At 44.2% G+C, this 71,102-nt stretch overlaps 4 protein-coding genes across 4 annotated transcripts in view; 2 read left to right on the plus strand and 2 right to left on the minus strand.

Moving 5' to 3' along the window:
- The first annotated feature begins 26,768 nt into the window (after positions 1–26,768).
- LOC135505693 (peptidyl-prolyl cis-trans isomerase FKBP3-like) lies at positions 26,769–32,545 on the plus strand. The gene is made up of 7 exons (XM_064924738.1): positions 26,769–26,909; positions 30,564–30,665; positions 30,767–30,865; positions 31,041–31,176; positions 31,296–31,363; positions 31,640–31,737; positions 32,018–32,545. The coding sequence occupies exons 1-7, from the start codon at positions 26,805–26,807 to the stop codon at positions 32,070–32,072; spliced, it is 663 nt and encodes a 220-aa protein (XP_064780810.1). The 5' UTR covers positions 26,769–26,804; the 3' UTR covers positions 32,073–32,545.
- Positions 32,546–37,332: 4,787 nt separating this feature from the next.
- On the minus strand, positions 37,333–39,425 carry LOC135505694 (ubiquitin-like FUBI-ribosomal protein eS30 fusion protein). Its single transcript, XM_064924739.1, has 5 exons — positions 39,344–39,425; positions 38,601–38,682; positions 38,303–38,447; positions 37,740–37,795; positions 37,333–37,565 (listed from the first exon to the last, which is right to left on the minus strand). Exons 2-5 carry the CDS (start codon positions 38,673–38,675, stop codon positions 37,440–37,442), a joined length of 402 nt encoding a protein of 133 aa, XP_064780811.1. The 5' UTR covers positions 38,676–38,682; positions 39,344–39,425; the 3' UTR covers positions 37,333–37,439.
- A 2,296-nt stretch (positions 39,426–41,721) lies between these two features.
- LOC135505695 (pre-mRNA-processing factor 39-like) lies at positions 41,722–57,246 on the minus strand. Its single transcript, XM_064924740.1, has 15 exons — positions 57,096–57,246; positions 50,634–50,782; positions 49,845–50,396; positions 49,570–49,695; positions 49,233–49,351; positions 47,895–48,062; positions 47,510–47,693; positions 46,897–47,004; positions 46,387–46,551; positions 45,779–45,905; positions 43,368–43,636; positions 43,035–43,219; positions 42,814–42,888; positions 42,552–42,654; positions 41,722–42,330 (listed from the first exon to the last, which is right to left on the minus strand). The coding sequence occupies exons 1-15, from the start codon at positions 57,106–57,108 to the stop codon at positions 42,238–42,240; spliced, it is 2,436 nt and encodes an 811-aa protein (XP_064780812.1). The 5' UTR covers positions 57,109–57,246; the 3' UTR covers positions 41,722–42,237.
- Positions 57,247–68,715: 11,469 nt separating this feature from the next.
- LOC135505696 (ADP-ribosylation factor 6) overlaps positions 68,716–71,102 on the plus strand; it is a 3,047-nt gene continuing 660 nt past the window's right edge. The window contains exons 1-2 of the mRNA XM_064924741.1: positions 68,716–68,832; positions 69,005–71,102. The exon at positions 69,005–71,102 is cut by the window's right edge and continues 660 nt beyond it. Of these exons, the coding sequence (XP_064780813.1) occupies positions 69,784–70,311 (528 nt within the window). The 5' untranslated portion in view covers positions 68,716–68,832; positions 69,005–69,783 and the 3' untranslated portion in view covers positions 70,312–71,102. The remainder of the gene's footprint in view (positions 68,833–69,004) is intronic.

Consider the following 71,102-nt stretch of genomic DNA (forward strand, 5'->3'; position numbering starts at 1 on the left):
CTCCTTGTGGTTGGCCTGGCACCTGCAGGCTGACCTCAGTCGTCAGGGGAACGGTGTTTCCTCTAGCGACTCCTTGTGGTTGGCCTGGCACCTGCAGGCTGACCTCAGTCGTCAGGGGAACGGTGTTTCCTCTAGCGACTCCTTGTGGTTGGCCTGGCACCTGCAGGCTGACCTCAGTCGTCAGGTGAACGGTGTTTCCTCTAGCGACTCCTTGTGGTTGGCCTGGCACCTGCAGGCTGACCTCAGTCGTCAGGTGAACGGTGTTTCCTCTAGCGACTCCTTGTGGTTGGCCTGGCACCTGCAGGCTGACCTCAGTCGTCAGATGAACGGTGTTTCCTCTAGCAACTCCTTGTGGTTGGCCTGGCACCTGCAGGCTGACCTCAGTCGTCAGGTGAACGGTGTTTTCTCTAGCGACTCCTTGTGGTTGGCCTGGCACCTGCAGGCTGACCTCAGTCGTCAGGTGAACGGTGTTTCCTCTGGCGCATTGGTGCGGCTGGCTTCCGGTTTAATCGGGCGGGTGTTAAGAAGTGCGGCTTGGCTGGTGTCATGTTTCGGGGGGGTCAAAGATAAATCATTTCAAATTCCATTCATTAAGCAAAGCATACAGCACCCTTTCCTTGTTTTTACATTTATGGATAGCCTGTCCTGCTAAACATATAAAAACAACAAGTACTTTTGGTTGTCAGGAAAAATGTATAGAGTAAAAAGTAAATTCTTTTCTTTAGGAATGTAGTGAAGTAAAAGTAAAAGTTGGTAAAAATATAAATAGTAAAGTAAATTACAGGTACCCAAAAAATCACTTAAGTAGTACTTTAAAGTATGTTTCACTTAACACCACAGGCAGATAGGAACCCCCTACCCCGCAAAAACATATAGGCATTGGACAGCTACCTCCTCATGCTGTAAGCCCACACAGCTCTCAAGGAAAAGCTTCCATGCTATACTGCTGGTGAAGCTAGTTGTGTATGTAAAGCTTCCATGCTATACTGCTGGTGAAGCTAGTTGTGTATGTAAAGCTTCCATGCTATACTGCTGGTGAAGCTAGTTGTGTATGTAAAGCTTCTATGCTATACTGCTGGTGAAGCTCGTTGTGTATGTAAAGCTTCCATGCTATACTGCTGGTGAAGCTAGTTGTGTATGTAAAGCTTCCATGCTATACTGCTGGTGAAGCTAGTTGTGTATGTAAAGCTTCCATGCTATACTGCTGGTGAAGCTAGTTGTGTATGTAAAGCTTCCATGCTATACTGCTGTTGAAGCTAGTTGTATATGTAAAGCTTCCATGCTATACTGCTGGTGAAGCTCGTTGTGTATGTAAAGCTTCCATGCTATACTGCTGGTGAAGCTCGTTGTGTATGTAAAGCTTCTATGCTATACTGCTGGTGAAGCTCGTTGTGTATGTAAAGCTTCCATGCTATACTGCTGGTGAAGCTAGTTGTGTATGTAAAGCTTCCATGCTATACTGCTGGTGAAGCTAGTTGTGTATGTAAAGCTTCCATGCTATACTGCTGGTGAAGCTAGTTGTGTATGTAAAGCTTCCATGCTATACTGCTGGTGAAGCTAGTTGTGTATGTAAAGCTTCCATGCTATACTGCTGGTGAAGCTAGTTGTGTATGTAAAGCTTCTATGCTATACTGCTGGTGAAGCTAGTTGTGTATGTACAGCTTCCATGCTATACTGCTGGTGAAGCTCGTTGTGTATGTAAAGCTTCCATGCTATACTGCTGGTGAAGCTCGTTGTGTATGTAAAGCTTCTATGCTATACTGCTGGTGAAGCTCGTTGTGTATGTAAAGCTTCCATGCTATACTGCTGGTGAAGCTAGTTGTGTATGTAAAGCTTCCATGCTATACTGCTGGTGAAGCTAGTTGTGTATGTAAAGCTTCCATGCTATACTGCTGGTGAAGCTAGTTGTGTATGTAAAGCTTCCATGCTATACTGCTGGTGAAGCTAGTTGTGTATGTAAAGCTTCCATGCTATACTGCTGGTGAAGCTAGTTGTGTATGTAAAGCTTCTATGCTATACTGCTGGTGAAGCTAGTTGTGTATGTACAGCTTCCATGCTATACTGCTGGTGAAGCTAGTTGTGTATGTAAAGCTTCCATGCTATACTGCTGGTGAAGCTCGTTGTGTATGTAAAGCTTCTATGCTATACTGCTGGTGAAGCTCGTTGTGTATGTAAAGCTTCCATGCTACACTGCTGGTTAAGCTAGTTGTGTATGTAAAGCTTCCATGCTATACTGCTGGTGAAGCTAGTTGTGTATGTAAAGCTTCCATGCTATACTGCTGGTGAAGCTAGTTGTGTATGTAAAGCTTCTATGCTATACTGCTGGTGAAGCTCGTTGTGTATGTAAAGCTTCCATGCTATACTGCTGGTGAAGCTAGTTGTGTATGTAAAGCTTCCATGCTATACTGCTGGTGAAGCTAGTTGTGTATGTAAAGCTTCCATGCTATACTGCTGGTGAAGCTAGTTGTGTATGTAAAGCTTCCATGCTATACTGCTGTTGAAGCTAGTTGTATATGTAAAGCTTCCATGCTATACTGCTGGTGAAGCTCGTTGTGTATGTAAAGCTTCCATGCTATACTGCTGGTGAAGCTCGTTGTGTATGTAAAGCTTCTATGCTATACTGCTGGTGAAGCTCGTTGTGTATGTAAAGCTTCCATGCTATACTGCTGGTGAAGCTAGTTGTGTATGTAAAGCTTCCATGCTATACTGCTGGTGAAGCTAGTTGTGTATGTAAAGCTTCCATGCTATACTACTGGTGAAGCTAGTTGTGTATGTAAAGCTTCCATGCTATACTGCTGGTGAAGCTAGTTGTGTATGTAAAGCTTCCATGCTATACTGCTGGTGAAGCTAGTTGTGTATGTAAAGCTTCTATGCTATACTGCTGGTGAAGCTAGTTGTGTATGTACAGCTTCCATGCTATACTGCTGGTGAAGCTCGTTGTGTATGTAAAGCTTCCATGCTATACTGCTGGTGAAGCTCGTTGTGTATGTAAAGCTTCTATGCTATACTGCTGGTGAAGCTCGTTGTGTATGTAAAGCTTCCATGCTATACTGCTGGTGAAGCTAGTTGTGTATGTAAAGCTTCCATGCTATACTGCTGGTGAAGCTAGTTGTGTATGTAAAGCTTCCATGCTATACTGCTGGTGAAGCTAGTTGTGTATGTAAAGCTTCCATGCTATACTGCTGGTGAAGCTAGTTGTGTATGTAAAGCTTCCATGCTATACTGCTGGTGAAGCTAGTTGTGTATGTAAAGCTTCCATGCTATACTGCTGGTGAAGCTAGTTGTGTATGTAAAGCTTCTATGCTATACTGCTGGTGAAGCTAGTTGTGTATGTACAGCTTCCATGCTATACTGCTGGTGAAGCTCGTTGTGTATGTAAAGCTTCCATGCTATACTGCTGGTGAAGCTCGTTGTGTATGTAAAGCTTCTATGCTATACTGCTGGTGAAGCTCGTTGTGTATGTAAAGCTTCCATGCTATACTGCTGGTGAAGCTAGTTGTGTATGTAAAGCTTCCATGCTATACTGCTGGTGAAGCTAGTTGTGTATGTAAAGCTTCCATGCTATACTGCTGGTGAAGCTAGTTGTGTATGTAAAGCTTCCATGCTATACTGCTGGTGAAGCTAGTTGTGTATGTAAAGCTTCCATGCTATACTGCTGGTGAAGCTAGTTGTGTATGTAAAGCTTCTATGCTATACTGCTGGTGAAGCTCGTTGTGTATGTAAAGCTTCCATGCTATACTGCTGGTGAAGCTAGTTGTGTATGTAAAGCTTCCATGCTACACTGCTGGTGAAGCTAGTTGTGTATGTAAAGCTTCCATGCTATACTGCTGGTGAAGCTCGTTGTGTATGTAAAGCTTCCATGCTATACTGCTGGTGAAGCTAGTTGTGTATGTAAAGCTTCTATGCTATACTGCTGGTGAAGCTAGTTGTGTATGTAAAGCTTCTATGCTATACTGCTGGTGAAGCTAGTTGTGTATGTAAAGCTTCCATGCTATACTGCTGGTGAAGCTCGTTGTGTATGTAAAGCTTCTATGCTATACTGCTGGTGAAGCTAGTTGTGTATGTAAAGCTTCAATGCTATACTGCTGGTGAAGCTAGTTGTGTATGTAAAGCTTCTATGCTATACTGCTGGTGAAGCTAGTTGTGTATGTAAAGCTTCCATGCTATACTGCTGTTGAAGCTAGTTGTGTATGTAAAGCTTCCATGCTATACTGCTGGTGAAGCTAGTTGTGTATGTAAAGCTTCCATGCTATACTGCTGGTGAAGCTCGTTGTGTATGTAAAGCTTCTATGCTATACTGCTGGTGAAGCTCGTTGTGTATGTAAAGCTTCCATGCTATACTGCTGGTGAAGCTAGTTGTGTATGTAAAGCTTCCATGCTATACTGCTGGTGAAGCTAGTTGTGTATGTAAAGCTTCCATGCTATACTGCTGGTGAAGCTAGTTGTGTATGTAAAGCTTCCATGCTATACTGCTGGTGAAGCTAGTTGTGTATGTAAAGCTTCCATGCTATACTGCTGGTGAAGCTAGTTGTGTATGTAAAGCTTCTATGCTATACTGCTGGTGAAGCTAGTTGTGTATGTACAGCTTCCATGCTATACTGCTGGTGAAGCTCGTTGTGTATGTAAAGCTTCCATGCTATACTGCTGGTGAAGCTCGTTGTGTATGTAAAGCTTCTATGCTATACTGCTGGTGAAGCTCGTTGTGTATGTAAAGCTTCCATGCTATACTGCTGGTGAAGCTAGTTGTGTATGTAAAGCTTCCATGCTATACTGCTGGTGAAGCTAGTTGTGTATGTAAAGCTTCCATGCTATACTGCTGGTGAAGCTAGTTGTGTATGTAAAGCTTCCATGCTATACTGCTGGTGAAGCTAGTTGTGTATGTAAAGCTTCCATGCTATACTGCTGGTGAAGCTAGTTGTGTATGTAAAGCTTCCATGCTATACTGCTGGTGAAGCTAGTTGTGTATGTAAAGCTTCTATGCTATACTGCTGGTGAAGCTAGTTGTGTATGTACAGCTTCCATGCTATACTGCTGGTGAAGCTCGTTGTGTATGTAAAGCTTCCATGCTATACTGCTGGTGAAGCTCGTTGTGTATGTAAAGCTTCTATGCTATACTGCTGGTGAAGCTCGTTGTGTATGTAAAGCTTCCATGCTATACTGCTGGTGAAGCTAGTTGTGTATGTAAAGCTTCCATGCTATACTGCTGGTGAAGCTAGTTGTGTATGTAAAGCTTCCATGCTATACTGCTGGTGAAGCTAGTTGTGTATGTAAAGCTTCCATGCTATACTGCTGGTGAAGCTAGTTGTGTATGTAAAGCTTCCATGCTATACTGCTGGTGAAGCTAGTTGTGTATGTAAAGCTTCTATGCTATACTGCTGGTGAAGCTCGTTGTGTATGTAAAGCTTCCATGCTATACTGCTGGTGAAGCTAGTTGTGTATGTAAAGCTTCCATGCTACACTGCTGGTGAAGCTAGTTGTGTATGTAAAGCTTCCATGCTATACTGCTGGTGAAGCTCGTTGTGTATGTAAAGCTTCCATGCTATACTGCTGGTGAAGCTAGTTGTGTATGTAAAGCTTCTATGCTATACTGCTGGTGAAGCTAGTTGTGTATGTAAAGCTTCTATGCTATACTGCTGGTGAAGCTAGTTGTGTATGTAAAGCTTCCATGCTATACTGCTGGTGAAGCTCGTTGTGTATGTAAAGCTTCTATGCTATACTGCTGGTGAAGCTAGTTGTGTATGTAAAGCTTCCATGCTATACTGCTGGTGAAGCTAGTTGTGTATGTAAAGCTTCTATGCTATACTGCTGGTGAAGCTCGTTGTGTATGTAAAGCTTCCATGCTATACTGCTGGTGAAGCTAGTTGTGTATGTAAAGCTTCCATGCTACACTGCTGGTGAAGCTAGTTGTGTATGTAAAGCTTCCATGCTATACTGCTGGTGAAGCTCGTTGTGTATGTAAAGCTTCCATGCTATACTGCTGGTGAAGCTAGTTGTGTATGTAAAGCTTCTATGCTATACTGCTGGTGAAGCTAGTTGTGTATGTAAAGCTTCTATGCTATACTGCTGGTGAAGCTAGTTGTGTATGTAAAGCTTCCATGCTATACTGCTGGTGAAGCTCGTTGTGTATGTAAAGCTTCTATGCTATACTGCTGGTGAAGCTAGTTGTGTATGTAAAGCTTCTATGCTATACTGCTGGTGAAGCTAGTTGTGTATGTAAAGCTTCTATGCTATACTGCTGGTGAAGCTAGTTGTGTATGTAAAGCTTCCATGCTATACTGCTGGTGAAGCTAGTTGTGTATGTAAAGCTTCCATGCTATACTGCTGGTGAAGCTAGTTGTGTATGTAAAGCTTCTATGCTATACTGCTGGTGAAGCTAGTTGTGTATGTAAAGCTTCCATGCTATACTGCTGTTGAAGCTAGTTGTGTATGTAAAGCTTCCATGCTATACTGCTGGTGAAGCTCGTTGTGTATGTAAAGCTTCTATGCTATACTGCTGGTGAAGCTAGTTGTGTATGTAAAGCTTCTATGCTATACTGCTGGTGAAGCTAGTTGTGTATGTAAAGCTTCTATGCTATACTGCTGGTGAAGCTAGTTGTGTATGTAAAGCTTCCATGCTATACTGCTGTTGAAGCTAGTTGTGTATGTAAAGCTTCCATGCTATACTGCTGGTGAAGCTAGTTGTGTATGTAAAGCTTCCATGCTACACTGCTGGTGAAGCTCGTTGTGTATGTAAAGCTTCCATGCTATACTGCTGGTGAAGCTCGTTGTGTATGTAAAGCTTCCATGCTACACTGCTGGTGAAGCTAGTTGTGTATGTAAAGCTTCCATGCTATACTGCTGGTGAAGCTCGTTGTGTATGTACAGCTTCCATGCTATACTGCTGGTGAAGCTAGTTGTGTATGTAAAGCTTCCATGCTATACTGCTAGTGAAGCTAGTTGTGTATGTACAGCTTCCATGCTATACTGCTGGTGAAGCTAGTTGTGTATGTAAAGCTTCCATGCTACACTGCTGGTGAAGCTTGTTGTGTATGTAAAGCTTCCATGCTATACTGCTGGTGAAGCTAGTTGTGTATGTAAAGCTTCCATGCTATACTGCTGGTGAAGCTCGTTGTGTATGTAAAGCTTCTATGCTATACTGCTGGTGAAGCTAGTTGTGTATGTAAAGCTTCCATGCTATACTGCTGTTGAAGCTAGTTGTGTATGTAAAGCTTCCATGCTATACTGCTGGTGAAGCTCGTTGTGTATGTAAAGCTTCTATGCTATACTGCTGGTGAAGCTAGTTGTGTATGTAAAGCTTCTATGCTATACTGCTGGTGAAGCTAGTTGTGTATGTAAAGCTTCTATGCTATACTGCTGGTGAAGCTAGTTGTGTATGTAAAGCTTCCATGCTATACTGCTGTTGAAGCTAGTTGTGTATGTAAAGCTTCCATGCTATACTGCTGGTGAAGCTAGTTGTGTATGTAAAGCTTCCATGCTACACTGCTGGTGAAGCTCGTTGTGTATGTAAAGCTTCCATGCTATACTGCTGGTGAAGCTCGTTGTGTATGTAAAGCTTCCATGCTACACTGCTGGTGAAGCTAGTTGTGTATGTAAAGCTTCCATGCTATACTGCTGGTGAAGCTCGTTGTGTATGTACAGCTTCCATGCTATACTGCTGGTGAAGCTAGTTGTGTATGTAAAGCTTCTATGCTATACTGCTGGTGAAGCTAGTTGTGTATGTACAGCTTCCATGCTATACTGCTGGTGAAGCTAGTTGTGTATGTAAAGCTTCCATGCTACACTGCTGGTGAAGCTCGTTGTGTATGTAAAGCTTCCATGCTATACTGCTGGTGAAGCTAGTTGTGTATGTAAAGCTTCCATGCTATACTGCTGGTGAAGCTCGTTGTGTATGTAAAGCTTCCATGCTATACTGCTGGTGAAGCTAGTTGTGTATGTAAAGCTTCCATGCTATACTGCTGGTGAAGCTAGTTGTGTATATAAAGCTTCCATGCTATACTGCTGGTGAAGCTCGTTGTGTATGTAAAGCTTCTACGCTATACTGCTGGTGAAGCTAGTTGTGTATGTAAAGCTTCCATGCTATACTGCTGGTGAAGCTCGTTGTGTATGTAAAGCTTCCATGCTATACTGCTGGTGAAGCTAGTTGTGTATGTAAAGCTTCCATGCTATACTGCTGGTGAAGCTAGTTGTGTATGTAAAGCTTCCATGCTATACTGCTGGTGAAGCTAGTTGTGTATGTAAAGCTTCCATGCTATACTGCTGGTGAAGCTAGTTGTGTATGTAAAGCTTCCATGCTATACTGCTGGTGAAGCTAGTTGTGTATGTAAAGCTTCCATGCTATACTGCTGGTGAAGCTAGTTGTGTATGTAAAGCTTCTATGCTATACTGCTGGTGAAGCTAGTTGTGTATGTACAGCTTCCATGCTATACTGCTGGTGAAGCTAGTTGTGTATGTAAAGCTTCCATGCTACACTGCTGGTGAAGCTCGTTGTGTATGTAAAGCTTCCATGCTATACTGCTGGTGAAGCTAGTTGTGTATGTAAAGCTTCCATGCTATACTGCTGGTGAAGCTCGTTGTGTATGTAAAGCTTCCATGCTATACTGCTGGTGAAGCTAGTTGTGTATGTAAAGCTTCCATGCTATACTGCTGGTGAAGCTAGTTGTGTATATAAAGCTTCCATGCTATACTGCTGGTGAAGCTCGTTGTGTATGTAAAGCTTCTACGCTATACTGCTGGTGAAGCTAGTTGTGTATGTAAAGCTTCCATGCTATACTGCTGGTGAAGCTCGTTGTGTATGTAAAGCTTCCATGCTATACTGCTGGTGAAGCTAGTTGTGTATGTAAAGCTTCCATGCTATACTGCTGGTGAAGCTAGTTGTGTATGTAAAGCTTCCATGCTATACTGCTGGTGAAGCTAGTTGTGTACTGTATGTCTCATAGCTGGCTTCGTTAGTTCCTCCTGTCTTCAGTCTGAAAGTCAATGTATCTTCAGCCGAACCCGATTTACATACACACGTTCACAATGGTGGTGTAACGATTCTGGTTGGTGGAAGAAGGAGTAGACCAAAGTGCAGAGTGGTACGTGTTCATGATGTCTTTAATTAACTGAACACTGAATACAAACAAACAAACAAACAAACAAACAAACAAACAAACAAACAAACAAAAACCTGAAACAGTCCCGTATAGTGAAAACACTGAAATGGAAAACAATCACCCACAACTCAAAATGGGAAAACAGGCTACCTAAGTATGGCTCTCAATCAGAGACAACGATAGACAGCTGCCTCTGATTGAGAACCATACCAGGCCAAACACATAGAAAAAGAAAACCTAGACCTACAACATAGAATACCCACCCACATCACACCCTGACCAAACTAGAAATAGAAACATACAAAGCAATCTACGGTCAGGGAGTGACAGGTGGAGAGCATGGTTGTATCTGATATGAAGAGGACCACACAGCCAACATTTATCTTTAAGACTAACTATGTATTTCTCTCTTATTAATTATGCATAATTTGTGAGGTGTAAGAATGGGCTTTTAAGGTGAATTGACTATAATGGTGGATTTAAAACCTTTTCCTTTGATACCCATAATCTACTACCTCTATAGTGAGTGCACCAGAGGGTTCTTATGGCATCATTTTTCTTGCTTCAGTAAACATGGTCATTTTGGCCCAACAGGGCTGAGGCACCCCAGTCAGCCTTGTCTAGTGGAAGTATCCATCTGCAGTGTGATTCATGATGTTTCGACAGGAAGCCAAGCGCCCATGATCCGTAGTGGAGGTATACTACCCCCGTGTGGCCGTATAGAGTAACTACAGTTTACCGACAGACCATTTTCTTTATGGCAGCTTTATTTTAACAGGTTAGTCATGCTAAGACCACCATCTCGTTCGTAGATGAGCCCTGTACACACATCAATCAGCCTTTTGATTTGCCCAACCGTCTTCCTGGAGATCTACTGTCCTGTAGGTTTTCAGTCCAACCCTAATTTAGCAGATCTGATTCAGCTAGTCAAGGTCTTGTTGAGCAGCTAATTAGTACAACCAGGTGTAAAATTAGGGTTGGACTGAAAACCCACAGGACGGTAGATCTCCGGGAAGAGGGTTGGGCAGCCCTGCCCTAGAGGTGCCAATTCATCCAACTTTAGAGAGGGTTGGACTAAAACCCCACAGGACGGTAGATCTCCGGGAAGAGGGTTGGGCAGCCCTGCCCTAGAGGTGCCAATTCATCCAACTTTAGAGAGGGTTGGACTAAAACCCCACAGGATGGTAGATCTCCGGGAAGAGGGTTGGGCAGCCCTGCCCTAGAGGCGCCAATTCATCCAACTTTAGAGAGGGTTGGAGATCATTCTACAAGTAAGGTGTAAATAAAAAACTAAAAGCAGATTTACCTAAAAGCAGATTTAACTAACTCAGAGGAGACCGAAGGGATCTCCATTCCTGAGACTGGGTCTGATATCTCGTACCTCTGTGCGTTAACAATGAAGTAAGGTACGGTGGAAGTTTATGCAGGAGTGCTTTATAAACAAAAAGAGTGCAATGCATTGATCTATGAGACTTCAGAGAGGGCAGGCCTACTTTCTAATAAAGAATAATTGAATGACACAATGAAAGGTGGCAAGTGGAATTATGGGGAAGTTCATTTAGGATTGAATGAATGCCTCTACTGAAAACTATATTTTGGACACAAAAGTCTCACCTCTAAATTTTCGAGGTTCTCCATTTTACATTTGTAACACACTTTGGGATTCTGAAAAGAAAGGCGAATGTAAAAAAAAGCAAATGTATTTTCACTACCATCCAAGTCACGGACTCAAGCAGCCAGATCTTGAATCGAGTGTTACTGCTGGGCTGTAGAAATCATGGGCTGACGCACACCCAAAACATTTGGTAAAGGTGCTGACTCACAGAGAGTGAACTGTGAAAAAAGAAAACAAGTTGCACACTATATATAGCAGGGGTACTCAAGTACTACTTGAGAAAGTCCAGTCACACAAATTTCCTAGGTGGCAAAGGTCCAGATGGATACTGCCATATATCGGTTTAATAACAAACACGCACCTCGCAACTCATGGCACCCCAAACTGTTAACACCCCTCTAGTTTTAAAGCATATTTCCTGCAAATTATACACATTTTGCCATATCTTATGTTCATATACAGTGCCTTGCGAAAGTATTCGGCCCCCTTGAACTTTGCGACCTTTTGCCACATTTCAGGCTTCAAACATAAAGATATAAAAGTGTATTTTTTTGTGAAGAATCAACAACAAGTGGGACACAATCATGAAGTGGAACGACATTTATTGGATATTTCAAATTTTTTTAACAAATCAAAAACTGAAAAATTGGGCGTGCAAAATTATTCAGCCCCCTTAAGTTAATACTTTGTAGCGCCACCTTTTGCTGCGATTACAGCTGTAAGTCGCTTGGGGTATGTCTCTATCAGTTTTGCACATTGAGAGACTGACATTTTTTCCCATTCCTCCTTGCAAAACAGCTCGAGCTCAGTGAGGTTGGATGGAGAGCATTTGTGAACAGCAGTTTTCAGTTCTTTCCACAGATTCTTGATTGGATTCAGGTCTGGACTTTGACTTGACCATTCTAACACCTGGATATGTTTATTTTTGAACCATTCCATTGTAGATTTTGCTTTATGTTTTGGATCATTGTCTTGTTGGAAGACAAATCTCCGTCCCAGTCTCAGGTCTTTTGCAGACTCCATCAGGTTTTCTTCCAGAATGGTCCTGTATTTGGCTCCATCCATCTTCCCATCAATTTTAACCATCTTCCCTGTCCCTGCTGAAGAAAAGCAGGCCCAAACCATGATGCTGCCACCACCATGTTTGACAGTGGGTATGGTGTGTTCAGGGTGATGAGCTGTGTTGCTTTTACGCCAAACATAACGTTTTGCATTGTTGCCAAAAAGTTCAATTTTGGTTTCATCTGACCAGAGCACCTTCTTCCACATGTTTGGTGTGTCTCCCAGGTGGCTTGTGGCAAACTTTAAATGACACTTTTTATGGATATCTTTAAGAAATGGCTTTCTTCTTGCCACTTCCATAAAGGCCAGATTTGTGCAATATATGACTGATTGTTGTCCTATGGACAGAGTCTCCCACCTCAGCTGTAGATCTCTGCAGTTCATCCAGAGTGATCATGGGCCTCTTGGCTGCATCTCTGATAAGTCTTCTCCTTGTATGAGCTGAAAGTTTAGAGGGACGGCCAGGTCTTGGTAGATTTGCAGTGGTCTGATACTCCTTCCATTTCAATATTATCGCTTGCACAGTGCTCATTGGGATGTTTAAAGCTTGAGAAATGTTTTGTATCCAAATCCGGCTTTAAACTTCTTCACAACAGTATCTCGGACCTGCCTGGTGTGTTCCTTGTTCTTCATGATGCTCTCTGCGCTTTTAACGGACCTCTGAGACTATCACAGTGCAGGTGCATTTATACGGAGACTTGATTACACACAGGTGGATTGTATTTATCATCATTAGTCATTTAGGTCAACATTGGATCATTCAGAGATCCTCACTGAACTTCTGGAGAGAGTTTGCTGCACTGAAAGTAAAGGGGCTGAATAATTTTGCACGCCCAATTTTTCAGTTTTTGATTTGTTAAAAAAGTTTGAAATATCCAATAAATGTCGTTCCACTTCATGATTGTGTCCCACTTGTTGTTGATTCTTCACAAAAAAATACAGTTTTATATCTTTATGTTTGAAGCCTGAAATGTGGCAAAAGGTCGCAAAGTTCAAGGGGGCCGAATACTTTCGCAAGGCTCTGTACCTGAGTAACGCAACAAAATCAATGGGGACCCCCAAGGGGTCAAGGCCCCTAGACACGTACTCTGGCCATACAAGGTCTGCATAGCTGATTAGCTAACAACTGGACTTTTCTGGACAGGGAAGAGCTCTAAGGTCTGTCAGCGAAATAGTAGGCCTGCAGTTTCTGAATCTCTCGTGGACAGATGACGTAACAAATAGTACCGTAATCGTTCTTAAAATCGAGCATCTGAACAAAAATCACACAAGATTTTAGTTCTGGGTTAACCGAGAAGCCCTGATACAGCTGGTGGTGTGGCAGCATTGTTGATCCTCTGCACAGGATCAGGGAAAGCCTCTGTTCCATTACCACTCAGTGTTTGTGTGTGGGAGGGGGGCATACTCTCTCCGGAGTCTCTTCCAGACAAGAGCAAGGAGTGTATGTTCACAAGATAGCTTTAGCTTAGCAAAGAAAATGGAGGAAGGACATACCACAAAACAATTAAATCAAACAAAAACAGGTTTCAGTGCAGGGAGGGTATTTCAACATTATCATTAACTTAAAGCATAATTTCATACAAAATAAACAATGCTTCCTAAGCAGCTCTGCCACAGCTTCACCACAACTGCTTCCCTCTCACCTGCACCTTTCCCTGGGCAGCCGCACCACAACTGCTTCCCTCTCACCTGCACCTTTCCCTGGGCAGCCGCACCACAACTGCTTCCCTCTCACCTGCACCTTTCCCTGGGCAGCCGCATCACAACTGCTTCCCTCTCACCTGCACCTTTCCCTGGGCAGCCGCACCACAACTGCTTCCCTCTCACCTGCACCTTTCCCTGGGCAGCCGCACCACAACTGCTTCCCTCTCACCTGCACCTTTCCCTGGGCAGCCGCACCACAACTGCTTCCCTCTCACCTGCACCTTTCCCTGGGCAGCCGCATCACAACTGCTTCCCTCTCACCTGCACCTTTCCCTGGGCAGCCGCACCACAACTGCTTCCCTCTCACCTGCACCTTTCCCTGGGCAGCCGCACCACAACTGCTTCCCTCTCACCTGCACCTTTCCCTGGGCAGCCGCACCACAACTGCTTCCTCTCACCTGCACCTTTCCCTGGGCAGCCGCATCACAACTGCTTCCCTCTCACCTGCACCTTTCCCTGGGCAGCCGCATCACAACTGCTTCCCTCTCACCTACACCTTTCCCTGGGCAGCCGCACCACAACTGCTTCCCTCTCACCTGCACCTTTCCCTGGGCAGCCGCACCACAACTGCTTCCCTCTCACCTGCACCTTTCCCTGGGCAGCCGCACCACAACTGCTTCCCTCTCACCTGCACCTTTCCCTGGGCAGCCGCACCACAACTGCTTCCCTCTCACCTGCACCTTTCCCTGGGCAGCCGCACCACAACTGCTTCCCTCTCACCTGCACCTTTCCCTGGGCAGCCGCATCACAACTGCTTCCCTCTCACCTGCACCTTTCCCTGGGCAGCCGCACCACAACTGCTTCCCTCTCACCTGCACCTTTCCCTGGGCAGCCGCACCACAACTGCTTCCCTCTCACCTGCACCTTTCCCTGGGCAGCCGCACCACAACTGCTTCCCTCTCACCTGCACCTTCATTAAGTTTTCTGACGACACAACGGTGGTTGGCCTGATCACCGACGACAAACGAGACAGCCCTATACAGAGGAGGTCAGTGACCTGGCAGTGTGGTGCCAAGACAATAACCTCTCCCTCAACGTCAGCAAGACAAAGGAGCTAATCGTGGACTACAGGAAACGGAGGGCTGAGCACGCCCTCATCCACATCGACGTGGCTGTAGTGGAGCATGTCGAGAGCTTCAAGCTCCTCGGTGTCCACATCACTAAGGGATTATCATGGTCTACGCACACCAACACAGTCGTGAAGAAGGTACGACAACGCCTCTTCCGCTTCAGGATTTGGAATGGGCTCCTTAGGTCCTCAAAAGGTTCTACAGCTGCACCGTCGAGAGCATCTTGATTGGCTGCATAACCGCTTGGTATGGCAACTGCTTGGCATCCAACTGCAAGGCGCTACAAAGGGTAGTGCGTACGGTCCGGTACTCACTGGGGCCAAGCTTCCTGACATCCAGGACATATAAACTAGGCGGTGTCAAAGGAAGGCCTCAAAAATTGTCAAGACTCCAGTCACCCAAGTCATAGACTGTTCTCTTTGCTACCGCATGGCAAGCGGTACAAGAGCGCCAACTAAAATTGATGTTTGTGCCCAGCAGGATGTAGTTGGTGCTTCACTCTGATGAAGGTAATAAAGACTTAACTTCAGTGTTAGAAATCTTAGCTATAATACTCCCTGATATCTCCAGCGTGCCGAAATGTCAGTTCGCTCAGTTTAGTCATTCAATGACTACCTGGAAGAGCTATTGAGTGTTACTTTTCATTATCTTCTCAACGCTATCTGATCATAACAAATCCAGCCACCTGCACTCATATTGATCGTATTAATAAGGTAAGTGGTCCCTCTCCGTTGTAGCATGTTGAGCTAGCAAGCTAGGGTGGCTTTACTGAGCTCTGGCCGAAAGATTGAGGAAGGTCAAAGTTGATATGACACAACCAGCGAGACGGGTAAGTCATACCAATTACAATTACCATTTTTTTATTTAACGAGGCAAGTCAGTTAAGAACAAATTCTTATGTACAATGATGGCCTTACCGGGGGAACAGTGGGTGAACTGCCTGATTTTTACTAAACTCTATTGTGTGGGGGGAAGTTGTTGAAAATAATTTGACTTTGTGAAAACTGCATGGTGTCAAAGGGGCTTTAATTGATTGATGTTTTGTTCCATCTTTTTGGATGATATTCGCTGGTTATGAATATGTCTGATATCTGCATGGATACAGAAATAATTTAGTTAGAAATGTATTTTAATGTCCCAGATTTACAATCTTCAACTATATTTAGATGTTTTTCTTTAAATGCACTTTAAATAAAGATTGCTCGCCTGACAAAAGTGCTCAAACGTCCTAATCCATTTGGTCTATCCTTGAGGTTTATAAAAATCGAACGGCTCGGGGGGCTGTATGCTAAATGTAGCACTTTGGCCTGTATGCGCAAGGATCTGTGTCCCTCCCGCCACAATGACGTGTCCTGGACTGTCACCAGCAACACAAGATCAACATAATTTCTCATCAAGCCTACTCATTTGTACGGGGCACATGTTGTGTGGCATGATGGAGACATTTGAATGAACAGACCATCAATATGGTGAGGCAGCATCACAAGAAAGGGACCTGGAAGTGTGAACTCGCATTGTCATCATTTTAGGTTAATTGCAGGTCTGAACTTTGTTCACAACACTGGGGGACAGAAACAACTCACACTTTCAGCATCAGCTTTCAAAGAACAAAAGGGACCAGTTGGCTGTGTGAGCTGCGTTCAGTACCAGAAAAAAAACATGCTGCAACGTTCAGTTAAATGGAAAAGGTGCTGTTCTGAATGACTAGTTAAAAACAGGAGGGGTTCATGATTGGGGGAACACTGTCAGCTGCACTTTTATGGCCGCTGCACTTTAAACGCGTCAGTCATTGCTTCAAGCCACACCCACGTAACTCAAAGTCTGTTCAAGAACGTTTTGGGAAAGCATGTCATTCAACACAAACCGTTCCGCAACATGTCAAACGTACACCACTGTTGTAAAATGGAGGAGAATATAACACCTACACCTTGATATCTGCCCTTTTCTAGTCTCAAAATAGAGGGTTATAATCAGATTTGTGAGTGGTTTTCATTGGTAACCAGAGCTCAGAGCTAAGCAGCTAAATAGATTGTTTTGGTTTTAGTGTAAATATGTACAAAATAAGTCTCTAAGCCTAGCTGTTTTCCTCCTATACAAAAAGTAGGTCATAGGCCACACGGAAAACAAAGGCTTGAAGTCAGAGGGAATAGTGGTTGCGAAAGATGACTTAAGTTATTTTGTGTGTCATATTTGAGCATAGATCAGTGTTCAAGTGTATGGAGACTCCAGAGTAAATGTGAGTACTATTGAGTGTGCTGTGGATCCTGCAGATGTCACCCAAACTGCTAGCAAACCTGTCTCTGTCACATCCTCTTCAGCTAAATGTTCCTATGATGTGCTTCCTTAGGGCTCTCATTGCTTCCTAAACGTCAGCTCACTCATCTTCGATCACTCACTGAGAACATGCTTTGCCAGGAATGTAGGCTAACACTCAATACACTGATTTGAGCCCAGGCAAAATCTTCTATTTTGAGATTGTCTAAGTCTACTCGTTTTTCTAAACAATTTCCATTGTAATCAAATGATTCCCATCAACACTGTTTTTCTTTTACACAGACCCCAGTGCACTACAGCACTACAGTAGGTATTTATCCCTGTGTTTCAGAAACCCAGCCTAAAACACCAAACAGCAAACAATGCAGGTGTAGAAGCACGGTGGCTAGGAAAAACTCTCTAGAAAGGCCAAAACCTAGGAAGAAACCTAGAGAGGAACCAGGCTATGAGGGATGGCCAGTCCTCTTCTGGCTGTGCCGGGTGGAGATTATAACAGAACATGGCCAAGATATTCTAATGTTTATAAATGACCAGCATGGTCAAATTATAACAATCACAGTAGTTGTCGAGGGTGCAGCAAGTCAGCACCTCAGGAGTAAATGTCAGTTGTCTTTTCATAGCCGATCATTAAGAGTATCTCTACCACTCCTGCTATCTCTAGAGAGTTGAAAACAGCAAGTCTGGGACAGGTAGCACGTCCGGTGAACAGGTCAGGGTTCCATAGCCGCAGGCAGAACAGTTGAAACTGGAGCAGCAGCACGGCCAGATGTACTGGGGACAGCAAGGGCTCAGGTCCTCCGAGAGAGAGAGAAAGAAAGAGAGAAAGAGATAATGTGTTCCGGTTCCGGGTTGGAGCGAGCGGTCACATCTACACTTCGGTCCGCAGGTAGTATAACTTTTCATTACATTTTCATTACATTTTCATTACATTTCTTTATAGTACAACGGTTTGATTTGTCTAATCTTAGCAATTTCTTCTTAGCTAGCTACATAGCCGTCTTTGTATCAAAGATAATTGCGTAATTATCGTATTTCGTCGTCCTAACGTAGTCTTCACTGCTATCTGCCCAGCAGCTAGCTAACGAATACCAGCACTGTAGAAACTATTCACTCAACTGAACGACTCGATTAGTGTAGTGTTAGCTAGCTACATAGTTGTCTTTGCTGTCTTCGTATCCAAGATAATTGTGTAGTTTAGAGTGTGTAGACTTAGAGTGATTATCTTAATTTACCGAGGTTAGCTAGCCAGCTATTTGTCGTCCTTAACGTAGGAGATACTGCTAGCTAGCTAGCCAACAGCTAGCCAACGTCTACCGAATAGAACTTCAACAACCCGGTCAACATTCCGCTTCGCTCCACAGGTAGTATCACATTTTCATTTCACTTCATTACAGTACAACGGTTTGATTTGTTTGATCGTAGCTAGCTAGCTACATAGCCGTCTTTGTATCTAAGACAATTGTGTAGTCTAGAGCAATTTTCTAGGTTAGCTAGCCAGCTATTGTCGTTCTTTTAACGTAACGTAACGTAATCAACACTGCTAGCTAGCCAGCTAGCCCCCGAATAGCAGCACTGTAGAAACTATTACACTCGACGGAACGACTTGATTAGTGTAGTGTCAACAACGCAGCCACTGCCAGCTAGCCTACAAAGTCAACAACGCAGCCACTACCAGCTAGCCTACTCCAGCAGTACTGTATCATTTCAATCATTTTAGTCAATAAGATTCTTGCTACGTAAGCTTAACTTTCTGAACATTCGAGACGTGTAGTCCACTTGTCATTCCAATCTCCTTTGCATTAGCGTAGCCTCTTCTGTAGCCTGTCAACTATGTGTCTATCTATCCCTGTTCTCTCCTCTCTGCACAGACCATACAAACGCTCCACACCACGTGGCCGCGGCCACCCTAATCTGGTGGTCCCAGCGCGCATGACCCACGTGGAGTTCCAGGTCTCCGGTAGCCTTTGGAACTGCCGATCTGCGGCCAACAAGGCAGAGTTCATCTCAGCCTATATGCCTCCCTCCAGTCCCTCGACTTCTTGGCACTGACGGAAACATGGATCACCACAGATAACACTGCTACTCCTACTGCTCTCTCTTCGTCCGCCCACGTGTTCTCGCACACCCCGAGAGCTTCTGGTCAGCGGGGTGGTGGCACCGGGATCCTCATCTCTCCCAAGTGGTCATTCTCTCTTTCTCCCCTTACCCATCTGTCTATCGCCTCCTTTGAATTCCATGCTGTCACAGTTACCAGCCCTTTCAAGCTTAACATCCTTATCATTTATCGCCCTCCAGGTTCCCTCGGAGAGTTCATCAATGAGCTTGATGCCTTGATAAGCTCCTTTCCTGAGGACGGCTCACCTCTCACAGTCCTGGGCGACTTTAACCTCCCCACGTCTACCTTTGACTCATTCCTCTCTGCCTCCTTCTTTCCACTCCTCTCCTCTTTTGACCTCACCCTCTCACCTTCCCCCTACTCACAAGGCAGGCAATACGCTCGACCTCATCTTTACTAGATGCTGTTCTTCCACTAACCTCATTGCAACTCCCCTCCAAGTCTCCGACCCCTACCTTGTATCCTTTTCCCTCTCGCTCTCATCCAACACTTCCCACACTGCCCCTACTCGGATGGTATCGCGCCGTCCCAACCTTCGCTCTCTCTCCCCCGCTACTCTCTCCTCTTCCATCCTATCATCTCTTCCCTCTGCTCAAACCTTCTCCAACCTATCTCCTGATTCTGCCTCCTCAACCCTCCTCTCTTCCCTTTCTGCATCCTTTGACTCTCTATGTCCCCTATCCTACAGGCCGGCTCGGTCCTCCCCTCCCGCTCCGTGGCTCGACGACTCATTGCGAGCTCACAGAACAGGGCTCCGGGCAGCCGAGCGGAAATGGAGGAAAACTCGCCTCCCTGCGCACCTGGCATCCTTTCACTCCCTCCTCTCTACATTTTCCTCCTCTGTCTCTGCTGCTAAAGCCACTTTCTACCACTCTAAATTCCAAGCATCTGCCTCTAACTCTAGGAAGCTCTTTGCCACCTTCTCCTCCCTCCTGAATCCTCCTCCCCCCCTCCTCCCTCTCTGCAGATGACTTCGTCAACCATTTTGAAAAGAAGGTCGACGACATCCGATCCTCGTTTGCTAAGTCGAACGACACCGCTGGTTCTGCTCACACTGCCCTACCCTGTGCTCTGACCTCTTTCTCCCCTCTCTCTCCAGATGAAATCTCGCTTCTTGTGACGGCCGGCCGCCCAACAACCTGCCCGCTTGACCCTATCCCCTCCTCTCTTCTCCAGACCATTTCCGGAGACCTTCTCCCTTACCTCACCTCGCTCATCAACTCATCCCTGACCGCTGGCTACGTCCCTTCCGTCTTCAAGAGAGCGAGAGTTGCACCCCCTTCTGAAAAAGCCTACACTCGATCCCTCCGATGTCAACAACTACAGACCAGTATCCCTTCTTTCTTTTCTCTCCAAAACTCTTGAACGTGCCGTCCTTGGCCAGCTCTCCCGCTATCTCTCTCAGAATGACCTTCTTGATCCAAATCAGTCAGGTTTCAAGACTAGTCATTCAACTGAGACTGCTCTTCTCTGTATCACGGAGGCGCTCCGCACTGCTAAAGCTAACTCTCTCTCCTCTGCTCTCATCCTTCTAGACCTATCGGCTGCCTTCGATACTGTGAACCATCAGATCCTCCTCTCCACCCTCTCCGAGTTGGGCATCTCCGGCGCGGCCCACGCTTGGATTGCGTCCTACCTGACAGGTCGCTCCTACCAGGTGGCGTGGCGAGAATCTGCCTCCTCGCCACGCGCTCTCACCACTGGTGTCCCCCAGGGCTCTGTTCTAGGCCCTCTCCTATTCTCGCTATACACCAAGTCACTTGGCTCTGTCATAACCTCACATGGTCTCTCCTATCATTGCTATGCAGACGACACACAATTAATCTTCTCCTTTCCCCCATCTGATGACCAGGTGGCGAATCGCATCTCTGCATGTCTGGCAGACATATCAGTGTGGATGACGGATCACCACCTCAAGCTGAACCTCGGCAAGACGGAGCTGCTCTTCCTCCCGGGAAGGACTGCCCGTTCCATGATCTCGCCATCACGGTTGACAACTCCATTGTGTCCTCCTCCCAGAGCGCTAAGAACCTTGGCGTGATCCTGGACAACACCCTGTCGTTCTCAACCAACATCAAGGCGGTGGCCCGTTCCTGTAGGTTCATGCTCTACAACATCCGCAGAGTACGACCCTGCCTCACACAGGAAGCGGCGCAGGTCCTAATCCAGGCACTTGTCATCTCCCGTCTGGATTACTGCAACTCGCTGTTGGCTGGGCTCCCTGCCTGTGCCATTAAACCCCTACAACTCATCCAGAACGCCGCAGCCCGTCTGGTGTTCAACCTTCCCAAGTTCTCTCACGTCACCCCGCTCCTCCGCTCTCTCCACTGGCTTCCAGTTGAAGCTCGCATCCGCTACAAGACCATGGTGCTTGCCTACGGAGCTGTGAGGGGAACGGCACCGCAGTACCTCCAGGCTCTGATCAGGCCCTACACCCAAACAAGGGCACTGCGTTCATCCACCTCTGGCCTGCTCGCCTCCCTACCACTGAAGAAGTACAGTTCCCGCTCAGCCCAGTCAAAACTCTTCGCTGCTCTGGCCCCCCAATGGTGGAACAAACTCCCTCACGACACCAGGACAGCGGAGTCAATCACCACCTTCCGGAGACACCTGAAACCCCACCTCTTTAAGGAATACCTAGGATAGGATTAAGTAATCCTTCTCACCCCCCCCTTAAATGATTTAGATGCACTATTGTAAAGTGGCTGTTCCACTGGATGTCATAAGGTGAATTCACCAATTTGTAAGTCGCTCTGGATAAGAGCGTCTGCCAAATGACTTAAATGTAAATGTAAATGTAGATAATTAGAGAGAGCATACTTAAATTCACACAGGACACTGGATAAGACAGGAGACGTACTCCAGATATAACAAACTGACCCCAGCCCCCCGACACATAAACTACTGCAGCATAAATACTGGAGGCTGAGACAGGCGGGGTAATGAGACACTGTGGCCCAATCCGATGATACCCCCGGACAGGGCCAAACAGGAAGTATATAACTCCACCCATTTTGCCAAAGCACAGCCCCCACACCACTAGAGGGATATCTTACCATCCTGAGACAAAGCCGAGTATAGAAAGATCTCCGCCACGGCACAACCCAAGGGGGGCTGGGAGATCACGTCAGTGACTCAACCCACTTAAGTGACGCACCCCTCCTAGGGACAGCATGAAAGAGCCCCAGTAAGCCAGTGACTCAGCTCCTGTAGTGGGGTTAGAGGGAGAGAATCCCAGTGGAAAGAGGGGATCGGCCGGGCAGAGACAGCAAGGGCAGATCGTTGCTCCAGAGCATTTCCGTTCACCTTCACACTCCTGGGCCAGACAACACTCAATCATATGACCCACTGAAGAGATGAGTCTTCACTAAAGACTTAAAGGTTGAGACCGAGTCTGCGTCTCTCACATGGGTAGGCAGACCATTCCATAAAAATGGAGCTCTATAGGAGAAAGCCCTGCCTCCAGCTGTTTGCTTAGAAATTCTAGGGACAATTAGGAAGCCTGCATCTTGTGACTGTAGCGTACGTGTAGGTATGTACAGCAGGACCAAATCGGAAAGATAGTTAAGAGCAAGCCCATGTAATACTTTGTAGGTCAGCAGTAAAACCTTGAAATCAGCCCTTGCCTTAACAGGAGCCAGTGTAGGGAGGCACTGGAGTAATATGGTCTAATGTTTTGATTCTAGTCAGGATTCTAGCAGCCGTATTAAGCACTAACTGAAGTTTATTTAGTGCTTTATCCAGGTAGCCGGAAAGTAGAGCATTGCAGTAGTCTAACCTAGAAGTAAAACCTAGAAGATTCATTTTTCTGCATCATTTTTGGACAGCAAGTTTCTGATTTTTGCAATATTACGTAGATGGAAAAAAAGCTGTCCTTGAAACAGTCTTGATATATTCTTCAAAAGAGAGATCAGGGTCCAGAGTAATGCTGAGGTCCTTCACAGTATTATTTGAGACGACTGTACAACCATCAAGATTAATTGTCAGATTCAACAGAAGATCTCTTTGTTTCTTGGGACCTAGAACAAGCATCTCTGTTTTGTCCGAGTTTAAAAGTGGAACGTTTGCAGCCATCCACTTCCTTATGTCTGAAACACAGGCTTCTAGCGAGGGCAATTTTGGGGCTTCGCCATGTTTCATTGAAATGTACAGCTGTGTGTCATCCGCATGGCAGTGAAAGTTAACATTATGTTTTCGAATGACATCCCCAAGAGATAAAATATATAGTGAAAACAATCGTGGTCCTAAAACGGAACCTTGAGGAACACCGAAATGTACAGTTGATTTGTCAGAGGACAAACCATCCACAGAGACAAACTGATATCTTTCTGACTGATAAGATCTAAACCAGGCCAGAACTTGTCCGTGTAGAACAATTTGGGTTTCCAATCTCTCCAAAAGAATGTGGTGATCGATGGTATCAAAAGCAGCACTAAGGTCTAGGAGCACGAGGACAGATGCAGAGCCTCGGTCTGATGCCATTAAAAGGTAATTTACCACCTTCACAAGTGCAGTCTCAGTGCTATGATGGGGTCTAAAACCAGACTGAAGCATTTCGTATACATTGTTTGTCTTCAGGAAGGCAGTGAGTTGCTGTGCAACAGCTTTTTCTAACATTTTTGAGAGGAATGATAGATTCGATATAGGCCGATTAGTTTTTTATATTTTCTGGGTCAAGTTTTGGCTTTTTCAAGAGAGGCTTTATTACTGCCAATTTGAATTTGTCCCAATTCTTTTGGTGCCCTAAAATGGGGGGACTATGTACAAAACGTTCTGTAATTTCTAAATGGTTCACCCGATATGGATGAAAAGGATTTGATTTCAAATCCAAACTTTTGGAGAATAGAGCCAAAAGAAGAAAAAATGCTTCACTGTTCTAATAATTATGGAGGTTACTGTATATCTTGTCTGTCATTTCACCCTCATTGTCCCTCTCTATGCCCCTCTGAGTCCATTTAACCACCAATCTGCCTTATGCATTGTGCAGTGTGAGAATGTACTGTATGAGAAGCGAATCTACGAGAAGACAATTTAGGCATGTGGATTGTGTATATGTGCCATTCAAATGGTGAATGGGCAAGACATATTTTTAAGTGCCTTTGAACGGGGTATGGTAGTAGGTGCCGGGCTCACCTGTTTGTGTCAAGAACTGCAATGCTGCTAGGTTTTTAACGAATGGTCCATCACCTAAAGGACATCCAGCCAAATTGCCCGCGAATTGAGGCTGTTCTGAGGGCAAAAGTGGGGGCTGCGACCAATGTTCCCTCTAATTCTAATTAGCAGTGAACACTGAGGCTGTACCCTTACTGTTTTAGACAGTAGCCAATAGGCTATTGTGGCTATTTGAGCATAATATAGGCCTTACCAACAAAACCAATGGAGCAAATCCCAGAACATTTTCACATGGAAATAGCTTTAGATTTTTATGATATAGCCTACAATAGCTACAATAATGACGTGTTCAATGCAGGCCTACATTGCATGAGACTTTAATAAAAAAGTTTTACATTATGAAGGGCCAGACATTAATTCATTATTGTTACCTTGGTCTGTAACACCATTGGGCAAATAGGTGACTGTAAATTGCGTTTCATCGTGTTGTAAGAAACCACAAAAAATAGTGTAGTATTATTATTATTAATTAATTATTATCACACAGAGAATTCGACAATGTAAGCTACCCCTCTGCCTATTGACTTATTTGCATATTCATGCATTTCTCAAAATACAACCCTGCCCCTTCAATTAAGCTTTTTACCTGACTGATTTTTCAAAGACAGCTTGAAATGTAGCCTACACGTTTTGTTCTCTTGTAAGAAGCAGTAACTCCCCATTGCTGACCAATACTTATCTATCATCCAGCTAATAACTGGCTAACTAGCAAAGAGATGTGCACACCCGTGGCTCTGCGCTGATCTGAAAAGCATAATCACTCGCGGGTGATTGAAAGACCCCTCGTGGGCTACACCCGCCAATATAATTCTACTCTGTTGCGCTCTCGCTCTGCCTACAACAAAATCACAGGCTCAATCTTGCAAAATTCGAATTGTTTTGGTTTGTTGCATAACACGTGATGCTATGACCTTGCAACCCTTCACTCATATCCAGCACCACTCCCATCTCCTGATTCTTCTCAGGCACTCTGCTGGGTGGCTTCCCAGTGTAAACTTGCATATTCCTTGCATAGCTTGACTTGGCATCACATGCTGCCCATATTTTGATGCCATATTTTTCAGGCTTGTTTGGCATATACTGTCGGAAGGGACACCATCCTGGTCCTCATGTTACAGTGGATGAACGCCTTGTTCCATTCAGAGGATGCTGTCCCTTCCGACAGTATATGCCAAACAAGCCTGAAAAATATGGCCGAGCAGCCGCTCACAAACCTAAGATCATCATGTGCAAAGCCAAGCTTTGGCTGGAGTGGTGAAAAGCTCGCCACCATTGGTCTCTGGAGCAGTGAAAACGCGTTCTCTGGAGTGATGAATCACGCTTCATCATCTGGCAGTGCGACGGGCGAATCTGGGTTAGTGCCAACTGTAAAGTTTGGTGGACGAGCAATAATGGTCTAGGGCTGCTTTTCATGGTTCGGACGAAGGCCCCTTAGTTCTAGTGAAGGGAAATCTTAACGCTACAGCATACAATTACATTTTAGACAATGCTGTGCTTCAAACTTTGTGGCAACAGTTTGGGGAAGGCCCTTTCCTGTTTCAGCATGACAATGCCCCCATGCACAAAGTGATGTCCATACAGAAATGGTTGGTCGAGATCGGTGTGGAAGAACTTGACTGGTCTGCACAGAGACCTGACCTCAACCCCATCGAAAACCTTTGGGCTGAATTGGAACGGTGACTGCGAGCCAGTCCTAATCGTCCAACTTCAGTGACCGACCTCACTAATGCTCTTGTGGCTGAATGGAAGAAAGTCCCCGTAGCAATGTTCCAACATCTAGTGGAAAGCCTTTCACGAGGAGTGGAGGCTGTTGTAGCAGCTATGGGGGGACCAACTCCATATTAATGCCCATGATTTTGGAATGAGATGCTCGACAAGCAGATGTTCACATACTTTTGGTCACGTAGTGTGTATATGCTATAATAAACAAGATATCTTGGTAGCCAGGCTAACAAAGTATATTGTTGTTGACCGTATATTTTATTGATGCTTTAAAGCTGTGTTTACATTTCATTGCATTCATTAAATCCCTGGTTGTCGTTATTGTTTTTTTGCCAGTCGATGTATACTGAACAAAAATATAAACGCATCATGCAATTATTTCAATGACGTTACTGAGTTACAGTTCATATAAGGAAATCAGTCAATTTAAATAAATAAATGAATCCCTAATCTACAGATTTCACATTACTGGGCAGGGGAGTGCATAGGCCTAGCAGGGCATAGGCCCACCCACTTGGAAGTCCAGCCAATCAGAACGAGTTTTTCCCCTCAAAGGGCTTTATTACAGACATAAATACTTATTATTCAACATGAATATGCACTTTGTATTTTCATTTTTTTTAATGAAAAAATACAAAGAACTGCATCTAATGTCAGATTTCTTTGTCAGATTTTGCAATCAAAGTCTAAATAATTATTTTATGGTCCTGTAAAATATATTTATTAAGCAGAGCACTAATGATGATGATCAAGGCAAGCCAAACCGCAAAAATAATACTGTTTTGTTGCAGGTTAGGAGAATTTAAGCAGCAGGTTATGAGACGGAGGTTATGGTTGGTGTTAGGGTTAGCGAAAATGCTCTCCTAACCTGCTACGAAAATCACTTTGTATCGAAGTGGCGTGAAAAGTGTCCCAAAGAGATTGCGCCTCCGGTCCTCCCACAACCGAGGTGAAAGTTCAGCAGTGCGCCTTGTAAAATGGCGGCTGAATTGACCAGAGAGTGGAGCGATGAGCAGCTCAAAAGTGATGATCTATCCAAAAAAGACGTTATTAAGTTCATTCAGGACAATGCGGCCCACTCGGTATGTTTTATGTTTGATCAATGCATGCATTGATTTAACAGCGCTATCTAAAACGCCATTGCTCACTTTTAGTGCGCACGCATGGTGATATCAGTTACCTCCGCATTGGTGCACCACTGCCAATTTAGCTTGATGCTAGCTTGTTAGCCTAGCATGTAACAGTTCAAAATGGCATGCATATTTAGTCCCATTCGTTCGGTATATCACCCTGCTGTGTCAAGCTTTTTTGATACGACTACTTATTTAACTTTGAATATATTCTTCGCCGTTGGGCCAACCGGTAGCAAATGCGTTGTTGCACCAGACCGTAAACAACAAGCTACGAATCAGAGATGGTGTTTTGGGTTAGTCTGGCTAACACCTCAAATCAAGGTGTAGGCTAAACAGTAATATGCTTACGTATAGGCCTTCCCCAACCATGCAGAATATATTTACAAAATAATTGGGGGGAAAACAAGGAATAAATACCCAATGAGCAGTGGTAGCTTGGCTATATACATAGGGTATATGTAGGTAGGTACAGTGCATTCGGAAAGTATTCAGACTCCTTTACTTTTTCCACATTTTGTTAAGTTACAGCCTTATTGTAAAATGTATTCAATATATTTTTCCTCCTCAATCTACGCACAATACCCCATAGCAATAAAGAGAAAACAGGTTTTTAGAATTGTTATTTTTTTAACCTATTTATATAAGTATTCAGACCCTGTGGTCAATTCAATTTATTGAACATGATTTGGAAAGGCACTGTCTATACAAGGTCCCACAGTTGACCGTGTATGTCAGAGCGAAAACCAAGCCATGAGGTAGAAGGAATTGTCCGTAGAGCTCTGAGACAGGATTGTGTTGAGGCACAGATCTGGGGAACCAAAAAATGTATGCGGCATTGAAGTTCCCCAAGAACACAGTGACTTCTATCATTCTTAAATGGAAGAAGTCTGGAACCACCAATGCTCTTCCTGGGAGACTAGGAAGGAAAGAGGGAAAGATGAACAGAGCAAAGTACAGAGAGATCCTTGATGAAAACCTCCAGAGCGCTCAGGACCTCAGACTAGGGTGAAGGTTCACCTTCCAACAGGACAACGAACCTAAACACACAGCCAAGACAACACAGGAGAGGCTTCGGGAAGTGTCTCAATGTCCTTGAGTGGCCCAGCCAGAGTGTGGACTTGAACCCGATTGAGCATCTCTGGATAGATCTGAAAATAGCTGTGTAGTGACGCTCCCCATCCAACCTGACAGCTTGCGAGGATCTGCAGAGAAGAATGGGAGAAACTCCCCAAATACAGGTGTGCCAAGCTTACAGTGTCATACCCAAGAAGACTCGAGGCTGTAACTGCTGCCAAACGTACTGAGTAAAGGGTCTGCATGCTTATGTAAATGTGATATTTACTTTTTTTATTATTAACTCAGCAACAACAACAAAAACATCCCTTTTTCAGGACCCTGTCTTTCAAAGATAATTCGTAAAAATCCAAATAACTTCACAGATCTTCATTGTAAAGGGTTTAAACCCTAACCAATGCTTGTTCAATGAACCATAAACAATGAATGAACATGCACCTGTGGAATGGTCGTTAAGACACTAACAGCTTACAGACGGTAGGCAATTAAGGTCACAGTTATGGAATCTTAGGACACGAATGAGGCCTTTCTACTGATTCTGAAAAACACCAATAGAAAGATGCCCAGGGTCTCTGATGTGACCAGGGCAATAACTTCCAATGTCTGCTGTGAGATGCTTAAGACAGCACCACAGTGGCAGACCACATGTAACAACACCTGCACAGGATCGGTACATTCGAACATCACACCTGCAGGACAGGTACAGGATGGCTCCAACAACTGCTCGAGTTACACCGAGGAATGCACAATCCCTCCATCAGTGCTCAGACTGTCCGCAATAGGCTGAGAGAGGCTGGACTGAGGGCTTGTAGGCCTGTTGTAAGCAGGTCCTCACCAGACATCACCGGCAACAACGTCGCCTATGGGCACAAACCCCCCGTCGCTGGACCAGACAGGGCTGGCAAAAAGTCCTCTTCTCTGACGAGTCGTGGTTTTGTCTCACCAGGGGTGATGGTCAGATTTGCGTTTATCGTCGAAGGAATGAGCGTTACACCGAGGCCTGTACTCTGGAGCGGGATCAATTTGGAGGTGGAGGGTCCGTCATGGTCTGGGGCGGTGTGTCACAACATCATCGAACTGAGCTTGATGTCATTGCAGGCAATCTCAATGCTGTGCGTTACAGGGAAGACATCCGTATACCCTCATGTGGTACCCTTTCTGCAGGCTCATCCTGACATGACCCTCCAGCATGATAATGCCACCAGCCATACTGCTCATTCTGTGTGTGATTTCCTGCAAGACAGGAATGTCAGTGTTATGCCATGGCTAGCGGAGAGCCTGGATCTCAATCCCATTGAGCACGTCTGGGACTTGTTGGATCGGAGGGTGAGGGCTAGGGCCATTCCCCCCAGAAATGTCCGGGAACATGCAGGTGCCTTGGTGGAAGAGTGGGGTAACATCCCACAGCAAGAACTAACCAATCTGGTGCAGTCCATGAGGAGGAGATGTACTGCAGTACTTAATGCAGCTGGTGGCCACACCAGATACTGACTGTTACTCTTGATTTTGACCCCTCCCCCTTTGTTCAGGGACACATTATTACATTTCTGTTAGTCACATGTCTGTGGAACTTGTTCAGTTTATGTCTCAGTTGTTGAATTTTATGTTCATTCAAATATTTACACAAGTTAATAAGTTTGCTGAAAATAAACGCAAGTTGACAGTGAGAGGACGTTTATTTTTTTGCTGAGTTTATTTATCTTTGCAAAAATGTATAGAGACCTGTTTCTGCTTTGTCATTTTGGGGTATTGTGTGTAGATTGGAGAGAGAAAAAAATACAAATGAATACATTTTAGAATAAGGCTGTAACATAATGTAGCAAAATGTAGAAAAGGTCTGAATGCTCTGTAGATATGTACATATAGGTAGGGTTAAAGTGACTAGGAAACAGGATAAATAATAGACAATAGCAGCAGTGTATATGTCGGTGTGAGTGTGGTGGTAGAGTCAAGAGTTACTGCCAAAAGAGTCAATGCTGATAGTAGCTGTTTGCTTGGGGGTAGAAGCTGTTCATGAGCCTTTTGGTCCCAGACTTAGCCCTCCAGTACCGTTTGCCGTACGGTAGCACAGCAAACGGTTTATGACTTGTGTCTTTGACCATTTTTCGGGCCTTCCTATTACACCGCCTGGTATAGAGTTCCTGGATGGCAGGTCGTTCGACCCCTCTGTAGTGCGTACTACTTAGTGCAAGGACGCTGTCGGTGTGTTGAAAGGTGTTAGTCCTCTGTCTTCCTTCTGTTTTGCATAAACGTGCTGTAATATGTCTGTGGGAACCCAAACCTTAAAAGTTTTTAGTAATTTCATGTTTGAACTTTTTTGTTTTGAAGAAAATTAAAAAATATTGCACTGATATGAAAAATATTTTCCTTATGTTTCCAAAAACGTCATTGTGTCCCATGAGTCAGGCTTGTTTTTTGGTCGCGAATTTTGGGAAAGAATAATGCCAGAGCGTCAATTTGCACCAAAGGGTTGAGTGTTGCTTTCATGCCACAACTACCCTCTTTGACGTCATTACTTTTGTTTTCCAGTTTCTTGCCGAGCACAAGCTGATGGGAAATATCAAGAATGTTGCAAAAACGGCAAAGAAAGAGCAACTGATTATTGCCTACAACGACTTGTTTGAGAGCAAGGTAGGTGGACAAGATGGCTGGAGTGATGCATATGGCATGACATTATAAGATGTCCATTATGAATGACAACATTGTTTTTGGTTTGTTTGTGCAACTACCAGAGGTTTTTAGGGTCGGAACCCATTGAAGATGTGACGGAGCATGTGAAAAATGTGAAGATTGACGACAAGCCCAAAGAAGTCGTGGAAGTCGCGGACGAGGTAAACGACCCAATGTTTGAAAAGCTTTTCCCGCTGAAATAAGCATCGGGGTAAAAGTGCTCCATTTTGTATTTAAGTTGGAACAAATTACTGCATCTCCACTACATCCAATCTCCACTGGCGGTCGGAATAATTGTATTGTTAAAATGCTTGTGTTATGCATTTCAATTCCCAGGGTCCTCCTAAGTTCTTCAAGTCTGTGCTGAAGAAAGGAGACAAGACTAACTTCCCTAAGAAGGGAGACAATGTGAGCTGTTGGTACACTGGCTCCCTGGAGGACGGCACGGTGTTCGACACCAACATCCCTGCAAGTAAGTGTTCTCTCTTACACACACATGTTGTCACTCTGTCACACGCACTCCCTTCTCCTCAATTGCCTTTCTCTCATTGATGCCAATAGTGATTTTACTGTTTCCTCTGCCCTCTCCAGCTGCCAGAAAGAAGAAACAGAGCAAGCCACTGAGCTTCAAAGTTGGCCTGGGCCGGGTCATCAGAGGGGTAAGAGAGGGGAGATTGATGTTATATTTCGGGCTTCTGAGTGACGCAGCGGTCTAAGGCACTGCATCTCAGTGGTTTCAAATCCAGGCTGTATCACATCCGACCGTGATTGGGAGTGCCATAGGGCGGCGCACAATTAACTGACTTGCCTAGTTAAAGGTTCAATCTGATATATATATATATATATGTATGTGCCTTATTGCAGCCATTTCCCTTGTGAAAAATAGATTGCAACTGTTATCACTAAGTCTTATGAGAAATGTTTTTCTCCCGCAGTGGGATGAAGGCATCCTAACGATGAGCAAAGGTGAGACGGCCAAACTGGAGATTGAACCAGAATGGGCCTACGGGAAGAAGGGACTTCCTGACTCAAAGTATCCTTTACATTGGAACATCATGGAAACTATGGGCTACTATTTAACTAGGAGATTAAAGTTGAGGCTTCACTTTCTGCTATGTTTTACACCAGCAGTGATGGTCAGGACGGTTGCCAATCCTCAGAGTCTTCTCCTGTACGATGGCTCTATCGTAGCTTTGTCTAATTGAGTTTGAGCTGGATTTCTGACCACTTTTAAAGTATAAAATGAATGTCTCCCTCTTCGAATCGATATGCAACTGTTTCCTGTGTGCTTCCCTTAACTCTCCCACCACCAGAATCCCACCCAACGCAAAGCTGATCTTCGAGGTCGAGCTGGTGGCTGTCGATTAACGGCAGAAACCAACTCCAGGGCGCACTTCTCTCCGTGGACGGGGAAAACGCGGTAGTCACCAGATGGCCATGCGCAAAAGGACAGAAGTGGCTTTCATTGTCACAACTTTGAAGAACCTGTAATATATGGTCTTAATTTACGTTTAAAGGTTTTAGTCTGGTTGTTTCAAGTCTTTTTCTGCTTAAGCCAAGTCCTTTATCATTGTCTTGGCATGTTTGGCATATTGTCTTGTGCAGGAACAGACGTGGGACCAGGTTAGGGTTATTAGTGCTGAGTTAGGTGCTTTACTTCTGCCCTTTCCAGCATGGCCAGATAGTGAGGACCGGGCGACACTGTACAGGCGGTACATCCTTTCTAACAACACCGCAGAGGAAAGCCTCTCAGGATATTCGGTTTTATTCCTGTTTTGTTTGTTTTTATTGCATGTATAATGTTCTTGTAAAGATTAAACCAATTTTGGAGACTAAATTGACATATGCATCTGAAATCTTGTTTTATTGTGCACCTTCAGTGAGTGTTTGAATGGTCAACTGGGCATCAGTGAATGGTCAACTGGGCATCAGTGAATGGTCAACTGGGCATCAGTGAATGGTCAACTGGGCATCAGTGAATGGTCAACTGGGCATCAGTGAATGGTCAACTGGGCATCAGTGAATGGTCAACTGGGCATCAGTGAATGGTCAACTGGGCATCAGTGAATGGTCAACTGGGCATCAGTGAATGGTCAACTGGGCATCAGTGAATGGTCAACTGGGCATCAGTGAATGGTCAACTGGGCATCAGTGAATGATCAACTGGGCATCAGTGAATAATCAACTGGGCATCAGTGAATGGTCAACTGGGCATCAGTGAATGGTCAACTGGGCATCAGTGAATGGTCAACTGGGCATCAGTGAATGGTCAACTGGGCATCAGTGAATGGTCAACTGGGCATCAGTGAATGGTCAACTGGGCATCAGTGAATGGTCAACTGGGCATCAGTGAATGGTCAACTGGGCATCAGTGAATGATCAACTGGGCATCAGTGAATAATCAACTGGGCATCAGTGAATGGTCAACTGGGCATCAGTGAATGGTCAACTGGGCATCAGTGAATGGTCAACTGGGCATCAGTGAATGGTCAACTGGGCATCAGTGAATGGTCAACTGGGCATCAGTGAATGGTCAACTGGGCATCAGTGAATGGTCAACTGAATGGCATCAGTGAATGGTCAACTGGGCATCAGTGAATGGTCAACTGGGCATCAGTGAATGTTCAACTGGGCATCAGTGAATGGTCAACTGGGCATCAGTGAATGGTCAACTGGGCATCAGTGAATGGTCAACTGGGCATCAGTGAATGGTCAACTGGGCATCAGTGAATGGTCAACTGGGCATCAGTGAATGGTCAACTGGGCATCAGTGAATGGTCAACTGGGCATCAGTGAATGGTCAACTGGGCATCAGTGAATGGTCAACTGGGCATCAGTGAATGGTCAACTGGGCATCAGTGAATGGTCAACTGGGCATCAGTGAATGGTCAACTGGGCATCAGTGAATGATCAACTGGGCATCAGTGAATGGTCAACTGGGCATCAGTGAATGATCAACTGGGCATCAGTGAATGGTCAACTGGGCATCAGTGAATGGTCAACTGGGCATCAGTGAATGGTCAACTGGGCATCAGTGAATGGTCAACTGGGCATCAGTGAATGGTCAACTGGGCATCAGTGAATGGTCAACTGGGCATCAGTGAATGGTCAACTGGGCATCAGTGAATGGTCAACTGGGCATCAGTGAATGGTCAACTGGGCATCAGTGAATGATCAACTGGGCATCAGTGAATGGTCAACTGGGCATCAGTGAATGGTCAACTGGGCATCAGTGAATGGTCAACTGGGCATCAGTGAATGGTCAACTGGGCATCAGTGAATGGTCAACTGGGCATCAGTGAATGGTCAACTGGGCATCAGTGAATGGTCAACTGGGCATCAGTGAATGGTCAACTGGGCATCAGTGAATGATCAACTGGGCATCAGTGAATACTCAACTGGGCATCAGTGAATGGTCAACTGGGCATCAGTGAATGGTCAACTGGGCATCAGTGAATGGTCAACTGGGCATCAGTGAATGGTCAACTGGGCATCAGTGAATGGTCAACTGGGCATCAGTGAATGGTCAACTGGGCATCAGTGAATGGTCAACTGGGCATCAGTGAATGGTCAACTGGGCATCAGTGAATGTTCAACTGGGCATCAGTGAATGTTCAACTGGGCATCAGTGAATGGTCAACTGGGCATCAGTGAATGGTCAACTGGGCATCAGTGAATGGTCAACTGGGCATCAGTGAATGGTCAACTGGGCATCAGTGAATGGTCAACTGGGCATCAGTGAATGTTCAACTGGGCATCAGTGAATGTTCAACTGGGCATCAGTGAATGGTCAACTGGGCATCAGTGAATGGTCAACTGGGCATCAGTGAATGGTCAACTGGGCATCAGTGAATGGTCAACTGGGCATCAGTGAATGGTCAACTGGGCATCAGTGAATGGTCAACTGGGCATCAGTGAATGGTCAACTGGGCATCAGTGAATGGTCAACTGGGCATCAGTGAATGATCAACTGGGCATCAGTGAATGGTCAACTGGGCATCAGTGAATGATCAACTGGGCATCAGTGAATGGTCAACTGGGCATCAGTGAATGGTCAACTGGGCATCAGTGAATGGTCAACTGGGCATCAGTGAATGGTCAACTGGGCATCAGTGAATGGTCAACTGGGCATCAGTGAATGGTCAACTGGGCATCAGTGAATGGTCAACTGGGCATCAGTGAATGGTCAACTGGGCATCAGTGAATGGTCAACTGGGCATCAGTGAATGGTCAACTGGGCATCAGTGAATGTTCAACTGGGCATCAGTGAATGTTCAACTGGGCATCAGTGAATGGTCAACTGGGCATCAGTGAATGGTCAACTGGGCATCAGTGAATGGTCAACTGGGCATCAGTGAATGGTCAACTGGGCATCAGTGAATGTTCAACTGGGCATCAGTGAATGTTCAACTGGGCATCAGTGAATGGTCAACTGGGCATCAGTGAATGGTCAACTGGGCATCAGTGAATGGTCAACTGGGCATCAGTGAATGGTCAACTGGGCATCAGTGAATGGTCAACTGGGCATCAGTGAATGGTCAACTGGGCATCAGTGAATGGTCAACTGGGCATCAGTGAATGGTCAACTGGGCATCAGTGAATGATCAACTGGGCATCAGTGAATGGTCAACTGGGCATCAGTGAATGATCAACTGGGCATCAGTGAATGGTCAACTGGGCATCAGTGAATGGTCAACTGGGCATCAGTGAATGGTCAACTGGGCATCAGTGAATGGTCAACTGGGCATCAGTGAATGGTCAACTGGGCATCAGTGAATGTTCAACTGGGCATCAGTGAATGGTCAACTGGGCATCAGTGAATGGTCAACTGGGCATCAGTGAATGGTCAACTGGGCATCAGTGAATGGTCAACTGGGCATCAGTGAATGGTCAACTGGGCATCAGTGAATGGTCAACTGGGCATCAGTGAATGTTCAACTGGGCATCAGTGAATGTTCAACTGGGCATCAGTGAATGGTCAACTGGGCATCAGTGAATGGTCAACTGGGCATCAGTGAATGGTCAACTGGGCATCAGTGAATGGTCAACTGGGCATCAGTGAATGGTCAACTGGGCATCAGTGAATGGTCAACTGGGCATCAGTGAATGGTTTGGAAGTAAGTTCCTGCACTTGAAATCAGACGTATGATCAAGTTTCAATGTCACATGCACAAGTACAGAGACGCATTTCTTGCATTTCTTTTCACTGAACATTGTAAATATGTTCCTGGATATAGTATGCTTGCTTTCTTGTTCTTATAATTTAAATTTATTGATTAATGCATTCTTGGGTTTAGAGCTTGCAAGAAAGGCATTTCACTTGTGCATGTGACAACTTAACTTGAAAGCGCCAATGGTATGTCATCAGATGTCATCCCTGTCATTTTTAACCTGAAGTTGGACAGTTTCATGTAGTAGCACACAATTGCATCTGAGCCACTATATATATTTTTTTAAACAGCACTGGTTCTGTTGACAAACGTTGTGCTTTGACTCCTGCTGAACATGGCCTAGTTCTTTTTGGAAATGTATACTTGGAAGTACTATTTTTAGTATGAACATTTATACTACACACAAAGTCTACCCTCAAGTCACTTTGGATAGCTGTCAGAACTATATATAACTCCTCTTGGACTATCACATGGTGTTGGTATTTCCAGTTTGATGTTCCTTGGTGTCCACATCAGAGGACTTGACATGGACCAACAGCGCCTCTACTTCCTAAGGCAGCTGAAGAAATTTGGCATGCCAACCAGTGTCCTCTCCAAATACCGCTGCGCCATCGAGAGCATCATGGCCTGGTAAGGGAATTGCTCCATCCACAACCGCAAGGCCCTCCAGCGGGTGGTGAAGACGGCCCAGGCTCCCACCGACTTGAAACGGTGCCCGAGGAAGTCCCGCAGCATCAAGGACCCCACACGAGCTGTTCAGCCCTTAGTGTTAGGCAGATGGTATCAGAGCATGAGGTCTGATACTAACAGGCTCAGAAGGTCATTCTCCAAGCCACCAGTAATGCTACACAACTTAAACACTTGCTCTGATACATGTAAATATTGTTCCTACCTGTATTATAATTGAGCCATTTACTTTGCAAAAATCAGAAATGAAATATAAGAACATTGTGGATGTAGAACCTGTAAGCATTTCGTTGGACCGGTGTATACTCCTCAAACTCAACTCTGGACCTTGAAGCCAGTTTCAACTCACCCTATGGAGGGCCAGATTCCGCTGGTTCTGTTCTACCTGAATTGCACCCGCCTGTTGTCTCAAGTCTAAATCAGTCCCGATTAGAGGGGAATAAACTTTTTTAAATGCTGTGAAACTGGCTTCAAGGTCGAGTCTGGTTATACACCATATGTTGCTTTTACAAACAACTAATAAAACACATTTCCAAATAAATCATTAGTAACTAGAACAGGAAAATTCACATTGACCTCCAAGCCAGTTCAACTGCTTATTTAAATGTTTCCCTCTAATCAGGGACAGATTTAGAGTTGGGACACGGTGGGTGCAATCATCATAAAACAGCAGTACTGCAGCCAGGCTCAATCACTTGTCCGAACAATCCTTTCTATATTATCAAGCAACCCTGTCTCAAAATGCATAATCACCAAAGAAATTACACAAGTTGTTCTTTAGTCTAAGCCAAATTTTTATTCTGTACAGGAGGAAAACCTTTCAGTGGGTCAAAATGAAAGGGTGTGATCACAAGCATTCTCCTGGGGGACAGTATTTTTAGGAGTTGGCGTTGGGGCCCTTCTTCTTGCCGAAGGTGGGCACAACATTGACGAAGCGCCTGTTGTACTGGATGCGGCGCTTGGCACGACCAGTCTTCTTCTTCTTCTTCTCCTGTTTGTCAACCTGAAGTGATAAAAAGAGAGTGCTACTATGGTCACTACTCTGCATAAATACATTACATTTAGCAGACACTAACCCAGGAGTTGTGATGACTCTCAAACAACCAGACAATGTTACAACTACAAAATCATAGCCAACTAACTATTTATATTTTAAATGCAGAAAGTGTCTGCTGACCTTGGGTGTCTGTCCCCTCACTTTACCGGCACGGGCCAGGGAGCCATGGACCTTTCCTGGTGGAGAGAGAAACCAAAGAGTGATTATTCCAAGTGAACATACAGGAATGGAACTAACGACAATAGAAATTCATAGTATCTTCAGGTAAACTACTGATCTGGAACTGTATGTGCAGCAGGTGGTCGAGCGGTTAGAGCATTGCACCAGTAACCAAAAGGTTGCCTTTTCAAATCTGAGTCAACAAGGTGAATAATCTTTTGTTCTACCCTTGAGCAAGACACCTACGCCTCCACACAGCTCCCCAATGTGGTAACCCCCCGAACTTACCAGATTCAGACAGGTTCTGTTACAAGCAGAAGTCAAGTTTCGTTGGGCTTTTTGTGCAATTGACAATAAAAACAAGTGTACCAGAAATCCTATTAATAAGTCACAGCAAGGTGTCCACCCTATTTCTTTCAACAATCCAATCATCTTGTGTGATTACTTTCAAGGTGGGAAGGAAGCATTTTCAAAGTATTCAAAAATCAGGCCATATTTGATGCGCCATCATTTTGAGAACTGACCTCCCAGCAGTCTGCCGGCCACCTCCAGGGTGCAGTGCTCAGAGATGCCACATTCCACCAGAGAGGAAGCATCCTCCAGGGGGGAGCCGGCCAGCAACAACACCTGGTCCTCCACTAGGAGACCCTCCAGACTCTGGACATGGACCTGAAACCACACACAATGGTTTGATCCAGACAATTTACATACATGTAACAATCCAGACAAGAGCATGCAGAATACGATTGGTGGCTGTGGTATTGTAGACTCCAAACAGTACACAATTAACATCTTCATTGATGTACCCTAGCTTGGCCTCACCTTGAGATCTCGGACAGTCTCCTGTCCTGTCACCTCAAGGGTGTGAGTGTTCTGGGCACGCAAGAAGAGCTGCATCTTGATGCTGTGGATAGGAAGAGATGGCCAGTTAGCTTCCAGTATGAAAACAGCAGGCAGGAAGTGGGGTGTCATTGTTAGTCCACATGTGACTTGAATCCCCTCTAAAAAGCAATCATGACTGAGCTAAGCTTGGAGACAACTTAAGCAGGCAATATGTCAAACTACTTGTAGATATCTACAAATCAATAGATAGCCATTTAGGAACCAATAACTACAACTTTGAAAGGAACGAGAGCAATGTCAGCTAGTTAAATAGCCAACTAGCTAGCATCGCAGTAAGGTTGAGGAATGATGAAGTTCACTGGCTAAGTTGTAGTTAAGACAGTTAGCCCGGCAATACGTTTTCAAATCAGCAACATGACAAATATGTGAAAATACGTTTGATTATACGACCATATGTATTATACTACACAATTATAGCTCGCTAGCTAAGCATCCATACGTGTTTGCTTAACGACAGTTCCTTGATTAATGTTAGTTAGCGTAAGCTAGCCACGAGGCATGCGGTTTCGGAAAAATTATTAAAATTGCCAAATATAAGGCAATCCAAAAAAACTATTGTTCGTCGTGGATGGTAAATTACTTACGACCAATATTCCGACCTGATATGTTGTCTCTAAAGTGTATAAAATTAAACATTTCCTCTCATTTTGCACAGGCCTTACCTCGTTTGATGCTAGTCGTTCAACACTATGTTAAAAAAGGACTGAGGGAGCGTCGGCGGTGCGCATGTGTCAATGTGTGACGTCGACAAGAAGAGAACCATGGAGATCCTATTGAATTACTAGAGGAGTCATGTCACAAACCCTCAATTTTCCGTAATGCAGCGTGAATGTCAGCCATCTTGGTCAGGGAGAAATTCCAAACTGGTCTAGTTGGGAATGAATGGCAGTAGAGAGAGGCATGCTTTTAATTATGAAGAAAAGTAAAAGGCATGTGATGTATCAGATATGGTGTAATGGAATATTAGTCAACCTAAGATAGTCATAATTACAGAGTTTATACGGGTCTTAAACAAATTTTCTGCATAAGTAGCCTCTAAAATATAGCGAACAGACCATCAATTACTGGAAAGCTGTGAGTCCTATTATATGATACAATATCAGGACTTGCTGCATTTACAACTCGTCTAAGTCCTATCATTACCTGATTTGAGCCAGTGTATGGTTGTGGATTGACTGCATTGTTCAAATGGAATGTTGGCAGTTCATTTGAAAAAAAGCATGGAATCATTCCTCTAAAACTGTCTGGCTAGCAGTTTCTTAACAGTGCAGATAAATTCTTCAAATTCATGTTTTAAACAATATCTTATCACAGCACTGGCAAACCATGGTTGATCAGTATGGATGACCTTGGAACCATGATAAGGGACACGGTTCTTAGAATCCCTTCTAGTACTGCAATTCCTAATTTCTAAACTCTGGCAACAAGAGAAATGTCCTCTCACTGTCAACTGCATTTGTTTTCAGCAAACTTAACATGTGTAAATATTTGTATTTACATAACAAGATTCAACAACGGAGACATAAACTGAACAAGTTCCACAGACATGTGACAAACAGAAATAGAATGTGTCCCTGAACAAAGGGGGGTGTCAAAATGAAAAGTAACAGAATATGGTGTGGCCACCAGTTGCAATAGATCCGGGCTCTTCGCTGGCCATGGCAGAACACTGACATTCCTGTCTTGCAGGAAATCACACACAGAATGAGCAGTATGGCTGGTGGCATTGTCATGCTGGAGGGTCATGACAGGATGAGCCTGCAGGTAGGGTACCACATGAGGGAGGAGGATGTCTTCCTCGTAATGCATAGCTTTGAGATTGCCTACAATGAGAACAAGCTCAGTCCGATGATGATGTGACACTCCGCCCCAGACCATGACGGACCCTCCACCTCCAAATTGATCCCGCTCCAGAGTACAGGTCTCGGGGTAACGCTCATTCCTTCAACGATAAACGCGAATCCGACCATCACCCCTGGTGAGACAAACCCGGGACTTGTCAGAGAAGAGGACTTTTTTGCCAGCCCTGTCTGGTCCGGAAACGGTGGGTTTGTGCCCATAGGCAACGTTGTTGCTGGTGATGTCTGGTGAGGACCTGCCTTACAACAGGCCTACAAGCCCTCAGTCCAGCCTCTCTCAGCCTATTGCGGACTGTCTGAGCACTGATGGAGGGATTGTGCATCCCTGGTGTAACTCGGACAGTTGTTGCCATCCTGTACCTGTCTCGCAGGTGTGATATTCGGATGTACCGATCCTGTGCAGCTGTTACATGGTCTACCACTGCGAGGACGATCAGCTGTCTGTCCTGTCTTCGACGTCTCACAGTAGACATTGCAATTTATTTCCCTGGCCACATCTGCAGTCCTCATACCTCCTTGCAGCATGCCTAAGGCACGTTCACGCAGATGAGCAGGGACCCTGGGCATCTTTCTTTTGGTGTTTTTCAGTCAGTAGAAAGGCCTCTCTAGGGTCCTAAGTTTCCATAACTGTGACCTTAATTGCCTACCATCTGTAAACGGTTAGTGTCTTAACGACCATTCCACAGGTGCATGTTCATTATAGTTTATGGTTCATTGAACCAGCATTAAACCCTTTACAATGAAGATCTGTGAAGTTATTTGGATTTTTACAAATTATCTTTGAAAGACAGGGTCATGAAAAAGGGATGTTTCTTTTTTTTGTTGCTGAATTTATTTTGTGCACTGGCTGAGGTCACTCCCATCCACAACATAAAAATCCAATTAGAACTGTTTGATTAAGACCATAAACTACATCAGCTTTGTAGTGGTGGGTTAGACTTGGGACAAAAGGCAGCATACGCCACATCCCACTGTACCACCGCATGACCATGGCTGATGTCTGCGGAGTATGACCTATGCTTTCATCTATAAAATGTGTACAAGGAGTAGGTACATGTCAATTACAGAAACTTATGATTGGGTAGGAACAGGTCATTTGCTCTCCAATCTTAACAGTTACGCTGCAATTGCAGTGATAATAATATTGTATAAAAATGGTTCATTCAGGGAACAAAACAAGAAATAGGATAATGTCTTTATTATGAAATTGAGTCCAAAAAAAAAAAAAAACACAAATAAAGAATCTTCATTCATTTCTGTTCTTGTCCCAGAAAACAAAACCCTTAATCTTAGGAAAGCAGAGAAGAGGCTGAGGGAGGACTCGGAGCACAGCAGGTATCACTACCTCCATACGAATCTATAATCTGTATCATAACTAGTTTCCCCACACAGAGATATCGAAGAGGAACCAATCTAAAATAAAAAATATAATTTGGCGTAATTTTGACTGTGGGGGGAAAACAAATAATAATCTGAAGTCCGCATTACCAACACATGCGTAAAGAACACAAAAAACAGCCAGTCAATGAATGATGGTGAGATGGTGATTACAATGAATATGTCAAATGGCCAATGGAAACAAAAGGACATAAACAACAAATCAAAGAGGAGCTGAGCTGAGAAGCTGGGCTGGGAAGAAAGGATGCTTCCTCAATTTCCTCCTTCAGAAGGATCTCTGTCCATCGGTCTTTGAAACATCATGTTGGTGGAGGGGGGTAGTACTGGTTATACTGCTGGGCATACTGGTTGTACTGTCCCCAGGAATGCTGGCCCCAGTTATTGTACTGTTGCTGTAGAAGGAAAGCAAGGAAAGACAGGGTTAGTTGGCATTCCTGTCAGCGTCACCAGATGATAGGGTTGAACTCTATCGTCCTCCCATTTAAAAAATAAATAAATTCCAGTGAGAACCAATTGTCATGGAACGCCTTTGTCAGGGATGGTATAACATTTGCAATTTGTATTGCAAGGTGACGTGTATAACAATGTTTGACTGCTCTATCATAGGACTCACTTGGTACCAGTTGTAGTTGTAGGCAGAGTTGTCTCCCTGCATCATGTGCCCTGAGCCTGGGTGGTCGTCTGTACGCTGTCTCTTCGACTCGGGCTCCTGGGAGCTGCAGGGATGCGAAGAAACAGGTTCATGTCAATCAAGAGCACCCAACTAAATCAATTCAGGTATGGCGATTCACAACCTGCTATGAAGCTTCCTACTGTGTTGTACTCAATGTCGTAAATGTTAAACAGTGAGAGAAGTGAACAAATTCAAATCTTACCCATTCTCTGCTTTCCTCTTTGTCGACTCATGTTCTTTCAGAAGCTTCTGGTGTTCATCGTATGCAGTCACTAACCTGTGAGGATGGAAAAAGAGTACATGGTTGAGATTAGGAGTGCAAGCATGCCATATGGATTCATTGTCATTAATTGACTAATCAGAACACTGGTCAGTGAAAATGTACTCATTGTTTGAGGGTGTAGGTACTGTAGGTGAACTGACTTATTGATGTCGCTGCCAAAGTCCTCGAGGAACTCGACCTTGCGCTGAGAGAAGGTGAGGCGGCAGTCGAGGGGCAGCGGGCTGCTCAGGGCGCGGTCGAAGCAGGCCAAGATTTCAGCCTCATTCTGCTGCACGTCCCCACTGTACTCCAGCTCGAGCAGGTTCAGGTACAGCTTAGGACTCGTCTGGGGAGAGACACACACAGATTAATCAACTCAAATGGTTTCTCTAAACACATTTTCTCTGAATCAAAACTCCATTTGACACCATGTACTGTATCTCAATATCAAGATCCTGAAACAAGTGCTTCCATTCATCTAGCTCTGATCTTACCTGGTCCTTGTCTATGGTTTCCAGCAACACCTTGCGGGCCTTGGTGAGGCTTCTCTGCACCTTCAGCAGCTGCCGGGCCAGCTTCACGGCGTAGAATGACGTCTCGCTGGCGTTCTTCCCCGATGCCATCGCCTCGCTCAGCAGGGCCTCTGCCTCCTCCAGGTTGCCGTGGCGACGTTCCAGGCTCACCCGCCGCAGACGCACCATGGCCAGGCCCGGTACCACCTCTTCCAGAGACTTCAGGATGCCGCGCGCCTCCTCTATGTTCCCTGCAGGGAAACAAAACACAAAAACGGGGTTGAATGTTTTACTAGTCTGTATAGAGAGGCTACCAAGGCTTTTGAACTTCTATTACGTGATCGTCTCAGCCTCGTGAGTCGAATGCACTTGTCTGTAAATCACATCAGGTAAAGGTCTGACAAGTGAGGTGTGTGAATCGTGGGGCTGGCACAAGTCATATAACCAACAACTATGGACAACCACCATTAAACACAATTGTTTTATCAGAATTGTCTTAATACATTCATTTTAATAGGGTGGGGATTCATTTTTAATTTTCAAATAGACAAAGTTGACCTAATAATCATCATTTTTTTTTATAGATGAAGTCAGAAGTTAACATACACCTTAGCCAAATACATTTAAACTCAGTTTTTCACAATTCCTGACATTTAATCCTAGTAAAAAATTCCCTGTCTTAGGATCAACACCTTATTTTCAGAATGTGTAATGTCAGAATAATAGTAGAGAGATTTATTTCAGCTTTTATTTCCTTCATTGGGTGGGTCAGAAGTTTACATACATACACTCAATTGGTATTTGGTAACGTTGCCTTTAAATTGTTTAACTTGGGTCAAACGTTTTGGGTAGTCTTCCACAAGCTTCCCACAATAAGTTGGGTGAATTTTGGTTCATTCCTCCTGACAGAGCTGGTGTAACTGAGTCAAGTTTGTAGGCCTCCTTGCTCACACACATTCAGTTCTGCCCACACATTTCCTATAAGATTGAGGTCAGGGTTTTCTGATGGCCACTCCAATGCCTTGACTTTGTTGTCCTTAAGCCATTTTGCCACAACTTTGGAAGTATGCTTGGGGTCATTGTTCATTTGGAAGACTCATTTGAGACCAAGCTTTAACTTCCTGACTGATGACTTGAGCTTCAATAAATCCACAATTTTCCTCCCTCGTGATGCCATCTATTTTGTGAAGTGCACCAGTCCCTCCTGCAGCAAAGCACCCCCACAACATGATGCTGCCACCCCCGTGCTTCACAGTGGGGATGGTGTTCTTCGGCTTGCAAGCCTCCCCCTTTTTTCTCCAAACATAACGATGGTCATTATGGCCAAAGTTCTATTTTTGTTTCAACAGACCAGAAGACATTTCTCCAAAAAGTATGATCTGTGACCCCATGTGCAGTTGTAAACCGTAGTCTGGCTTTTTTATGGCGGTTTTGGAGCAGTGGCTTCTTCCTTGCTGAGCAGCCTTTCAGGTTATGTCGATTTAGGAATCGTTTTACTGTGGATATAGATACTTTTGTACCCGTTTCCTCCAGCATCTTCACAATGTCCTTTGCTGTTGTTCTGAGATTGATTTGTACTAAAGTACGATCATCTCTAGGAGACAGAACGCATCTCCTTCCTGAGAGGTATGACGGCTGCGTGGTCTTATGGTGTTTATACTTGCATACTAATGTATGTACAGATGAACGTGGTACCTTCAGGCTTCTGGAAATTGCTCCCAAGGATGAACCAGACTTGAGGTCTACAATTTATTTTCTGAGATCTTGGCAGATTTCTTTTGATTTTGTCATGATGTCAAGCAAAGAGGCACTGAGTTTGAAGGTAGGACTTGAAATACATCCACACCTTCAATTGACTCAAATTATGTCAAATAGCCTATCAGAAGCTTCCATGACATAATTTTCTGAAATTTTCCAAGCTGTTTAAAGACACAGTTAACTTAGTGTATGTAAACCTCTGACTCACTGGAATTGTGATAGATTATTCATTGTGTCTGTAAACAATTGTTAGAAAAATGACTTGTGTCATGCAAAGTAAATGTCCTAACCGACTTGCCAAAACTATAGTTCGTTAACAAGAAATGTGTGGAGTGGTTGAAAAACGAGTTAATGACTCCAAACTAAGTGTATGTAAACTTCTGACTTCAACTGTACAGGAAGAGGGTAAGGTTGGTACATATTCTTTTACAAGCAAAAACGGCACAGTCGGGAGGAGATGCTCAAAAACATTTCATTTAGACGGGAGTGAGGGAGTTACTTTACAAGCTCAAAACCATTTAACAAAATTGACAACCATGGTAATTTGCTTGACAATGAATCCTTACCCAAAACTCCATGACCATCACAGCTTTATGTGAATGTGATGTTAAGTGGGAACTACAAACACCACTCACCCTGCTGCTCCTCGAACGCGGCCCACAGGAGGTGAATGTTGGGCTTCTTGGATAGGTGGATGGTACACGCCTTCTTGTACACATGTCTCACTCCCTCGATGCTGTAGCTCTCTAGATATTTTGCGTACTTCAGTGTGAAGCAAGAGAAAGAGAGGAGGGTTGGAGAAAGAGGGGAGGACGGGGTGGATGGAGAGCAGGAGGTGGAGAGAAGACGAGGAAGGGAAGGTGACAACAACATTTTAAAACACTTATTTCCGGTTTGCTCAACCAGTGAATTTCTTCATTGACAAGATCGTGTTTTTAGAAATGTTCTTTGTAAACCCATCAGCACCTTCATGGAACCAATAAGATAAGTTTCTGTAAGGTAGTGGGAGACGGAGAAGATGCAACGTAGTAGTTGGCAAATGCTGGAGTCAAATCTTGTGTGGCAAAGCTGGCCATCCCCTAATACAACAGATACAGTGGTTAACAGATCAACGTTACACGCAAAGAAGAGATGTTCAGGACGATTTACTGTTGTCAGGAAGTGATGCAATCGTTGATGGGGGAAGTGCGGGGGTCATTATTTTTGAGGTGGGTTTGAAGGTCAAAGGCTATGGTTGGGTTACCTTCATCCAGAAGTCCTCGTAGAGAGCACAGGCGATGAGGCAGCGTTCGAACAAAACGACCACGCGTTCGGGAGTGCCATTCTCGATCTCAAATTCCAGATACTCCTTCCAGTTGCTGAGCTGGGTCTTCTCCAGGGCTTTAACGTGGAAGTAGGGCCGTTTTATCTGAGGGGAAAGGGAAACACGGCATTCAACATGGCAGCGGACCAAAATGTACAACCATTTCAAAAGTAACGTTATTAACAATGGAAGGAAATTGAGGGATAGTTCACCCCAAAAATCAACGTTTGTCAAATATTTTCATACCTCGTATTCCATCTATTGTGTAGACATCTGTAGGCCTCAATCCCAAATGAATGGGAAAGAGTGGCACCATCCAATTCCATCTCCACCCAGCTTGACAAAGCCCACTTTAGAGGTATGAAAACTTTGAGGTGAACTATTCCTTTTAACAATATGAAATACAATTGGATGATATTCTGATCATTAAAGACAGATGTCAGTACTCACCCCCTCCTCGAAGGCCCAGCGCTTGCTGACCTCCTGCTCGTTTTGGTTGAACACCTCCTGACGCAACTCGATCACCTTGTGGCGCATGTTCTCAATCTCCGTCACTCTCTAAACATAACAAGACACTCAACGTTAACTGCTTGACTTTAAAACACAATCTCGTAACCATCTCATTCTCCACTGATGTGCAAACTGCATGTCCAGCTGCCAAGCTTATTTACATCACCCTGAGGCTGAAAGAGAGCCAGAGACAAGCAGGGGCTCTGCCTGTCGAAGGTGGCCTACCCAGGGAACGAGGCCCACCCCGGGGCAGGATATGTACCATATCCACCCTGTCTGTCGGCCAGTCCTGGTGCTGGGGACTGGAGAGGACGAGGAGGGGCCACTCGACTGGGCCAGCCAGCCACGATTTCTCCATTCCATATCCCTGACTGGATGATGCCCACGTACTCATTGGCTTGGCTGCTGACGGAAAGACACCTGCACAGATTTGTGTTTCACCCCATGGATGATGTCTCCATGGGTGATGATAAAGAGACAAGGGCCTCCTTCCTAACTCTCTGGTATGTTGTGGTACATCAACCCCCCTGAAGGTGAGGCAGCAGAGTCATACCTTAGCAGGATCTGGGAGGTCCTCGGTGCCGGCTGGGAGTCCCTCGGGCTCTGCGGGTGTTGCTTCCTCTCCATCCTCATTGACTGTGACTGCATTGGCTTTGGCTAGCTCCACCCTGAGCTGGACAAACTCCTCCTCTGACAGGAAGTGTTTGGGGTTGTTGTTCTGCACATGGTCTTTGAACCTGAAGAATGACAATCAGTACATCACTAAGAGAACAAAAAGTACTACCAGAAAATAGTGCACCTGAAAGTAAGTGTGGCTGACAAGGTTAGAACTAATGTCTGTGTTTGATTTCTATGAGCTACCCACTACCTGAGATGTTGACCATAACCCTCACGGACAGTTTATCAAAACCCATTATGAATGAGCTGGTTAGTCATACCTCTGGAGGTGCTGTGAGTAGAGCTGGGTGGGTATGCCCAGGATACGATCGTAGATGGCCGTGACGTTGGCCAATCTCTCCTGCTCCGTCTCCCAGTTGATGTAGGCCTCCCACAGACGGTCAGAGCGGAAGTCTGTCCCTGCTGCCAACACAGCATGCTCATACGCACTGTAGGATAGGACACAGACGACATGATTAACGATCAGGGTTGGGTAGGTTACTTTCTAAATGTAATCCGTTAGTTACCTGTCCACATTTATCAGTAATGTAACTGTTGGGTTAGCCAAGCTAAGTAACATAATCTGATTGCTGTCCCTTTAAAAAGGCATTAGAAGAAGACAAAAAGGATCCATGCCTGTCATCATAGTAGTCTTTGACTTGTGGTCAGACTAGCTTAGGTGGAACAAAATTAAAAACTTGCACTTTTTTTCAATGCTGAATTGAAGATTGTTGAGAAAAACAAAAAAGGTGTCAATACATTTTTTCTGCAAACATATTTTCGGAATATTAATAATATTATTCGAAAGCATCTGATTAGTTCTTTCTTGGAAAACAAATTACTCCCGAACCCTGTTAACAATACACTATGACCTGTAAAACACTTTGGAAGTGTCACAAGGTTCTCACACACAGGTGTGTTTTTTTAAATATTTATTTTTATATTTTACCCCCTTTTGTCCTCAATTTTTGTAGTATCCAATTACTAGTAGTTACTCTCGTCTCCACTCCTGTACGGACTCGGGAGAGACGAAGGTTGAAAGCCGTGCGTCCTCCAATACACAACCCAACCAAGCCGCACTGCTTCTTAACACAGAGCGCATCCAACCTGGAAGCCAGCTGCACCAATGTGTCGGAGGAAACACCGTTCACCTGACGACCTTGGCCAATTGTGCCAAGTAGCTACTATCTTGTCTCATCGCTACAACTACGGACTCGGGAGAGACGAAGGTTGAAAGCCGTGCGTCCTCCAAAACACAACCCAACCAGCCACACTGCTTCTTAACACAGCGCCATCCAACCCGGAAGCCAGCCGCACCAATGTGTCGGAGGAAACACCGTGCACCTGGCGACCATGGTTAGCGTGCACTGCGCCCGGCCCGCCATAGGAGTCGCTGGTGCGCGATGAGACAAGGCTATCCCTACCGGCCAAACCCTCCCTAACCCGGACGACGCTAGGCCAATTGTACATCGCCCCACGGACCTCCCAGTCGCGGCCGACTGCGACAGAGCCAGAGTCTCTGACACAGCTCGCGCTGCGATGCAGTGCCCTAGACCACTGCGCCACCCGGGAGGCCCCCGGCGTTTCACTTTTCAGTGAGGACAAAGCTCTTTACTCACGCTCTAATGCGTGACGGTGTCTCTGGGTCTTCAGGGTCAGCGTTGTCCTTGATGAAGGACAGGTAGTGGAGCCACAGGTCCACACTGAGGGGGATGGCATGCACACCCCGCCGGTACACCTGGGGATAGGAGGCAAAAACAACGTTGGAGAATGAGACAACCAGTGTGAAAATTACTGCATGAATGACTGTCACAGCAAGGACCCAAACAGTAGACAGCACAAAGCTCCAGCCCCTAACCCTGTCAAGCCCTTTCCGATCAGGACGGAGGATAGGAGGAGAAGATGTAGTGGTGTTTAATTGTGTAAATGGACACGAGCACCGCCACAGAGACTTACCTCCTCTGCCACCTGTGCATTGCCATGTTTCTTCTCAGTGTCAGCTAACTTCTTCCAGTAGCCATAGCAGTAGGGGTAGCGCAAGAAAAACGCATCAAACGCCTTCCTCACCACACCAAGATGATTCTGAGGCGGCAAAAAAAAATTACATTTCCAACTTGCTTCCTGACAGAAAAACCACAATGTTTACACGTAGCATTCAATACAGCAGATAAAACCTAGTCACAATACAAGCAAGGGTCAACACAAAAATTTCAGGACTTTTCCACACTCACCTCTTGCTCCACATACTGCAGCAGGTAGACCCAACCATTGAAGTCTTCAGGGTTTTCCTCACACCCTTTAGCCAGCTTCTCATACTCAGAAGGGATAAGAGGCTCTGTAGGGACAGCTGGATCCTCAACAGGTTCCACCTGCTCGGTCTCTTTGGATTCTTCCAGTTCCATGTTAGCTGGGCTACTATCCTCTGCAACCATTGGTGGCTGGGCTTGGACTGGATCTTGTTGCTGTTCTCCAGTGTCGGACAACTTCTCGCTCTGTATCAAAGGCTCTGTGGCTGTGTTGTGTCCATCCTGACTCTCGTCTGACGATGCCTCCATTTGGTTCTGTTGTTCTGCCTGTGGAGAACGAGACTGCTCATCTGAATCCTCATGCTCCCGACGCTCCTCTTGGAAGAGTTCAGCGCTCGCTAGCTGGAAGTGCTGCACCGCCTGTTCAACAGATCCTAGATCAGACTGCTGGACCTGGTGCTGCTCTATTACCTCTGGCGACGACTGATCTGACTCTGAGTCCGAGTCGTGGATAACCGTGGTGAGGTTATGGGGATCCTGGTCAAGGGGGAAGGAAATTATTACCAACTAACAAAATAGGCCTCATGTTTGAGAGAGCACCACTGCTGAAAGATGAAAGTTTTGGTGTTTAGACCTACTAGTAATGCAGGCAGACAAAATAGCATGTGTCATGTTGTTGTACAGAATAATAACAAAAGGGATACATTGGCCTTGTCATTACAACTACGTCCAGGGCAAAAGAGGTCAAACCCCACGTGCATTTCCCACACTGACCTGATCCATGGTCCATTCAGCAGCATGCGTGAGGACAGGCAGGTCAGGGAGGAAGTCCTCTCCGTTGCCCTCCATGGCTGGGGACTCCACACTCTCAGGGCTGTCTGTGTCCAACATCCCCGTCATGGGCTCGTCTGAGAGGTGCAGGTCTGGGGAGAGGAGAACATATTGCACGTCAATATCACAAGATCGAGAAGGGACAGTAACTATTAGTTAGTATTACAGAAAATTGATGTGGAATCACGTATGACTGGGTGATATGGCTGGTCCCATGTTTCATGAAATCCCAGAAAATGTCCGTACTAGGAGTTTCAACATTAACGTTATAGATCCCAACTTTGTTTTAATATAATCCCATAACCAAAAAAACGGTATCTTCCCCCACTGCACTTAAAATAAATCACAGTTCAGTTACACACCAAAAATATGTTATAAAATGTTATAGCCGATAGACTATGAAGGCCTGTGGAGATTGTGTAATTCAAAAACAAAACAGAGGAAGAGGCAAACGTCAGGCTACTTGGTGAATTTGCAAAGCATGCAAGACAAGATATTGAGAGATGCAGATGATCAAAACATATGAGCACGCTTCTTCTTCTGCCTCTCTCAATCCCTCCGTCACACTGGCTTGCCTGCGCTGTCTCTTCACTAATGATGCAAGTGTGTGTTCAAGCACAGTGTAGCCTACTCAGTTTTTGCGGCATGAAATCACAGTGGGCTACCGGTAGCATGTATCGATTACGCTTTTCAGGCGTAATGGAATGTGGCCCCTTGAAAGTGCCTCAGCTGCAGCATAAGTGTCTGTTAGGGTAGGCTACCCTACGGTTTTATTGTTTTATGCCAGCACAAAACCTCCTCTGGTGATATGAACAGACATTTTACTTGTCTGTAAAGGAACGCCACTTCTGGTAGCCTTGTGATGGACTTTAGTCCGGCTTCAGAACTGTCAACCAAATAAATCGAGCTGCTTTGTGCACGCAGACCACTCTTTCCATTAAAAAGTACTGTTTGTAAAATACCAAGACATTTAGTAGAAATACAACATAAAAATAAAATAAAAGCATTAAAACACAACAATCAGCAACCTTTGTTGTAAAGGAAAAAACAGAATATTTTAAGCCAGAGCAGAATTCTACCATCTTAAAAAAGTACAAAGATTTTTTTATAACTAACCCAAGAATGACCACAGCCTGTCGTTTCCAACGGGAACACATGAGTCAGTGGGCAGAACAAGGAAGGAGGTTGGAGATTCAACTGGCGCGTTCTAGCATGCATTTGCATATTTCCGTTAGGGAACACCTACTCTGAAGTGTGCAATAACTTCTTATGGCTGCAGGGGCAGTATTGAGTAGCTTGGATAAAAGGTGCCCAGAGGTGCCCAGAGCTCCTCAGTCCCAGTTGCTAATATATGCATCTTATTAGTAGTAGTATTGGATATAAAAGACTGAAGTTTCTAAAACTGTTTGAATGATGCCTGCGAGTATAACAGAACTCATATGGCAGGCAAAAACCTGAGAAGAAATACAAACAGGAAGTGGGAAATCTGAGGTTGGTCAATTTTCAACCCAGCCCCTATTGAATACACAGTGGGATATTGGTTATGTTGCACTTCTTAAGGCTTCCACTAGATGTCAACCATCTTTAGAAACTTGATTGAGGATTCTACTGTGAAGTGGGACCGAAAGAGAGGAATGAGTAAGAGGTCTGCCAGCAGTCACGTGCTGGTCATGTGCATTTCACATGAGAGGTAGCTGCGTTCCTTTGCTTTTCTAAAGACAAAGGAATTCTCCGGTTGGAATATTATTGAAGTTTTATGTTAAAAACATCCTAAAGATTGATCCCATACATCGTTTGACATGTTTCTACGGACAGTAAGGGAACTTTGACATTTCGTCTGTAACTAGGGAACGCGCTTCATGACTTTCAATTTGTTTACCAAACGTGCTAACAAAAGTAGCCCTTTGGACAAAAATGGACATTATCGAACAAAACAAGCATTTATTGTGGAACCGATTCCTGGGAGTGCATTCTGATGAAGATCATCAAAAGTAAGTGAATATTTATAATGCTATTTATGGAATACTTTTCACTACCCAACATGGCGGATATTTCTCTGGCTGGTTTTGGCTCTGAGCGCCGTTCTCAGATGCTTTTTCCGTAAAGTTTTTTTGAAATCTGACACAGCGGCTGCATTAAGGAGAAGTGTATCTAAAGTTCCATGCATAACACTTGCATTTATCAACATTTATAATGAGTATTTCTGTGAATTCATGTGGCTCTCTGCAATATCACTGCATGTTTTAGAACTACTGAATGTAACACGCCAACATAAAATAAGATTGTTGGATATACATATAAATATGAACTTTACTGAACAAAACATACATTATTGTGTAACATGAAGTCCTATGAGTGTCATCTGATGAAGATCAAAGGTTAATGATTAATTCTCTCTATTTCTGCTTTTTGTGACTCCTCTCTTTGGCTGGAAAAATGGCTTGGTTTTTCTGTGAGTTGGTGGCGACCTAATATAATGGTTTGTGGAGCTTTCGCTGTAAAGCATTTTTTAAATCAGACACTGTGGCTGGATTAACAAGAATTTTATCATTAAAATGGTGCCTAATACTTGTATGTTTGGGAAATTTGATTTCTGAGATTTCTGTTGATTTGTATTTGGCGCCCTGCAATTTCATTGGCTGTTGGCGAGGGGTTCCGCTCACAGAACCTAGACAGGTTAATACAATGAAAGATCAATACACTGCATTTCAAACAGCCAGGGAGAATGTAACTAATTCAGGGCTTGTAAGATTATACCTTGGCTAAATAATAGTCTTTCCACAACCATAAGACTCACTAATATTGTAATTATTTTAACAAAATAAATTGGATCTGCTTTTTGCAATAATCACTGATCTGGCTTTAAAGTCTATGAAAACGCCATTTTTGTTACAAATTTAACCAGAACCATGCACAGCCACTAATGATGACCAACTTCTTGCAGCAGGCATTATAGAAAATGAACACAGGTCCCATAAACACTCAAGTGAGTAACCAGCTAAACTTTATATTTAAAGTCTAGCCAACTTGGATCTAGGTAAACTTACAAATACACCTGTCCATCACTAACAACTCAGCCTGTTCACTTTGTTTAGACACTGAAAGTGGCCTATCTGTATAAAAATATAAGGTAAAAAAGGTATCGTTAGAAAGGATTCTCAACTATTACAGTAAAATAATGTCCAAGTGTTTCGGAGTCCATATGCCCAATTCTGTTGGACCAAAACTCAAATGCAAATAGCGTGTTTAAACTGTTCGTTGTCAGAGAGGAAGAAGTTATCTTTTGTCGTTGTGTGTGGCAGGGGCTTGGTGTCTGTGTAAAGGTGCCTACAGCACAGAAGGTGTGAAGGAGACAAAAATGATTAAGGCGGGAAAATGAAAACCTTGATACTTGCAAAAACGCTATGGTATGATATGGTCACCCAGCACTTGGAGTAAGAAGTGGATCCAGACAGTGTTGACATAAAAAGCAACGCCAAAGATCACATTGACATGACTGAATTATGGGTAGCCTCCTTCAGGATCCAAGAGTGAAATACTAACATGTAGGCTCAGCATCCCTGAACAGTCCATTACAAGTAAGAATGCTGAACAAACATAATTTCAACTTTCCTTGTTGTCCCCTGATTTCAGCAACATAGAGGTAATACGGTACAAAATATCTACAGGGAAGTGTTATCAACATGACTTTCAGTACGCTCATCTGTATATAGGTTTGTATTTCAGTTTTAGAATTTTTAATACAAGTGAAATTCGCACTTATACAAGCACCTGCACAATATGGTTGAGTCTAACCAAACCAGACAGGAATGCCAAATCTTCCAGCTGATTGCGAGGAAACATGCTTCAGTCCCCTACATTTGTCTATTGTATACATAAATTGTGCATCACGTGCAATGCCTCAAGAGATTGAAAATACAAGCTACAGAACCTTCAATGCAGTCGGAAAGTATTCAGATCCCTTCACTTTTTTCACATCCTTATTCTAAAATGGATTAAATAGTTCCACCCCCCCAATCTACACACAATACAAAAAAAGATTACAAATGTTGGCAAAGAAATTAACTGAAGTTACATTTACATAAGTATTCAGATCCTTTAATGAGTACTTTGTTGAAGCACCGTTGTCAGCGATTACAGGCTTGAATCTTCTTGGGTATGACGCTACAATGTCAGCACACCTGTATTTAGGGAGTTTCTTCCATTCTTCTCTGCAGATCCTCTCAAGCTCTTTCAGGTTGGATGAGGAGCGTCGCTGCACAGCTACTTTCAGGTTTCTTCAGAGATGTTCGATCAGGTTCAAGTGCAGGCTCTGGCTGGGCCACTCAAGGACATTGAGACTTGTCCCAAAGCCACTCCTGTGTTGGCTTGGCTGTGTGCTTAGGGTCGTTGTCCTGTTGGAAGGTGAACCTTCACCCCACTCTGTTCCTCTATCCCAACTCGTCTACTAGCCTCTGCTGCTGAAAAGCATCCCCACAGCATGATGCTGCCACCACCATGCTTCACCGTAGAGATGGTGCCAGGTTTCCTCCAGATGCAACAGTTGGCATTCAGGCCTAAGGATCTTGTTTCTCATGGTCAGAGTCTTTAGGCAAACTCAAAGCGGGCTGTCATATGCAGCCTCCTTTTACTGAGGAGTGGCTTCCGTCTGGCCCCTCTATACCACAAAGGCCTGATTGGTGGAGTGCTGCAGAGATGGTTGTCCTTCTGGAAAATGTTCCCATCGCCAGAGGAACTCTAGAGCGCGGTCAGAGTGACCATCAGGGTTTTGGTCACCCCCCCAATACCAAGGCCCGACTCCCCCAATTGCTCAGTTTGACTGGGCGGCCAGCTCTAAGAAGAGTCTTGCTGGTTCCAAACTTCTTCCATTTGACAATGATGAAAGCAACTGTACTTGGAGACATTCAATGCTGCAGAACATTTTTGGTACCCTTCCGCAGATCTGCGTCTTGACTAAATCCTGTCTTGAAGCTCTACAGATTATTCCTTTGAACTCATGGCTTGGTTTTTGCTCTGACATGCACCATCAACTGTGCGACTTTATAAATGACAGTTGAGTGCCTATCCAAATCCTGTCCAATCAATTAAATGAACCACAAGTGAACTTCAGTCAAGTTGTAGAAACATCTAATGGATGATCAATGGAAACAGGATTCACCTGAGCACAATTTCGAGTCTCATAGCAAAGGGTCTGAAATAACGTTTTTTTTTTTTTTTTGCTAAAATTACCCAAAACCTACTTTCGCATTACGGGGTATTGTGTGTATAATGATGAGAAAACAAATTTGAGAATAACACTGTGAAATCTGGAAAAGGTGAAGGGGTCTGAACACTTCGAATGCACAGTAACGCAAACATTTGGGTAAACAACATTATCTCCACGTCCTACCACCAAAAAGGACCAAGAGCATGTACAACCGGTTAAGTACGATAAATATTTTTATTCAACATTCTGGCCTGTAAAAATAATTGCGTCTTTGGTCAGACTGAAAGTCCATGGAGAAACCACGGTAACAATTTGATGTTTTAAGCAGGGTTATAGGTTCCTATTTTGTTACTCGTTTTCAGTTTACACACACATACACTGTTTCAGTGCATTTACTAGAGATGCCACAGGAACCTATAACCCTGCCTAAACATCAAATTATTTTGTTACTCGTTTTCAGTTATCATATATATATATATATATATATATCACACAAAATACATTTCATACATACTCCAGATTAGTAACCTGAACCATTCAAGTCATGCTCAACTTTATTCAAGTAGTTGTAAACCAAAGAATCCCCACCGACCGCAGCTCCTGACTTCTTCAGTCACATCGACTTGTGCAAGCATGCGTACTTCCGTGTTAAGGAACATGGCTAGCATGTTAGTTAGCACAGGCGCGCGTGATGGCGTCGAGTAATGGCAGCTATCATATCTAACTAAACATTTTACTTGCTCAATCAACAACGACCAAAATATCTAACTATCTAGCCAGCCCACTTGTAATGATAGCTAGCCAGACCCCATTGAAGCACGACGCGGTAAACACAACAGTGAAGTTGGCTTAGTAACCTAACTAACCGTAGCTAGTTAATTCAAACGGATCTAAATACCTAACTTACCCACTGACTGTATATCCTCGACAATAAGACGTTAGTAAAGTTCACATATGCGGTGTGTCATTGTAATGATAGTAGGGAAAGGCGACCGTTTAATTTTAATCCAATAATTGGCTGAAAGTCTTAAACAGTACCCCAGCGTAGTGATGTCTTCAACCCTGCCTCGGTTTGGGCCTAACGACGTTAGCTGCTAGCTAGCCAGACCGCACACGTCCACCACCATCTTCACAATACAGCAAGCGGAGTGTTAACAAGTTCAGGGGAAAACATGTATAAATATTTTTTTCCAACTTACCAGTATCTTCCATGAAATTCAGTTTCGACAAATGTGTATTTCTGTTACTTTAAACGTATCTAACCAACAACATGTAGCCGCGTTTCTACTCTCATTCTCCAGCGACAACTTTGAGGAGGCTTCGGAAGGGCAGACAGAATGTGCGCATGCGTAACGTTCTCAATAGTTACCACAAACACAAAGTCAAAATGGCTATATCGTAAATATTTGCTTTTGGTTTAAGGTTTCGGTCAGGTATAAGGTTAGCAGTGTATTTCATGTTATGTTTAAAATCAGATTTTAAGAAGATTAATTGTAGAAAGAGGCGGAGTTTAGCCATAATGTATTTGTGGCTGTAGTAACTAGTGACGACCCATGCGTACTGTAGGGGGGTGGATCCACTAAGATAATGGCTGTGTTCGAGAGGATCAAAACCGTAATGTATCATGGCTAAATTGTGACTGACTGATCTACAACAAATAAAGAGTAGTTATATATGATACAATGTTCTTTGTTGAGTAGTCAGTCGGCTCCAATGTTGAACAAGCCCAAAGTAACCAAGAATGTTTACACTGTATATCTGTCGACTTAGCCAGTAGAGGCTGCAGTCACGGATTTATGCAAAATGGTGAATAAGAATAAGATAATAATATACCTATTTGTCATTGGCTTTGTTGCCACTATTTTACATGATTTAAAAAACAAACATTAATTTATCATTGAACTGTAGAAGAATTGGAATAGGAGCATAGATTTGACTAAGGTCGAGATTCGAAATAATAGAAGAAATCCAAATTAGGCGAGCGAGTGTATTCACTGACATTTAACCTCTCCCTGACCTACATGTTTCAAGCAGACCACCATAGTCCCTGTTCCCAAGAACGCGAAGGTAACCTGCCTAAGTGACTACCACCCCGTAGCACTCACGTCAGTAAACATGAAGTGCTTTGAAAGGCTGGTCATGTCTCACATCAACACCATCATCCCGGAAAACCTAGACCCACACCAATTTGCATACCGCCCCAACAGGTCCACAGATGATGCCATCTCAATCGCACTCCACACTGCCCTTTCCCACCTCAAAGGAACACCTATGTGAGAATGCTATTCATTGACTCCAGCTCAGCGTTAAACACCATAGTGCCCACAAAGCTCATCACTAACTAAGCTAAGGACGCTGGGAATTAACACCTCCCTCTGCACCTGGATCATGGACTTCCTGACAGTCCGCCCCCAGGAGGTAAGGCTAGGCAACAACACATCTGCTATGCTGATCCTCAACACTGGGGCACCTCAGGGGTAGATGCTTAGACCCTTCCTGTACTCCCTGTTCACCCACGACTGCGTGGCCATGCACGACTCAAATCCAATTTTATTTGTCACAGGTGTAGACCTTACAGTGAAATGCTTACTTACAAGTCCTTAACCAATAATGCAGATAAGAACAATACCTTAAAAAAATAAAAAAATAAAAGTAACAAATAATTAAAGAGCAGCAGGAAAATAACAATAGCGAGGCTATATACAGGTGGTATCAGGTACAGAGTCAATGTGCAGGGGCACCGGTTAGTCGAGGTAAATGTGGCAATATGTACATGTGGTTAGAGTTATTAAAGTGACTATGCAAAGATAATAACAGAGTAGCAGTAGTGTAATAGAGGGGGGACAATGCAAATAGTCCGGGTAGCCATTTGATTAGATGTCCAGAAGTCTTAGCGCTCCGGTACCGCTTGCCGTGTGGTAGCAGAGGGAACAGTCTATGACTAGGGTGGCTGGAGTCTGACAATTTTTAGGGCCTTCCTCTGACACCGCCTGGTATAGAGGTCCTGGATAGCAGGAAGCTTGGCCCCAGTGATGTACTGGGCTGTACGTATTACCTTCTGTAGTGTTTTGCAGTCGGAGGCTGTGCAGTTGACATACCAGGTAGTGATGCAACCATTCAGGATGCTCTAAATGGTGCAGCTGTAGAACCTTTTGACGATCTGAGGACCCATGCCACATCTTTTCAGTCTCTTGAGGGGGAATAGGTGTTCTAGTGCCCTCTTCACGACTGTTGTGATGTGTTTTTGGACCATGATAGTTTGTTGGTGATGTGAAACTCTCGACCCGCTCCACTACAGCCCCTTCAATGAGAATGGTGGCGTGTTCGGCCCTACTTTTTCTGTAGTCCACGATCAGCTCCTTTTTGTCTTGCTCACATTGAGGGAGACACCTACTCATTCCAGGCTATTTCTTTATTTTGACTATTTTCTACATTGTAGCATAATAGTGAAGGCATCATAACTATGAAATAACACATATGGAATAATGTAGTAACCAAAAAAGTGTAAAACAATTCAAAATATATTTTAGATTTGAGATTCTTCAAAGTAGCCACCCTTTGCCTTGATGAAGACTTTACACACTCTTGGCATTCTCTCAACAAATTTCATGAGGTAGTCACCTGGAATGCATTTCAATGAACAGGTGTGCCTTGTTATTTGTGGAATTTCTTTCCTTCTTAATGTGTTTGAGCCAATCAGTTGTTGTGACAAGGTAGGGTTGGTATACGGAAGATGGTCTTTTACCAAATAGGGCTAAGTCCATATTATGGCAAGAACAACTCAAATAAGCAAATAGAAATGACAGTCCATCATTACTTTAAGATATGAAGGTCAGTCAATTTGGAACATTTCAAGAATTTTGAATGTTTCTTCAAGTGCAGTCGCTACACCATTTTTTTTATCGTTTTCAAATAGGCACATTCTTCTCTTCTCCTCTACCCTGTAACTCTTCCCTGGGTCCTTGGTGTAGAAGATATGTATTTTCTGTCAATATGCCTGGTAAAATAATGGTTAATAAACAACTCTAAAGGGGCCCCATAAAATCATATTACGTATTCTGCTGCATTCTGTTTTTTCTCTCCTGGAATTTTTCACACTAAATATTACAATTATTCATAGAGAAACAACGGAAATGTTAGACCATTTTAGGTATTTTTTTGGTGTAATTTCCCTTTAATTGTGCATCAGGTTCCTGGTTATAAATAATGTCTATAATCTAACGAGATTGGAATGTGTCATCTAGCGATGTTAGGCCTACTGCTGCAGAACATACCATGGCAGAGTCTGCAAAACAATCGGCACCCAATTGATTCAAATCATTATATGGTTCTGTCAGGTAAGGAATCTTTGCCGTTAACGTTCAACTGAGAAGGTTTTTGAGAAAGGTCTTTATCTACCCACAAGACAGTTATCATCATTGGGGCTCCCGAGTGGCGTGGTGGTCTAAGGCACTGCATCTCAGTACAAGAGGCATCACTGCAGTTTCTGGTTCAGATCCAGGATGCATCACATCCGGCTGTGATTGTGAGTCCCATAGGGCGGTGCACAATTGACCCGGAGTCGTCCGGGTTTCGCTGTCATTGTAAACAAGAATTGATTATTAACTTACTTGCCTAGTTAAATAGTTAATAAAAAAATACTAAAAAGTGGCTAATTGACTACATACAGAGTGATAGACAAACGTGCACATCAAAACAAACAGGTAGAAATTAATTGGCAGTGTTACATTTGGCTTTTTAAGGCAATAGTGGCTAACCAGGGGTGGGGTCATGTCAATATGGCTTGATTGTATAGTAGCAGCGAGCTTTATGTTGAAAAATGCCGAGCTCCTCATAGGTGGGTTGCAAGCTAATCGTAGCTCGTGATCTATCTGTTGGAGATGCCTGATCTAGACTCTAAAACCTACATGCTTACCCTTTCAAAGTAGGAGGTACATATGCATATAAAAGATGACTGATCATTGGTCAGAATATTCAGATCAGATTGTGATGTCATGATCTGGGCAAAAAACTCCATCCCACCTTCCCACACTTTTTTTTTTACACAAATAGCTCTTACACAAAAAGGGCATTATCATAATATTCACAATATCATTAAAACATGTTTTTAACTTCACTGCCCCTTTAAAATAATCCAGAGCATGCAAACAGAATTAGCCTAACCATGTGTATTGGGATTTATAATTAATTGCATTGGAGTTTGCACGTAAGCCTTACACTATATGCAATTTGTTACGTTAAATGAATGTTTAGGTACACAGCAGGGACAAGTATTTCAGTAATTGTAACATCAAGATTTCTCAAAATCGTCATGGCTATTAACCAAGTAGCCTACTCTGAAATGCATCCACATTTTCTGTCTGTTTGTAGGTAAGCTACAAAAAGCTTCCAAGTCAAAACAGTTCACACATTGTAACGATTTATGCAGAGAGTCGGGAACAAGTTCAGGGCGTGAACACGATTAACAAGCAAAACAAGAACCACTAACAGCGAAACGGCATGAAACCGATACAGAAACAATAACGCCTGGGGAAGGAACCAAATGGAGTGACATAAATAGGGCAGCTAATCAAGGAGGTGATGGAGTCCAGGTGAGTATCAATAAGCGCTGGTGCGCATGACGATGGTGACAGGTGCGCGTAATAATCAGCAGTCTGGTGACCTAGAGGCCAGAGGGAATGTACGTGCCAGTACCCCCTCCCTGACGCACGGCTCCAGCCACAGGGACGTCCCGGGGATCAGGAACGGATCGGCCACCTCTGCCAAAGCGTAGGAACCTGGCGAGCCAGCTGTGGCATGGGAACCTGCCGAGCCTACCGAGTCTTGAAAACCTGACAAGCTAGCTGAGGCATCCTCGGTAGAGCCAGTAACAGAAGCTTGACCCACCAACCAAGTCTTGACACCCGATGTACCAGCTGAGGCATGAAAAGCCTGACGAGCAGGCTGAGGCATCCTCGGTTGCTCCAGCAGCGGAACCCAGACCAAACATCTCCAACACAAAAATACAAAAACACTCCCTGATGCTTCTCTTGGGTGAGGCGTTATTCTGTAACAATGTCCACTGAGAGTCGGGAAGCAGGTTCAGGGAGTGAATACATGTAATAAAGTATCAAAACAAGAACCACAAACAGTGCAACGACATAAAACCGACACAATAACGCTGAGGGAGGTGTGCGTAATAATCAGCAGTCTGGTGACCTAGAGGCCAGAGAGGGAGTATACATGACACACATACAGCGCCTTCCGAAAGTATTCACACCCCTTGAATTTTTCCACATTTTGTTACATTACAGCTTTATTCTAAAAAAAAATCTAAATCCTCAGCAATCTACACACAATACCCCATAATGACAAAGCAAACACTGTTTATTTTATTTTAGCGAATGTATTAAAAATAAAACAAATAACTTATTTACATAAATATTTAGACCTTTTGCTATGAGACTTTGAAATTGAGCTCAGGTGCATCCTGTTTCCAATGATCCTCCTTGAGATGTTTCTATAACTTGATTGTTGTCCACCTGTGGTAAATTCAATTGATTGGACGTGATTTGGAAAGACACACAACTGTCAATATAAGGTCCCACAATTGTTAGTGCATGTCAGAGCAAAAACCAAGCCATGAGGTCGAAGGAATTGTCTGTAGATGGAGAGGGGCCTTGGTCAGGGAGGTGACCAAGAACCCGATGGTCACTCTGACAGAGCTCTAGAGTTCCTTTTGTGGAGATGGGAGAAACTTCCAGAAGGACAATCATCTTTGCAGCACTCCACCAATCAGGCCTTTGTGGTAGAGGGGCCAGACGGAAACCAGTAAAAGGAGGCTGCACATGACAGCCCGCTTTGAGTTTGCCTAAAGACTCTGACCATGAGAAACAAGATCCTTAGGCCTGAATGCCAACCGTCATGTCTGGAGGAAACCTGGCACCATCCCTACGGTGAAGCATGGTGGTGGCATGCATCATGCTGTGGGGATGTTTTTCAGGGGCTGGGCGACTAGTCAGGATCGAGGAAAAGATAAATGGAGCAAAATACAGAGCCATCTTGATGAAAACCTGCTCCTACCGGGAGACCCATGGGGCGGCGCACAATTGGCCCAGCGTTGTCTGGGTTAGGGGAGGGTTTGGCCGGCAGGGATATCCTTGTCCCATCATGCAATAGCGACTCTTGTTGCGGGCCAGGAACAGTGCACGCTGACACGGTCGCCAGGTGTACGGTGTTTCCTCCGACACTGGTGTGGCTGCCTTCCGGGTGACGTGGGCATTGTGTCAAGAAGCAGTGCGGCTTGGTTGGGTTCTGTTTCGGAGGACGCACAGCTCTCGACCTTCGCCTCTCCCGACTTCGTACGGGATTTTCAACGATGAGGCAAGACTAACTACCAATTGGATACCACGAAATTCAGCATTATTAAAAAAAAAAACTTTTTTCTAAAACCCTTTAATTATGCCATATTTTGTGTAGATTGAGGGGGAAAGAAACAATTAAATCAATTTTAGAATAAGTCTAACGTAACAAAATATGGTTGACTTTCCAAAGGAACTGTATGTTGTGACAAAATTGACCTTTTTGTTAGTTTTGGTCTTCGGGTGTTTGTTTTTTGGCTGGTGGTGCGCACAATCTTCGTCAGAGATTGGTCAACAGTACTACAAGTAGGAGTTGGCTGGATTCTTCAATTAAGTGTTTGTCATTCAACGAGATTACTCATTTTCATGCAGTTTTTCACTTGGGAAATACTGTACCAAACATCTTGGATATAAAATTGCAAACATTTTGGCAAAAACTTTCAAATTACAATGTCTTGAGCTGCAAAAACATTTTGGGCAACCTGACCAACTTCACATGGAAATGCGTTATCTGGCATTCTCATTGAAAGTGAGTCTAAGAAGTGGTAGATCTGTTTTATTTCTATACTTCCCGTTCTTAAGTTTAGTTTCTGCATCTTTTACTTTCGGTTTCGTACACCAAGTTTGCAAAAGCTGAAAATACAATATTTTTTGGGTTGTGGAAAATACACTGCTCAAAAAAATAAAGGGAACACTAAAATAACACATCCTAGATCTCAATGAATGAAATATTCTTATAAAATACCTTTTTCTTTACATAGTTGAATGTTCCGACAACAAAATCACACAAAAATTATCAATGGAAATCAAATTAATCAACCCATGGAGTTCTGGATTTGGAGTCACACTCAAAATTAAAGTGGAAAACCACACTACAGGCTGATCTAACGTTGATGTAATGTCCTTAAAACAAGTCGAAATGAGGCTCAGTAGTGTGTGTGGCCTCCACGTGCCTGTATGACCTCCCTACAACGCCTGGTCATGCTCCTGATGAGGTGGCGGATGGTCTCCTGAGGGATCTCCTCCCAGACCTGGACTAAAGCATCCGCCAACTCCTGGACAGTCTGTGGTACAACGTGGTGTTGATGGATGGAGCGAGACATGATGTCCCAGATGTGCTCAATTGGATTCAGGTCTGGGGAACGGGCGGGCCAGTCCATAGAATCAATGCCTTCCTCTTACAGGAACTGCTGACACACTCCAGCCACATGAGGTCTAGCATTGTCTTGCATTAGGAGGAACCCAGGGCCAACCGCACCAGCATATGGTCTCACAAGGGGTCAGAGGATCTCATCTCGGTACCTAATGGGAGTCAGGCTACCTCTGGCGAGCACATGGAGGGCTGTGCGGCCCCCCAAAGAAATGCCACCCCACACCATGACTGACTCACCGCCAAACCGGTTATGCTAGAGGATGTTGCAGGCAGCAGAACGTTCTCCACGGCGTCTCCAGACTGTCACGTCTGTCACATGTGCTCAGTGTGAACCTGCTTTCATCTGTGAAGAGCACAGGGCGCCAGTGGCGAATTTGCCAATCTTGGTGTTCTCTTGCAAATTCCAAACGTCCTGCACGGTGTTGGGCTGTAAGCACAACCCCCACCTGTGGACGTCGGGCCCTCATACCACCTTCATGGAGTCTGGTTCTGACCGTTTGAGCAGACACATGGACATTTGTGGCCTGCTGGAGGTAATTTTGCAGGGCTCTGGCAGTGCTCCTCCTTGCACAAAGGCGGAGGTAGCGGTCCTGCTGCTGGGTTGTTGCCCTCCTCTACATCTCCTGATGTACTGGCCTGTCTCCTGGTAGCGCCTCCAAGCTCTGGACACTGCTCTAACAGACACAGCAAACCTTTTTGCCACAGCTCGCATTGATGTGCCATCCTGGATGAGCTGCACTACCTGAGCCACTTGTGTGGGTTGTAGACTCCTTCTCATGCTCCCACTAGAGTGAAAGCACCGCCAGCATTCAAAAGTGACCAAAACATCAGCCAGGAAGCATAGAAACTGAGAAGTGGTCTGTGGTCACCACCTGCAGAACCACTCCTTTATTGGGGGTGTCTTGCTAATTGCCTATAAATTCCACATGTTGTCTATTCCATTTACACAACAGCATGTGAAATTTGTCAGTCAGTGTTGCTTCCTAAGTGGACAGTTTGATTTCACAGAAGTGTGATTGACTTGGAGTTACATTGTGTTGTTTAAGTGTTCCCTTTATTTTTTTGAGCAGTGTATATTTCACAGCGGTTTTGTCACCAACTGAAATTAAGCAAAATATTTTTTGCAACCAGGAAATGGAGGAATGATTTCTGCATAGCTCATCTTTTAATTCTGACTAATTTGATTAAGTGTCACAAGCTATGTTGTTGCTACAGTGTCTCAAGAGGGACAAATAGTAATATTGCTGCTTTTTTCCCCCTCATTCTTCAAGCGAAGGTCTTTTTAAGGGAGTATGTAAGTTCGCTTCTCCTAACCAAGTTCTGGTAGAAGCAAACTGAACCTTGTAAGGATGTGTGCTGAGAATCGGGAAGCGAGTCAGTGATTTATCAATAAGCGAAACATAATATAAAACACCAACAACGCACAGACATGAAACCGAAACAATGTTGACTGGGGAAGGAACCAAAGAGTGACACATATATAGGGCATGTAATCAAGGAGGTGATGGAGTCCAGGTGAGTCATTATGCGCATAACCATGGCGTGTGCCATATGGAGCAGCCTGGTGTTGTAGATTAAAGGCTGTGTGTGATGACAAATTACTTTTTGCGGTTAAATTCCCATGTACCAAATAAAAAAATACATGTTAAATGTGTTTCCATCGCATTTAACTCTACTGATGGTTTTCTCACAAAATGTAGTATTGGCAATTGCGCTCTAGCCAACAGCTTCTCAGAAATAGTGCTGGTGATAATATTATGTATAAAAGAGCAATATTTTAATGCTACAAGAATAAGACCCTCAATATTTATTGGAAAGGAGCATAAAGCTCCTCATCTTGCACTTTCACCAACCTGTTAAGTTCATGTCCCGTGTGCTCCCTCTCCGGTCTCTCGGTCACCAGGCAGCGCCTCATGACACTCACCTGGACTCCATCACCTCCTTGATTACCTTCCCTATATTTGTCACTCCCCTTGGTTCTTTCCTCAGGTGTTATTGACTCTGTTTTCATGTCAGTGTTTGTGGGTCTTGTTTTATGTAGCATTTATTTACGAACCATTCACTCCCTGTACTTGCTTCCCGACTCTCAGTGTACATCGTTACAGTTCATCATAACTTATTTCACCTGTAGCCTAATAAACTGCATAGTTTCCCGAGTCATAGGAAGAGGAACACACACCATATCAATTTACAGTACCAGTTGTTACTTTCCCCAGTTTCTGTGTTGTGGGTTTGTGTGTATTTCAGAAAATGGCTTCCCTAAAGCAGCTGATTGGTCAGCCCCATCGCTTATTGGAGCTCTGACCCCTCCCTCTCGTCAGAGATACAGCTGTCTCTTCAATTACTCACTCCTCCAGCTTGATAAAAGCCAGTGTTGCGTTGTCATGGAAGAGACCTTCTTTTTTATGTCTTGTGTTGGCTGTTGTGGAGGCGGGCAGTAAAAGTGGTTTAATATCTTTTTGTAGCCGCTCCTTCAGAGGTATGTGTATGCGAATAGGACTTAGTGTTTTTGGTTAATGACATTTTTCACTTAAAGCTTTGGTAATCATTCTGTTTCATTTGTTCCCGGGGGGGAAGGGAAACGCACCTTGGTTGTGTTGAGGCCTGCGGGCCTACATAACCCGTAGTATTTAATCTGTCTCTGCACACTAGGTAAAACCTGGGCAGACCACCCCCTGAACTTTGGTTAGGGCACCAGGTGGTGCTAAAGGTTGGCTAAGAAGTGTGAAGGTAGGAGAGGGGGAGCTAACTTTTCATTGCTTTGGTTCTGTCCAGCCCCTTTTCCCCACTTTACTGTGTTTAGGAATAATAAATTCCCTGTAAACTGTGTTTTTCTCTGCTTCTGTCATCCTTCCCCGCATCTACGATCACATACTTATTCACTCCACGGGGAGTTGAGATGTAGCAGGGTGTTGTGTTCCCACCAAGAGGCCTACGTAACACAGTCAAAAGTTTGGACACACGTACTCAAGGGTTTAATTTATTTTTACAAATCAAAATATATTTTAGATTCTTCAAAGTAGCCACCCTTTGCCTTGATGACAGCTCCGCACACTCATGGCATTGTCTCAACCAGCTTCACCTGGAATGCTTTTCCAACAGTCTTGAATACCTTCCCACATGCTGAGCACTTGTTGGCTGCTTTATCTTCACCCTGCTGTCCAACTCATTCCAAACCATCTCGATTGGGTTGAGGTCAGGTATTTTGATTTAGCGCTCCATCACTCTCCTTCTTGGTCAACTTGCCCTTACACAGCCTGGAGGTGTGTTGGGTCATCGCCCTGTTGAAAAGCTCATTATAGTCCCACTAAGTGCAAAACAGATGGGATAGTGTATCGTTGCGGAATGCTGTGGTAGCCATGCTGGTTAAGTGTGCCTTGAATTTTAAATAAATCACTAACGGTGAGTTTGACCATGAAGTCCTCATGAGAGCCAGTTTCATCATAGGGCTTAATGGCTTTTGCGACTGCACTTAAACTTTCGAAGGTCATGAAATTTTCCAAATTGACCATGTTTTTAAAGTAATGATGGACGGTCATTTCTCTTTGCTTATTTGAGATGTTCTTGCCATTTTACCACAGAAGGCTATCTTCTGTGTACTACCCAAAGTTGTCATTAAGGCAAAGGGTGGCTGCATTGCACAATATCAAATATATTTTTGTTTAACACTTTTTTGGTTACATGACTCCATATGTGTTACTTCATAGTTTTGATGTATTCACTTCTATTCTACAATGTAGAAAATAAATAACCATTGAATGAGCACGTGTGTTCAAACTTTTGACTGGTGCTGTATATCCCATGACTAAGTTTCTGCCACCATTCCTCGCATCATTCATTTTAACACAAAGATCCTTGTCAAACTAACAAATTATCTGTCTGCAATCTGCATGAACTACCAAACCTATCGTTTTCCATCACAGCTGTAGTGATTTTTGTGTGTGTGTGTCTGACTTTACTCGGTTAAAGACTGGATGGAAACGTAGTTAGCTGACATTGATTCTCTAAATTTGGGCATTGCAACAAATCTTGCATTACTTGTGTCATTATTTAGACTCACAGTCTAGTGAACAACCATGACGTCATAACGAAGCGCATTATCACGGAACATGACGTAGACAAAAGGGAGATCAGATTGGTTTCTAGATTTGTAAACACAGAACCAGATAATCACTACACAAAATTAAACCGCAATGTTTTCGTAATAATACCCAACAACTGGCGTCCATTTCAACTATCATACGATCATTTTGCTGTTGAAGTCTCTCGGTGTGCGCATGCCAAATGGCGTAGTGCATGAGCAATCGAGAGGAAGTGGCGGGTGATCTGGGTCCGCACCTTTTCCGGTAACACAGCACCGCCACCGCTTTGACTGAACGACTGTAAGAGAGAGGCAAGAGCGGGGAGAATCAACCTGGGGACCGGGGGTTGCCGCAGTTGTAGGTAAGCTACCTATCACATTTTCCAACGCGACGCCTTTTGTGTAATCGTTTAAATGATATTGCGCGCTATTTTCAGGCTGGAACAGTGCACTTTTGACATAAGGGTCGCCGATTAAAGTTGTGCTCTGTCTGTCTGACACCCCTCCCTTTTCTGAATTGCTCTTGTGTTACAGGGAGAGAGAGAAGAGAGAGGAAGAACGGAAAGTCGGATGAATCAATTACCTTTTGAGCATTCTAGACCTGGTTGTCCCGGCGAAGATACGACTGGGGGTGATCTTATTTGTCTCCGGTACAATGAACTCCCGAATAGAATCGTTATTTTGAATCCGCCGATTGGAATAAGGGCAAGGGGACAGCCGGCAGACAAGGAGGAAGTCGGAACTACTACGGGCTTTTGAGAGGGCCTACTTTCTTAAACGCAACTATTAGGCTATATTTTTGGTATTTCTTTCTACATTATTGAAAACACCAAACATTCAAATGATATCGGGTTGCTAGGCCAATCGTTTGAATCAAAAGGACTGAATTATAGTGTTGTGGATTATGAAAATATTTCCCCACCCTCTCCCGGCACCTAGACGTCAAATTCTCAACCACTTCAATTTCCCTTTGCACACCTCATAGTTCCTAGTTATTTTCCGACAGCTGTTAAGGTAACGGAATATGTGTATCTTTCAGTGAATAATTGTCCATTGCTTGCCCGCCATTCTAGACACAAGAGTATTTGGAACAGTCGTTTGTAACTGCCACCGTCTTTAAAAAAAAGTATACTTGTGTCAACCTTCCGCTGATAGACTGTCACGTGGACGTCTGCTGTCAGGCAACCTGCTACCGCAATAGAAACGAAACCTGTAACTTTTTAAAAAATATCAATTTCTGCTCTCTTGAAATCATAGGGAAGCAATTTAGATTTTTTTTCTAAGGAAGTGGATGTTCATGCACAGCCTACAATATGGGGAAAATGCTCTCAAAGATCTTTGGCAACAAGGAGATGAGGATATTGATGCTTGGACTTGATGCTGCTGGCAAGACCACCATCCTCTACAAGCTGAAGCTGGGCCAGTCCGTCACCACCATTCCCACTGTCGGCTTCAACGTTGAGACGGTAACCTACAAGAACGTGAAGTTCAACGTGTGGGATGTTGGGGGCCAGGACAAGATCCGACCGCTGTGGAGGCACTACTACACCGGCACCCAGGGTCTCATCTTCGTGGTGGACTGTGCCGACAGGGACCGGATAGACGAGGCCCGCCAGGAGCTCCACCGGATCATCAACGACCGGGAGATGCGAGACGCCATCATCCTGATCTTCGCCAATAAGCAGGACCTGCCCGACGCCATGAAGCCCCACGAGATCCAGGAGAAGCTGGGCCTGACCCGGATCAGGGATAGGAATTGGTACGTTCAGCCCTCGTGTGCTACCACCGGTGATGGACTATATGAGGGTCTGACCTGGCTCACCTCCAATTACAAATCTTAATGTTCATCACTTCTATGTTCAGCCTGGACTGTTTAGTTACAACAAGCAAAAAAAGAAGTGAAATGAACAAGAGATGGAAAAAAATTACAAGCTGAGGCAATTAATGAATAATATGACTTCTCAGATGATTAAATGAAAAGTTTGATTCTACTTTTTTTCTTTTGATAATGACTTCCCTATAACCCACATTTTCTTTATAAACAAAAATACTATTGTTTTGGCCGTCTTTTCTTTCATACCTTTTCCCGCCTTGGCTCTGTAATATACTTCGCTCACGTTCTTGTCACTCAATACTTTACTTTCAGAAGCTCTGAAAGATGCGTATTCAAAAACAAAATCTCTTGTATGATGTTTTGGGGGATGGCAGGGTTCTATAGATACATTAGACAGCCTTTTCATACAGTATTCTCATGTCCCAACTTCCACCCAAAAGATGGGAAATGCCCCTTGAGGATGTTACCCATTCATATCTGTGATGGAAACAAAGGGGCAGCATCAGCATATCAGTTCAACTGCCACCATGTTTTTTTTAAAGAATTAAGATGGTGTATTATGGACATGTAAGGACCTAATGAAGAAGTACTTTTTTCACTGTTGATTGATTGTTAAAAAAAAAATTAGAAAAAGAGATTGAAGAAAAATGTGTCAGTACATAACTCCTTTAACAGTGATTCCATCCATGATGTCTGCTAGGGAAGTTTTCTAAAAAGACACTATATGGATGCTGGAGTATATGGAAACTGACATGGATGGATATTGTTGTATTTTTGTTCTGTTTTCGGATCAGAATC

The sequence above is a fragment of the Oncorhynchus masou genome, chromosome 19, assembly GCF_036934945.1.
Source record: "Oncorhynchus masou masou isolate Uvic2021 chromosome 19, UVic_Omas_1.1, whole genome shotgun sequence".
NCBI classification, from domain to species: domain Eukaryota; kingdom Metazoa; phylum Chordata; class Actinopteri; order Salmoniformes; family Salmonidae; genus Oncorhynchus; species Oncorhynchus masou.

What these genes read in the sequence shown, in the direction of transcription:
- LOC135505695 (XM_064924740.1), bottom strand. An exon ending in ACACCGTCACGCATTAGAGC is followed by an intron (nt 48,063 to 49,232) that starts GTGAGTAAAGAG and finishes CCTATCCTACAG; the next exon opens with TGCGTATGAGCATGCTGTGT. An exon ending in GCTGGGCCTTCGAGGAGGGG is followed by an intron (nt 46,552 to 46,896) that starts GTGAGTACTGAC and finishes CTTTCCCCTCAG; the next exon opens with ATAAAACGGCCCTACTTCCA.
- LOC135505694 (XM_064924739.1), bottom strand. Translation starts at nt 38,675, where the DNA reads ATGCAGCTCTTCTTGCGTGCCCAGAACACTCACACCCTTGAGGTGACA. An exon ending in AGACTGTCCGAGATCTCAAG is followed by an intron (nt 38,448 to 38,600) that starts GTGAGGCCAAGC and finishes GTGTGGTTTCAG; the next exon opens with GTCCATGTCCAGAGTCTGGA. An exon ending in TGAGGGGACAGACACCCAAG is followed by an intron (nt 37,566 to 37,739) that starts GTCAGCAGACAC and finishes TTATCACTTCAG; the next exon opens with GTTGACAAACAGGAGAAGAA.
- LOC135505693 (XM_064924738.1), top strand. Translation starts at nt 26,805, where the DNA reads ATGGCGGCTGAATTGACCAGAGAGTGGAGCGATGAGCAGCTCAAAAGT. An exon ending in ACGACTTGTTTGAGAGCAAG is followed by an intron (nt 30,666 to 30,766) that starts GTAGGTGGACAA and finishes TGCAACTACCAG; the next exon opens with AGGTTTTTAGGGTCGGAACC. An exon ending in CGACACCAACATCCCTGCAA is followed by an intron (nt 31,177 to 31,295) that starts GTAAGTGTTCTC and finishes TGCCCTCTCCAG; the next exon opens with CTGCCAGAAAGAAGAAACAG.